The sequence below is a fragment of the Telmatherina bonti genome, assembly GCF_933228915.1.
Source record: "Telmatherina bonti genome assembly, chromosome: 2".
In the NCBI taxonomy this organism is placed as follows: Eukaryota; Metazoa; Chordata; class Actinopteri; order Atheriniformes; family Telmatherinidae; genus Telmatherina; species Telmatherina bonti.
This window is the reverse complement of record NC_136620.1, coordinates 32,197,202-32,269,290: the sequence shown is the minus strand read 5'-3', so window position 1 is coordinate 32,269,290 and position 72,089 is coordinate 32,197,202. Positions and strand designations below refer to the sequence as shown.

The 72,089-nt window shown below is 38.1% G+C and overlaps 1 protein-coding gene and 1 long non-coding RNA gene across 2 annotated transcripts; one reads left to right on the top strand and one right to left on the bottom strand.

Annotated features, from left to right (window-relative positions):
* Nucleotides 1-13,134: 13,134 nt before the first annotated feature.
* Nucleotides 13,135-37,744, bottom strand: sema3ab (sema domain, immunoglobulin domain (Ig), short basic domain, secreted, (semaphorin) 3Ab). The gene is made up of 17 exons (XM_079253215.1): nt 36,999-37,744; nt 26,370-26,530; nt 25,849-25,911; nt 22,897-23,016; nt 22,006-22,096; nt 21,177-21,296; nt 20,170-20,312; nt 18,877-18,991; nt 18,708-18,777; nt 18,458-18,602; nt 18,113-18,332; nt 17,908-17,999; nt 17,772-17,813; nt 17,041-17,198; nt 16,299-16,366; nt 15,096-15,241; nt 13,135-14,752 (listed from the first exon to the last, which is right to left on the bottom strand). Exons 1-17 carry the CDS (start codon nt 37,114-37,116, stop codon nt 14,228-14,230), a joined length of 2,397 nt encoding a protein of 798 aa, XP_079109341.1. The 5' UTR covers nt 37,117-37,744; the 3' UTR covers nt 13,135-14,227.
* On the top strand, nt 37,353-70,472 carry LOC306765741. The gene is made up of 3 exons (XR_013771577.1): nt 37,353-37,433; nt 37,582-37,646; nt 70,336-70,472. It is a non-coding gene; the product is annotated as an uncharacterized lncRNA (long non-coding RNA).
* The last annotated feature ends 1,617 nt before the right edge of the window (nt 70,473-72,089 follow it).

Sequence of the window (72,089 nt, the reverse complement as noted above, 5' to 3'; positions counted from 1 at the left end):
CAGCTTCAATGCAGTTGCTGCTTTCCCCTATAGCAGCCTGCAGAAAGCTGCATCCACCCACTACCTTGGTGAAAAGGATAGTGCTTTGGCTATTATCCTTGTTTGGTCTTAGTAACCAGGGAGAAGTCCAGTTGCTACATTCACGCCGCAATGCTCACTTCTCACTGTCCATATGTCAGTCCGTCTGTTTGTTTGTCTGTCTCTGTGCACAGCTTGGATCCCTTTTTTTTTTTTTTTTCCTAATATAACTGATAAAATGTTTAAAAAAAAGGAAGAAAGAAGGACAAAAATAGGAAAAAGATAGCTCTCTGAATCCCACAAATAAACCGGAGCAGCTAATTTCTAAAAGCTGTGTGTGTGTGTGTCCCAGCAGGTAGAGCTGGAGCTGCTGAATGTTGTCTTCAGTCTGTCTTCCTCCTCTTGGGTCCACTGGAGCCAGTCGTTCTCTGGACCAGAGCCCAGGAAAAGGCAGAGTGGAAGAGGGGAGGAGTAGGGAGCCTCGTGCCTGGCGTGCAGTCTCTCTGCGCTGGAGAAGAAAGTGAAGCTTTAGCTCCTAACTCTGCTTGTGCTCGAGAAATCAGGGAGGATCCAAACCTCAGCTTAAACCTGTCAGTCAGGTTAAAGCCACTGATCTGAGGCCACCTGCCACAGTGTGGTGTGAGCAGCTAAAAGACTGTGAGTGTTGCTGGTAATCTGGGGAGTCTTTATCAGTCAGAAGGGCTGAAAATTGCCTGCATCTTCCTCTAGTCTTGTCTGAAGATCTCCTTCTCCCTCCTTGGCAGCTGGAATTAAGTGTGCTATGTCTCCCAGTGAGATTCAGAAAGTCTTTCCCCTCCTCTAAGAAATACAGCCTCCCGTGTCACTCCACAGACCACCCCCTGCTTCTCTTCCACTGCTCCCCTCCGCCACTGCCTTCTTTTCCTCCAGCTCCTGCTGCACTAACATGGACTCCAGCCAAGGTTAACTGGCACTTTTTGTATTTTCAATTATTCCTCTTTGTGCTTGTTTCCATGCGGATAGTTATTATCACTGTTACCATGGATTTTCCTGCACAAGGTTTCATTCATTGAGGTTTTTTCCTCCATGCCTACTTAAACTCTGTCTTTCTATTTTTCTTTCGTTCCATCTCTTACACTTGTCAGGTTTCAAATACCCAGTTATTAGTTCATTCTGGTGTGTCGCACATGCTCTGCTTTGATTAATCTGTTTGCCTGTCACTCTTTGTCTGGTCATGTCATTGTAAGTGTACTGTAATATAGTGGCATATATTTATGTGTATATTATCATCATGGAACTCACTGACATATTTTATATTATTTACTTGTAATTTTGTCTCAAGGTGGAAAACAAAACTTAAAAATGCAAGTGATGTCATTTCCAATGTCTCAAATATAATTCCCCATAAAGAAAGCCCCAAAGACGAATATTTACAAGAGCAGAGAATTGTCTGTCTCTCATACAGCCCACTGGAATACATCTGTTTTTCTCAGACTTCTTTTCTTTAACATGCCTGTTTGTTGACGTCAACATTAAATCATGCCGATCCAGGCTAAACCATTCTATTGATATGAAAAAAAAAAAAAAGAAAAGAAATCTTCATTCATAATTGAGATCTTTGTGCTGATTGTCCCTGAAAATAAATAAATCAAATGTGGTTAAATTAGGAGAATGAATGGCGGCATGGGAGACATGTAAGATATTTACATAAGAATCAACCCTCATTGACAAACAACAAGCCTGTAAATGAAGACCCTTGCCGCTAAATGGAATTGTAAATGATTGCGTTGGGTGTAGCAGCTGCACTGCCACCCCCACGCCCAAGCACCACCCTGGGATCTGATGACTGACTGCAACTCCCACGTTGCACCTGTTCCCGACCAGAACAGCAGGACTTTGTGTCTGTGGAGGTCTTGTAACATATACTATCTGTGTTATTCCATTCCCTGGTGCAATTATAGTCTCTCATCTGTTGTTGGGGGTGAGACAACTGTTCAATGTCAGTTTCCCTGGAGCTGCTACTATCAGACTGATTGTGACACAGTTTCATCAGTCTGAGGCACTAATATAGGAGCATATTTCAGCTTAACGTCTTTGATAAAAGCTTGTCCTGCAGACTTTCATTTCCGACCTTTTAAGCCTCTGCCTCAGATAAATAGCCTTTTAAAGAGCCTAATGCACACTGACCAGCAGGCACCTCATTCTCTTCTATAATTCTGCCTCCACATTAAATACCATGGATTATTTAAAAATTATCCCTCAAGCAGAAACAGCAGCAGTGCAAATGTCAGTATATCTTATTATTTATACTATTCTTCAAGAAGCTCGCATCAAGGACCCTATGCAGCACTCCTACACATAATAACTACAGCGGCCTTACACCCACTTCCCTACCACCTCCATTGAAATTCTCCTCTTCTTAGATGTGTCCCTGGGAATCCACCAGTACCTAGAATCTTTATTCAGTGTGCACAAGGATGTCTGCATTGCAAGTATGTACATTCTGTGAATGCATCAAATTTTGAAGCCGTTAACTTTAACATCTCCATCTTGTTGAGCCTGCAAAAAGTCAACTTCCTCCGGTTGCTGCATTTAGGAACTCTTCAGTTCATGAATGTGAGTTTGATTGAGTGCTGATGCTTCGTGTTTGTTTGAACAAGCCATGTCCAAATGTCTATCAGCATTCCTTTCATGCTCGTTGGACACAGAAAATATTTTCATTCGTGGTAATGCTGTGTCAATATCCACCGGGGTTCAACAGAGGTCTTTCTCACCTCCTGTTTGACCTGCAGAGACAGACTAGAATTTTCTTCCTGCCTGCAACCCACACCCTTACAAAACCCCCAGATTACCTGAGAGTAGAAGAGGAAAGGAAATTTAAAGGTTAAAGCAAGCTACGGCAAATTGAGTGATTGTGCATAAATACGTTTTTTGCATAATATTGTGTGTATTCGTCCACTCAGTCTCCTCTGCTGACCTCCTGCTGGGTTCCCTACCGCTGAGGAGAGGCCATGTCTCTGGTCTCTCGCAGCAGACTGAAGATCCAGTGTTTCAGAAACCGTGATTTACTCCAGCCGTTTACACAGGTGGCAGTCATATGGCCGGCACACACGCAAACATCTCCAACATCAGTCAGGATTGAAAGCTGGTAGCAATACTTGCCTCCTTGGGATCACGGCTTTCACTGTAAGATGTAGATAAGAAAACCCCACAAAGACATGCAAATGTTTTTCCTATTTCTACAGTCTGCGGATTTTTGTGAGAGGGCTCATGTTTCCTTGTGTGCGATACCACGCAGAGAGAGGGAGTGACTGCAGATGAGCCACAGATGATTGAATGTATAGAGAGGCAGGCAGTGGCCTATTTAGACTGAAAAGCCAGGTGTGTTATGGTTGACTTTGCTGACTTTTGCTGAGTGCGAACATTACAGTATCAAGCCCACCATGCGCACCTTTACCCATAAGAATTCATACGTGTATCCATTTTTATGTCATGTCTGAGGATAAGTGGAAAAACATCTGCATATATTCTGTTACAGATCATGTCCTGATATCCTGCTGCGTGCTGCTAATCCTCAGCTGAGGTGTAAGTAGGTGCTCGCTTCGCTTGGGCGTCTCTGGCACCAGAGCGTTGGAAATACTTTAACTCCTGCCATATACAAAGCCAGAGACCGCAATGTGTGTGTGTGTCTCATCCAAGCTCGATTTAGCAGCCCTCAAAAATCCAACGCGGCCGCTATTCTGACCTGTCTCTCTGTGATTCAGCTTTGGGGACATATTTTTTAGTTATAAAGTTAGTAATGGGAAACCCAGTCCAGGCCACCGCTCTGCAGTCACAGATGGTGAAGAGGAGGAATGGGTCACACTTCCGGGACTGATATGGGAACGTGACCATCTGGTCTCATGTGTATTCACATCCATCATCATGGTAACCATCACACAGTCTACAGGTGAGCATGAATGTGTATTGTTGTGACAGCACGAGTATTGTGCCAATATTTCTGTGCGTGTATTTAAAGCTTTTTTTAGCCAGCTTTTGAACATTTTGACGAGATTTTAAAGCATGCACGTTTGGACGTACTTATTTGTCATCTTGTAAGTTGTTGCTGCTCATGCATGTCACTGTGAAATTACTGTTTTCAAATGAAACAAAAGTACAAGATTGAAGAAAAATTGGCTTCCTGATTTCTGTCTTGACCATTTTTTAGCACTTTAGCACTCTGTTATTACTGTTGGCAGACAAAATAAAGGTAGATATAATAATCATGGGGAGAAGTATAGACTAAACATCTGCTTTCACCATGTATTTAACTGCTTTTTCTTTTTTCTCTCTCTTTTAACGATTTATGTTCTTACTGAAATGTCACACACATTCACTCAGGACTAAAACTGAAACACAAGGGTGAAGATGTGGAAAAACAGCCGAGGCTAAATGACTTTTAGGAGATACAGGGCTGTATAAACAGACAACAAGAGGAGCTTCCCATAAGGAAAACCTATTCACAGATACCGTAATTCACTTACTGTTTAAGCACATGTGTGTGATATATGTGTAACATGTGTGTCCTTTATTTTTATTTGTATTAAATAATAATAGTAAAGGTTAAGCATTGCTTTCATTCTGCTATACAGCAAATATGTAAGATGAAGGTTTGTGCCCATCAATGGTACTCTTTTATTTAAGCCCTGACATTATTTCCTTAACAAGTTTGACAGGTAAATGTCCAAGCAGAAGAGAGAAAATGACAAGTAAATGATATTAATTTAATCCAAATGTTTGAAAAAGTCAGAACAGTCTCACAGCAAAGTAAACAGAGTCAATAAACTGAAAACTTTGTATTCATGCCAGTGAACAAAAATTCACTCGGTGTGTTTATTCTTTTTGTTTGTTCATTTTATGCGCTGCCTCTAAAAGTAATGAATTTCTGTAGGATGTCTTCTATTGGCAGTGATCTGGAAAAAGGATATTTTTATGCAAGGCATCATTCCAGTGCCAATTTTAATGTGTGCATCCAGTAGTATTAAAAAAAACACAGTTTTTCTTGAGGCAAAAGAAAATTCGAAATACCAATTTTTTTTTTCTTTTTGCTTCTTTTTCTTTTTCTTTTTTTAAATAAATCTCCATCTAGTGTGTTGTCTGCGTTTTCTGCCATCTACAAATGCCAGAGTCTTCAATTCAACACCTCCTTCTTGTCTAAATCCAGGCCTCACTTATCATGATAACCGGGGTGTGAGCTGACCCCTGACTACTAACAAGTTCCTTTGTGCTTCACTTTGCACCTTTTACACAAACACACAGACATGCAGGACGTGATCCCCATCGATAAACATAATAAGTAAGAATGTGGGAAGCAGAAAATCTGGTTCGAGGTTTTGGGTTAGTGCTCGTCCACGAGGCGTTCCTTCTGGAAGAGCAATCAGTTAAACTGTTAACCTATACTTTATCACCCTGATTGCTTCAGCAGACAATATCAGAGACTTGTGTCAAAATCTCCTGTTAATCAATCTGTACATGTCACTAAGTTTACGTTTCGTCCTAACGCTGATTAACAACCTCTAGTGGTCATTAAGATTACACACAGACGTATTCCAGACATTCCTGCAATGCAGACAAGCTGTAGCCGTATGCACGGACACCTACATGCACAAGTATGCAAACGAAATGCAGATGAAAGTAACAATAACTTAGCATTTTTTACTCTACTGGGAAAGAAAACACGTTATGTTTTTACCTTGTGGGAAATGATCAACTTGCTCATGGAATTTCATTAAACCATCTGCCTCCAATAAGTATTTATCTGAGCTCAGCTCACACAATAAAAAGCTTGAGGAAAAAAACTGCCACTGTTTCCAGCCTGTGATATTCATTGCATCAGGGTAGCTATAGAAACCCTGGCCTTGGTTGAAAGGTAAATAAATAAATATGAAAAAAAAGCAAAAACTGAAGCTCTTAAAACACAGCATGTCTCACTTGTCTTATCTGTGCAAAACCACAAGCATATAATATGGCTGTACAGGCTTTACATTCTTCAGGTAGACATATAAGCATGACGTATGTAGTTCTATGCATTCAGCACACGGCCCTGCCCAACAGTCAGACAAGGTTTCAGGAGCATATGGTTCGGCTGTTAAAAAACGCATTCTCTTATGCCTGCTGTGATGCCACCAGGTCTAAAATTTGAAATGGTTTCTTTTTCACGCCTCTGTAACTTCCACCAGCTTTGTTTGTCACTCCGTGCATCCATAATTACTGGATTTACAGCGCCGCAGAAACCAGTAAAACCCATTTTAACCCAATGAGGAAAACAAATGGTAAACACTGACACTCTCAGTCTCCATAAAATCAACACTATGTCAAGTGACAAACACTTTTCCTGGAACAACGCACAGTTGTTTTGAGTCACATATTTTGATTCATGAGTGTACAGTCCCCCCCCCCCCAACCACTAATTGGATAATGTGGCAACAGCACAAAACAGATGTGCTTTTTCATATGTTCAGTGCATGAAGAGGTTAGCTAGTGGTTAACTTTTGGCAAGAAAACAGCTCAAAGCTCACACCTGTGATTAACAGCACTTGCAGGGAAAATTCTCCTTGCATCCTGACAGCAATCAATAAATCAAAAATATCCAGTTTGTGAGACTTGTAAGGTCTTTTTTGAGGTTTATTTTTTATAGATGTCAGAGCAGATGTAATTTAACAGCCAAACAAAATTGACTGAGTTGACATATATCTTCTTTTTTACTGTATTTTATGCCCAACATTTAGTGGCAGTCCTGATATTACAACTGCAACTAGGAAATGTCCAGGGGGAGGTTTTTTGGTGTAAACTCCACCTGGACTGACACAAAACTAAGCTGCCTACAGGATGATGCGTTCCAGCAGTTCCAGTTAAACCTTTCTTAAGCAGATTTCAATCATCTACAGATTAGAAGTGTGGAAGGGAGCAGCCAGGCAGCAGTCAGACACATGGCAGGATACCCAAACATATTTCTCCAGATAAATTGACCTCTGCTCTTTGGTGCACCTTTGACCCTTCTTGGGATCAGCTAAGGTCAAGCCAGAGGCCTCATTTGCTCATTGTCTGATCCTATCTCATCAGCTCCTTTCAGCAGCTTTTATGCTTTTGTTTTCATTACCGTCTTTCATCCTTTCAGCCAGATTTTTTGCCAACAGCATTCCGCTTTGAAGGCTCGGTAGATAATCAGCCTTTATCTTTTCTTCATGGGCTCATTTTTTTGTTCTGTTTGCAGTTTATATTAATACATATAATCACACATATAATCACCTGAAAAATTTAGCAAGAAACATATGTAAACCTGTGCAACAACTTCTCCCTTTATACATTTTATATGCTTACCCAGACTCAGACACTGAATCGACAGGTATGTTGCCACTGGATAAGCAATTTAGGAAGCTTGCAAAGAGACTTTTTATAATTTATGATGACAGCTGTTCCAGTTTAATTGTAGAGTCATTATTGCTTTCAGTGAGTCATATGTGAATGTTAAAGAAGAAGAAAAAAGAGTTGTCTGGAGTGATTAAAATGTTAAAATAAATAAAACCATTACTACTTTAAATGTTTGAGAGTCACGCTTTGGATTGTAAAAGTTTTGCATCGTGATGTGCATGATGAAGTTTCTTGCTCACAGTGAACTGAAGTACTATTTTAACTTTTTCTTTTTTCATTCATACTACACAGGTCATGGCAGCTTGACTGCATCTCTTGATTGTGTAGTTGAGTATTTTTGCATATGTGCTGAGCTTGAAAATTCCTTATATTAAAAAAAAAAGAAGAATATAAAAGACATATATATGTATGTATATATATATATATATATATATATATATATATATATATATATATATATATATATATATATATATATTCTTCTTTTTTTAAAGAAAAGAAAAAAAAAAGAAAATCTTTTATATTGAGGACAGGTCTCCATTGAATTTGTGCTCATGACGTAAACTGAAGAATTAAAATCAGATGCACTTTAATTTCCTTGATTATTGAAAAAAAAACAGACTGGAAAGAAGAAGAAAAAGAAGACGATAAAAATGTGACATGCTTGTTTTAAATTTTACTTTATCATGTGTTAGAATCATTCTGTTGCAGAGGTGTTTGTCATTTAACGCACTTGCAGGTGTTTCAGTGTTTTACTGTTTACACAGCCGTGTGCTAAAACTTTGCTGTTTATTTGGCTGTCTGTTGCACCTTATATAATTGTCTGATACACAGAGGCGATAGTTTTTTATATTTATTTGATTTTGTCATATGGCTATTCATACATGGACAGATTACAGACACAATGAAAAAAATTACAAAAAATTATGCAATTGAAAGATTATTTTATTGTGGTTAAATTCTTTTAATACAGTCAGGTTTCTTTGGTTCTTTAAAAGAAGCATCAATGTCTGTGCAACAGCAGTTTAAACTGATTACTATGGTCTTATTAACTAGTATTAGAAACCCATGATATAAATCTGTCTGTTCAATTACAACACAATACACCATAAATGTGAGTCATAAAAAGTAACATTATTTCCTTGCAGGAAATGAGCTGAAGGTCCTATTGTACCTTCAATGTAAATTAGAAGCACCCACAGGAGCTGTCAGCCCTCCAGCTTACTGCTGACACAACCACTGCCAAAATACAGAATTCACAGCAGTTAATATTTATGTTTTCTATTTAACCCCATCAGATTTATGCCCCTGCTGCAACTAAGTTAAAATGTAAGTTTAATGAACAGTTTGTCACATAATGACACCTGCACTAACCTGTAACTTCTGGATCTGGTTGCATTTCTTTCTAAAACACTATGCACATCATTTTTCCAGTTTAGGTGAAGGTAACTTTGTGTTTTTCACACTCTCACTCAGCCTTGGTGATAAGATAAAGAGACTTATTGTATTTCAGAATTCCCCTGAGTGTCTCATATCCACAGAGCCCAAGGCTGTTCAGCTTGACCTCACATTTGTTGAGATGCTTCTGAATTTAAGGATTTCTCTCAGATGGAAGTAAACATAGCCCAAGGTTTTAGCAAAGGTTAAACCTACCTGCAATCATTTATTTTACTTTAACCCCAAACCATAAGGTTTATTTTTCTCAAAGCTTCCCTGAAAGCAGGCTAAAGCAATTAAAAGGATTCAGTTCAGGACTATCAGCACAGATTTGGGTAAGCTTGTCTTCAGGGCGTTTTGTGCAAATATTTTAAAGAAGATATGTGAGGTGGTATAAAGAGCTCCTGACGCTACGTAATGAAAGATATGGTTCATTTAATACTGGATTTCTTAGCTGTTTGGAATAAATGGTTTATAGATAGAGGTTTCTGCAAAATAATTTACTCTGTTTAAGAAAAGATCACAGATTGATGAATTGTTGAAAGAATCTGATAAAGAGAAGAAATCTGCCAACATACACACAAACCTGGTCTTGTTTCAGGTCTTGTCCAGCATGAACCATATATATATATATATATATATATATATATATATATATATATATATATATATATATATATATATATATCCTCATACTGGCACACTGGCATCTTTTCTGAGACTTATAAACCTTCATTAGATATCTGCTAGTAGTACCACATACTGTGTTTTTAATAAGTTGTCTGTTTGAACTGTCATTTCTCTTGGTGAAACCTGCCTCCGCAAAGTGCAGGATCATTTGGATGTGGAGATGTCAGATATACTCTGGATAAGTGGGCTGTATTTTGCTGCTGTGCCTTTCTCTGGGTAAAGCAGCTCCTTACCATTGTGCACATTTTTGTATTCACAGCAAATGCACAACAAATGGATACATTTGCAAAATACCACACATGTACCAAATTTTACAGAACCCTGGTTTTTAAATGTTGAGAAATATTCTGGATAAAAGCCTCTGTTGGTTCTCAAACAGCTGGAATGCACCTGTGATCTGTGTGTGTGTGTGTGTATGTGTGTATGTGTTTGTGTGTGCGTGTGTGTGTGTGTCTATCTGCAGCAGAACTCGACTGGGCAGGGTGAAGCATCAGTCCAGTATGTTTTTACTAGTGGGAGTTTCTGCTCCATTTCACTTTTACCAAGCCCCCAGATGTGAGAAAAGGCGCTCATGCCCCTTTCTAAGACCAGAGTAGAACAAAGTGGCAGACACAAAAAAAGAGCATTTTCCAGGAAAAGTCTGACACTGCATTGAATGTTCTGACAAACATTGCAGCTGATGACTTGTCATGTATTTTGAGGGAAAGATCAGTTGGAAAACAGTAAGTGGGGACACACGCACACACTTTTTAACTTTTTTTTTCTACATTAGGAATTCTCTTACTATATTTTTACCTGCTGAGTGAAACAGAATCAAATTGATTTGAACTGACACAAACAGAACTGAAGGGAAGGAAAAAACCTGTAATCCTGAGTTAAGTAAAAGCTGCAAAGCTGAAAAAATTACTGAACTTCTCCCTCATCTCTGTATTCTCTTTGCCACTCAGTTTTTCCACTGTGTGGGAGTGTCAGGGTGGTCCTTTTTCACTCAAAGATGGTTTCAATGTGGATTCAAAGGGCGATGTTATTTTCCATCAGGGCTAACGCAATGCCAGAGCTGAATCATATTAAATCATTCCATTCAGCGACAGGAGGGCAGCCATGCACTGTGTTCTGATCAGTGCAACGCTATACGCGCTCCTGTCCAGAATACCTATTTGCAGACATATCACTTGCTGAGAACTTGACAAGACCACATTTTGAACTGCATGCAAGGATATAATCAAATGTTCCCATGTTTCATACTTTATTTGTAATTCAGAGAGCACATGCTGCCAAAATAAAATCTAATTTTCCTTTAATTTAATAATCCAATACTGTATGACTTTTCTGTTGCATGTTAGGGTTTGATTTTATACATCCACACCGCAGGATTAGAATGTGAAATCATGATCATAAATGGGATCACATGGCCAGATCCTAATCTTAATCCACAAATAACTTGGGTTTGCTCATTTTTCATGCAAGACTTCTCGTGTTCTTTCTAAGTCACGCAGGCATAATATATTTCCACTCATATGGAACAGGATGTTATAATAACAACAGTGACTCATTGCAAGCAAAAACAAATAGCACTGATATCAATCCCCCAATGGGCATATAAGCAATGGACACACTCATGTATCTGTGTTCACTATTTCTTAAAGTACCCATTTCTTTTGGAGATGAAAGTTCTGTTCTCTTTAAGGAGCCTGTCTGATGGTGTTTGAACTTAAACTTATGAGGTCCCACAGCAACATATGAAAAACCCAAAGAGGTCATGGTCAAAGCCCTGGTGAGTCATAGACCGGCTGGCCTATGACCTTATGTCAAAGGTGTTAACAAAGGACCTATTGAGACAAAAACTGCAATTTGAGATCTCTCAAAATCATGCAAGCACCTTTATAAATGTATAATTTACAATAACTTTACCCTGTAAAGATAGATGTAAAATGTTTTGCTTCATTTATTTTTTCATAAATGTTTTTGCGTCATAACCACCAGGGGGCAGTGCAGCACAGCATTTTGTGCAACCTCTACAGAGCTCAGCATATGTTGTCAGCTAATGTAGTCTTAGCCTTTTTGTTTGGCAAATAAACAAAGACAACCAATACTTGGTAGTGTCTTTGAGCAGCAGCTCCTGTTAGTATGTAATCAAAACCCAGCTTGCAAACAGATGAATTACTCACATCACATCTTCCGTTACGGTTTTAATATCAACTTACATATATTGCATGAGACACACACACACACACAAAAAAAAACAACTTCTCTTTTTAGGACAGAAACCAAACTAATCTTTTATATATTATCCGTTACTTTAATTATGAGTGCTAATAAAACACTTTGAAGCCACATTTTTTACATTAGTTGGAGCAAATAGTTAGAAAAGACAAGTGGACAAATACCTATGACACAAAGATTGAATGAAACAGCACTCAATGAAAACACATTTATTAGATCAGTAGAATACATCACCAACATTATCATCATCATCATCATCATCATCGTGCCAAACAGAAGCAACAGCAGCACTTCATTTCCTCACTCCCACCCTTTGTCAGACAGGTCCCCGGCATTTCTCCCCATAATGATAGTCTTATCATATGCACATCCACAGCTCTGGTGTTTAGCTCATCTCATTAGTCTTAAATCTCTTGAGGCGGGCTCCAGCTGGTTCTCATCTTCCTCCGCCATGGCTTCCAAGAGCAGAAAAAGCTTGCAAACACTCTTTCCGCAGTCTTCATCCACACTGGTGCGACACAAAGCTCAACTGTGCATTGTTCATTGCTGACAAGGGTTATGTGAATATTTGACTCTATTGAGGGATCCAGTTGAGATCCCATTTACAACAAGTATACTGTTGTGTACTCACAGAAGTAGTATATACATCCTAGAAATCGCTGCTCTTGTAAACTGCATCAGCAAACAACTTAACAGTGACAACATGTGACTAGTATATTTTTCCATATCAGAACAAGAGCACTACACTAGTTTTCACATGCACTAGTACATAGTGTCATATTTGTCAAACATAGATCATATTTATATTTACACGATGTTCACAGCTACATTCCAAGTTTGTGTTTGCCTATGCATTGCTTTAATAATGATTGTAATATTCTAAAAAGTCAGAAGATTTGTAATTTTGTTCCTTTTTTTTCTTTTGTTTTTTTTTCTTAAAGATTTTCTAGGTTACATGCAGTAGAAGAAGGTGTTACACTGCACTGTCTGTGTAGAATACCAATATATATGTAGGAAATACAGTTTAGTAATGATACTGGCTTATTGCTCAATGCATCCGATATGTGATATATGCAATATTGGCTTAGATTGACTAATACCTTGAAGTCCTCTATTATGATTACAGACTTATTTCACAACATTGGTCCTAATAATAATAATAATAATAATAATAATAATAATAATAATAATAATTTTAGAAGTGTATATATATATATATATATATATACACACACATACATATATATATATATATATATATATATACACACACATACATATATATATATATATATATATATATATATATATATATATTCTTCCAATGGAAAGTATGGACACACTTTCTCATTCAATCCCATGGGAAATTGTGGCCAAACTTTTGACTTGTAGTGTGTGTATATATATATATATATATATATATATATCAACGCAATGTATAGAACCATTTGTCAATAAATGCACAACTTATTGAAACAGCAGAACAAAAACACAAATGCAGTGGAATTTCTGGGCGCTGAGACAAGTTATTTTACTAAATGCTGAAAGCAGAAAGATTTTTAAGAAAATAATAGCATCTATTTGTTTGTGAAGCTTATCTCGGGCATTGACACACAAACACACACACATATATGTTAGTACAAAATCTCTGTGGTATCAACTGCTTTGCAAAATTTAGTTGAAATAAATTTTGATCTGGGAAGAAAAAAAAAAATAAAAAAACTGAATCAACTAGACAACTCTAAGCCATTCCCTTTCTTGTGAGGAAACATCACAGAATATTTACATTTCTTAATTGCGTGAATAAATTGGTAACTTTCCTACCTAGTTTGTTGCAGCTTCTGGGCAATTTTTCCCTTTTCATTTTGACCTGCTTACCAATTTATAACACCAAAAAGAAGTATTCCACCCTGCCCTCTCCTTCTGATGAGCACCACCTGTTTTGTTTATAATTCCTGTGTATTTATTCCTCAGCCTCGTTTTACTACTATCTCAGTGATTCTCCGTTTGTGTTGTAGAAAAAGGAACCATCTGCTATTCAAGGTCCGTGCTTATCTGAACACAATCAAAGACACCTAACTTTCATTCCAGGACAAAATGCCAAAGGCAAAATCGTGAGTCATTTCTAAAGGACGGGTATATGCATACAGTTCTTGTGCTGACACTGGTGATCTGCAAAGTTCAGGTCACAGATACAAGCTGAGATAATATGTTCCAATGCTCCCACATGATACAGCATCCTGTTTCCTGCAGTCCTTTGTACAACAGTACTGTAAACTTGGCTGCACAAACACTCAGCAGCGTGATATTTCTTCTTAAATTTTTCTGATCTTTTGTAGAAAAAGTCTTTTTCACAGAATGAGGAAAACTAACAGAACGAGTTTTTTTTTCTTTTTTTGGGCGGGGGGGAACTACAGAGTGTGATCAGTTGTTGTCTCAAGACTCAGTGGGAAAAGTCAAGATTTATGGGTCAGACACTGCGGGGAGCTCTCTCCAGTTCATGGGTCCTGCGGTTGCGGCCTTTCTGCCTTTCTTGCAGGTGTTTCCACTTGGATGCCAGCCCCTGAGCATGCATGTGGTTGTGAGGGTGCACCGCAGCCTTCTGCTGATGGTGCATTTGCACTTGCTGCACAAGGTGAGCTTTCTGTCTCTTGTGCTTCCTCTCTCTTTTCCAAACCTGCTCACAAAAGTCATCCACACTATTCAGGGTTGGGTGATTGACCAAAGACAGAAAGTCTTTGTACCAAAGCCTTTGATTGGGTGCTTCTCTTAGTGAGGAAACATCGTGGGCTTGGATGTTCGCTGATGTTTCTTCATTACGATGTATAAGATCTTCCAACCGCTCCGTGTCAATGATTTCTAGGTTGACCTTTAAAACTGTCTGCATGAATCCATGTTCCACTGCCTGGCACATGTAGATGCCTGAATCCTTCTTGTGAAGAGTCCGGATCAGGAGGCCCTGGTCTGTGCGGATAAACCGCTCCTCTGATTTGATCTGCACAGTAACAGAATGAAAGACAAAGAGAAAAAGACAGGAAAGAAATTCAATGCAGCTCATCAAAATGAATCTATTATAATGTCACATTTGCCCAAGAATCTAATCAGCTGTGCTGCTCGCTGCCTTTTTTTTTAATGACATAAATTAATTTCACTTGAGTCAGTCATGGCATAAATATTGATCAAATATAATGCCATATAATTTAATGAAAGTCTCCTTATGACGAGGTATCATTTATCATTATTTTATCAGATTTAACTTCAAAGTTTTTCCAAGTCAGATTAGAAAAAAAAAAAAAAAAAAAAAAACAGGAAGTAGCTGAAGAAAGGTGGAGCCAAACCTCTTGTTTGTGGTCATCAGTGGACTGTTGATACTGCCAGTGTGTGAGTGCTCTTTGTGACTTGGGGCTGCATTCGAGGAAAGTGCTGCTGTTCTCCACACCATATACAGTCTTATCCAAGAAGGTGGTCTGTTCGCTTAGTTCGTCTATGGGTAAAAAAAACAAAAAGAAAAACTGTAATGTTTGTTTAAATAAAACTGTCCTTCTTTCCAGGCTGTTCTCCATATGTTCATAACCAAATGTAACAGAGTTGTGTGTTATTGTTGCGCTTGTCACCAGAGATGTGGAAGTGTGTTGTGCATATAACATGCTGGCTCTCAGCACTCTGTCACCATTGGTCGGTAATGTCACTGCCTGTGCTGGTGCCATGTTGAACATTTCTAGTCCCGATGTTTTGAAAATAACAGGAAGTTTTATTCTTTTGCCATTATGTGCTGTATATACTAACTCCAAAAGAAACAAAAAAATGTGAACCACAGGTTTTTCGATAATCAAATTTCTAAAGTTCACATCGCGTCAGATCCGGTTATTTAAATGATTCGATTACTAACAATTATCAAATTGTTAGCCATGTTCATTTGCTCATTATTTATCTTGTGAGCAAAGAATTAAAGACAACTCTCCTAAGATAGATTTTGCCATTTAATCTTTTCTGTTTCTCTGCTTTTCACAGTGACAAAAACCATCTTTAGCCTCCGAGCCCTTCCTGAAGGTCACTGCATTTTAAATCAATATATGTTGTTATTTCTACTCTGTTATTACACTTATTCTTTTGCAGACGAGTCATCCCATATAGGTAGTAAACTATATGCATCTGAATTTTTCCTCGAATTGGCAGGAATTTCAAGAAAAGTCCCCTTTGTTTCATTTTATTGAGGGAAAGAACCGTGTAATTAAGTGAGTGACTGCTTCAAACCACTGCTAGATTCCTAAATTCTGATCAAGGCTATTAACTGGCCAGTGGAGTGGAGGTCTTGGCGACAGAGAGAAAGCTGGAAGGAATCTTGGCCATGTTAATTAAAAGCCTTACAGAGACAGCCCTAAATTTCACACCACCAGAAAACACATAAAACTCGTACACAAAACTCTCTTTTCACTAACATCTCCCCGCTTTTGATCATGCCAAAGCCTAATCCTGCCTCGAGACCATTCAGTGACACATAAAATGATTTTTGCCTTATTAAAAGTGTAGAAAAAAAGTACCGTGGTGTTGCAGATCTGAGCACTGAGTCAGTGGGTCTCCATTCCTGATGTCTTGCCTTCTTGTTCTCCTGCAGAAAAAAACATAAAAAAAAAACAACTTCGTGAGTCAGCAAAGACACTAACTTTGCAGGTATGTGTGTGTGTGTGTGTGTGTGTGAAAGAGTGAAGACAGTTCGTGCAGGTGTGTTTGTGTGAGTGTGTAGGTGTGTATCTGAATGAGGTTTGGGTGTGCAGCAACAGTGAAGGCCAACATAAACGGATAAACGTTAAGCAGCATGTAGCTTAGCAGAAAGGCTTTAATTATAGGGTGTGTATGATAGAGGAATTAAAATCAATCAATCACATCAGCCTGTCTTTGTTTTTGCAGCAGATACTGAATAAACCGAGTCTGTTGTTTAGTGTCAAACATTACCATGAGGACGTCTATAAACAAAAACAGAAGCAACTATGGAGACACCAAAGCAAACTGGTTTCTGCCCGATTGCTTTCTGTGCCTCTCGCAACTGTTCAACAGCAGATATTATGGAAGGAGGGGGGGTTGCCAAATTCCAAATATTAGTAAGAAGTCTGGAAGCAATCTTATCAGTCTACAGGATGCTGGTTTGAACTGGTCAGGGATGGCAGGAAACATGAAACAGCAAACCTGCCATTAGCAAGCCTGATTAGCTTTAGTGTATAAAATGATAAGAAGTAAAAATACTTTATGAGGATGTAACAAGACAAGTGTTGACGTGGGCTTCACCTCTTAGCCATGGGGAAATATCTTGAGCATTCTGTGCCATCCCATGCACAGTAAGGGTCCCTTGCCAGGCAGCATTCTGCACAGGCCTTCCCATAAACCTCACACCGGTGCAGAGGCATCTGTGAAACACCAATGTCTGATCCAAGGTAAAGTTGTTGCTATGGAGAGAAAGTTATGGGATACTCGGTATTAGAAATATGATATATATTAGCAGGGAGAGTTTAGATTTTAGCATGGGTGTGTGGTGCTTTCTTTTGGCTGGGATCTCAAAAACAGACAGACAGAACCTTTCATACAGGTGCTCAGCGCCTCCCCTGTGTCAATTAGTTTGCTCTTTTTTTTCCCTCCCTGTCATTTAACATGACAAGCTGTGGCTGAAAAGTCAACAATTGAGATCTTTGTGTGATGACACAGCAGCTTATCTCAAAGTATTTAAATAGTGAACACAAACGTGTCTTTGTTCTGCCTCTTGCCTGAAGCAAGGTGTGTCACCTCTAAGGAAAAGCTTTTCTGGCAGGTGTTTTTAACACATATTTTCCATTGACATTGGATTAATTTGTTATTATCATATGCAAATTTCACACATCTATGTGTGCAATAAAAGCTGATGGGCATCGATTCAATTATTTGCGGAGGCACCCATAATGTTTTTATTGTTATCAATATTATTTTGACAGTTGTTTGCTGTGAACATTTAATTTTGGATGACGGGCAGGTGCTCCGGCTAATACCTGCTTAGTTGAAAGTTCCATTGCTGTAATGGCAACTGGTTCCTGAAAAATAAATCAAAACATTTTTAGGTCAAGCAAAACTTTCAGATTCTTTCATTCTCAAAGGAGCAACACAACTGAAAGACAAATAACTTACTCTAAAGACTGTCATCTCTTCTAAAAGGACTTCTTCTAAGTCATGCCAGGAGCCTCTTGGAATGGATACAACCTTTAGAATGGTTCCCATGTCTGGAACATAATGAAACAAAAGCTCACATTTTGTTCATTAATATCTATATCCCTCAGACAAACAGTCATTCTGGTAGCGTTCCCACTTATAAAGTTGTAGTAAATGAACATACCTGTTCCTATGAACATTACATCATATTGCCCATCTTCTGCTTCTACTTTATCAACCACCATCTGGGTGAACTGGTAGTCCACATCTGTCTTGACTATGATTGGTCGATTATTAATTGGGTAGATTGGGTTGAACATGGCTGGATGGCTTCTTGCAAAAGTTACAACTTCATCTGGAAGATCCTTAGTAGTGTCAAATCCACCGAACGTCTTGCTTGGGCACTGTGGAGGAATCATTTAATAATAGTTGTTGCATAATTCAACTGATTAAATGAAAAACATCCAAGATGACTTAACATTTTCAGTTGTATTTGAACACATTCCTATAAAGAGCTTTTAATACTCACTGTGCCAGGCCTTGGGTAAGGAACGCGTCCTTGAAAGGGAACCCACTGATAGTTGGGCCCATCCCTATGAGCATATGAACCAAGGAAGACTCTTCTGATGTCTGTCATGCTGTACATACATACCGCAGAACCTTTGAAGATGTTGCTAATTGGGGGAAAAAAATGGTCAAGATAAAGACAGGGCACAATCAAAATGCTAATAAAATATCAAAAGTCCCAACTCCCAATATCACAAGGTGGCCTGAAGTACCTGGAAGTGGTAAATACTCCATAGATAATTGGGTTCCTGGGATCTTTTGTGCTCATGAGAAAAACATCCTCTGAAAGCCAAACAGATGTATTACAGACATTCTTCACAAAAAAGAGAACCATTTCATATTTCAAAGATTGTGTGAGAGGAAACATGACCAGTAACTCACGTAATTCATCAAAATGAGTGTCTATTCCATTACTCCCAGGTACGGAGCAAATAAGCCGAGCTTTCAAAAAGGTAGTCCACTTATTGACCAGACTCCTATGGCCTCCCAGGTCGTTCTGTTGAAGAGATCCCAGTTTGACAGAATGGTTGTTTTAAAATAATGGCAACCTTTAAGGAAACAATACTTTTCAATGCAAGTATATGCAGATGACACAGTGATTTATCAGTGTCAGCGTTAAACAGCCAGCTCATCTTTATCAAAGATGCAGCTTGTGGTTTAGGGAGAAAATAGCTCAGTGCATGATACACCTCAGTTAGAGTATCATTTGACATATATACACACACACTTTTAATATGTACAGAATTTGCATAATGTAACAAATATACATATTTGGTTCATGATAGCATTTGTACATAAAATGAAGATTAGTTTGTAGTTATTAGTTATTAGATATGTAGTTATGTATTGTGCAATGGTTCATTAAACTAAACATTGAACAAGCCTATACTTGTGACACTGGTTATTTGCTCTTTTTAGATGTAACGCATATTCTTTTAGGGGACAAATGATATTTAGCCATCATATAGAAAGGAAATTTCCCTACTGCTTCATAGTGTGTTTTTTATATTGCAGCACACAGATGTACACATCACTGGCTCATAAAACAGTATTCCATTTGCACTGATTTATAATAGCAAAAATAAAAATATGAAAATATGCATCTGCCGCAAATTAATACCACATCTTGCATAATGAATAGCTTGTCTTTTGCCTTGTGCTGTGGATAGCACATTCCTGATTCGCTGGGTAATCAAGCTGTTAAGAAGAAGACGCAATTTGCAGCTAAAAAGGATGTTAAACAGGCCATCAGTTCTCCTTTTGGTTTACTGAACTCTCTGGATTAGGATTATGACATCTGATGCTAGGCCAGTGACTTAACATAAGCCTCTGGAGCTAAAGGGTGCACCCGATCCAGCAGAAGCCACTGCCTGGCATTGGGATAACAGTGCTGGCATTGACGCTGTCTTTGCCTCTCAGGTTTTGGTGACATTTAACGTTTCTCTCAGGTTCCTGTGTTTGGAGGTGATTGTGTGATACACAACAAAGCCTACCCTTCTTCAGGCTGAAAATAATCACAGATAAAAGCTCTTGAAAGCTGCCCTGATGAAAGTGACGTCGACACCAGTCAGTCATTTTGTGAAAGTGTGTGTGACTTTGTCTTTCTCTTTCACTGTATGCTTATTTTTTTTTTCTTCATGAGATGCCAGTCAGTGTGTCTGTGTGTACACGCACTTTGCAGAGTTGTCCAATGCGTGCGTATGTGGCTTTTCCTGCATGCTCTCCATCCATAGCGTTTTCTCTAAAGAACAGGTAGATTTTATCATCCTCTGGATTGTCACCCTCTGGAATCAGATGAACACCCACAAATCTTGGATCTGTAAGAAACAGATTTGACACACAAAAAACACATAAAACACATAAAAAATTAGTAGCAGATTCATCTATATATTTCTTTTATCTTTAATATTAAACAGATTTAAGTTGTAAGAAAGAGAGTAGAAAACAAATGTCTTCATTGTGAATCAGTGAAATCTGTCTCCAAGTCAGCCTCAAGGCTTAAACTAACTATATAATAGCAACTTTTCACACATACACAGAGCCTGGTGCAGAGCCTGTAATAATCACAGCTTATATTGAAACCTAAACTCCAGTGGAGACAGGCCAAAACATAAATAATGTGCTTCTTACAGTTTGTTTGGATTGTAATATCTAGAGCCATGTGTAGAAAGGCTAGAGTTTCTTGGGTGAAACAGGAGTGAAGTGAGATTCAATAATATACAGGAGCATGGAAAAAAATGAAGTGAACTCTTGGGAATTCTCTGGATTCATCTAAAAACCCCCAAAGAAGCATAGTCCGATCTTTATCCATGGTACAAATGAAGTGTGAGCAGAGTCTGTTTTAACTATACACGCGATATTATATTGTTCTTGCTAGTACTGACTACAACTATTTATTATAGTATCCAAGGGAACCTTTAGGATATGTGTTTTGTTAAGACAAATGTTTCTGAAAAATAACAGTAACAGTAACTATCGGTCAGAGCTGCAACAACCAACCTATAAATTAGATACCACTGAAACATTTTTGTTTAATAAATGGGATGCAAGCCCATTGTTTAGCTGGTCTCTGAAGAACTCCCTGAAGATCTGGTCAAGTCTTTAAAAAAGTTGAGTACAGCTTCAACACAAAAAAACCCTAAAAGTACAATCAGAATAGAGTGTTTTTCCTCCTCACTCACCGTTAAGCCACCTGGAGTCATGTTGCTCCGTCCTGATTGGGTGATGTTTGCCAAGGGTGCGAAAGATGGCAAAGTCTCGCCCCATGAAGTCAGCTGATGTTCCAGCATACAACTCCCCATCTGGCAGGGAGAGGAATAATTTGTACATGATGAGAAGACACGTTTCAAGCTTTTCTTTCTTTTTTTTTTAGGGGCTTAGCAGTACAGGTAGACTTGCAGTCCTGGGAGAACACAGAGTGACAGACATGAGGAACATCAGGAGTGTGAAATCAACATTAATGCAGAAAGCAGAACTGAGAGCTGTGTGGGGAGGCGATGGATGAATAGATGGTGGGTCGTATGCAGAGGGACAGAACAGAGGTGTGAGACAAGGGGAGTACATAATAATGCTGGTAAAAAAGGAGAGAGAAGGGAGAGGAGATGAGGGGTGATGGGCTGGAAAAATGGCCATCTGTCGGGTTAAACGGTGTGGTATAACACGATGTGAATGGTAATTTTCAAGGGTAGGAGAGAAACACAGCGCACTTATCTCTTTTTCATTTAAAAAAAAAAAAAAGGGACTGACACCAAAGGAAATGCAATAAATGCACTTAATTGAGGTTTCAAGTTGAAATAGAGTTTACGGTCCTGTCAATGAGGGGTTTTTAGTGTGTAAATACAAAGCAGGTCTACATGTAATGAATGACAGGAATGCCCAGTTCTGTTATTCACATTGACGCCACACTTTATATGGTGTAGCAATGAAAGAGCAAAGCACAGGTTGTTTCTGGCCTCATATGGATTTAATACACACAGGAGGACGGCACGCTGTTACCGGGTTTAAACTTACCAATTAGCTTGGATGCAGTTAGCAACTTGGGATCATAAGGACTCTTCCCTCTGCCATTTTCTACATGAGGCTCCAGTCTGAACACACTGTCCTGCAGAGGCAGAAAGCCACAAAAGCTTTTACATACCACCAAATATGAGGGTGCGCATTATTTTCAGGGGAGGAGAGTTTCGCAAGGAAAACAACAGTTTCCGTTGAAGTGGAGTTTTCTCTCACGGGCCCATTTCCCAGTCAGCATTTCATAGCATCCATGTTGTCATAATCCTTCACTACTTTATGAAAATGAGCATAGTTTTGGCCCAAATAATTATTTCAACGTTTTTGCTCAAAAATGAATGTGGCCAAATGTTTCACAACAATTCCCTGAAACAAGATTCAAAGAACATGACAACTTTTTGAGATGAACATATACAGAATACATGATGTTTAAACATTGTTTACATATATAGTATGGCAAATATGTGTGTATTCTTGATGAATATGTATTAAATGTAGATCTATCCACATAAAAGGAATCAGCAATGTGACCTCAGTACTATCATGAGTTACTCCTGAAATCATTATCTGAGGGACGTTTCTGCTTCTAATTATCTGTAAGCAAGCGTTTATCACATTAACACTTTAGGAGAAGTTCTCTGCTTTTTAGATTCAATTAACACCAAACACACACACAAGTCATAAACAAAAGTCCCTGTCTGATGGTTTAAAATCAGCCTAATTCTCATTTTGTTTCTTTCATTTTTTATCAAATAATTTTTCAGAAGGATAGTAAACTCACCCTCATCTATGAAGAAGTTTTACTATTAATATTTTACATTATAAAAAATGCGTAGCAGTTTTTATTTCCTTGGAGATGCATGCATGCAGTGGAAGTGTATGTTGTGATTTTACCTCCGGTTTCTTGCCCACCTCCAGGTAGGAGCACACAGGGTGGAAGGCTCCTGTCCCACACACATAGAAATGGGTTTGGTTGAATGGCAGCAGCACCTTTATGAAATTTGCACACTCTCTCTGGTGTAGCAAAGAAAGAGCAGAGACAGAAGACATGGTGAATTATTATATCTGTTACAGATGCAGCTTATTATTACAAAGTCATGCATGCAGAATGTGGTCGGGAATTATCATGTTGCATGAAAAAAGGAACGCACAAAAAGACAGAAAGACAATTGGCTAAACATTCTGTGTCAAAAGCATCTCCGCTGATGTGTGTGTGTGACCCAGGCTATGCACATGCATTTTATAGCATTGTCTGTTTTTTTTGTTGTTTTTTTTACTACAGAGCAAAATAAGAGAATGCAGAATCATATTTATTCAGTTCTGATTCTTTGGTTTAGTGTCTCACAGAGATTTCACAATAGACTTTGACTCATTTAATGATTTTATAAACAATATATGAAATTACAAAATTTGACTAAAATATACACTCAAACACTCTTCATTAAAAATACTTGAAATCTGATTTCACAGAGACTTTTAGTTTTTGGCAAACCACTGTATGTCTTTTCTTTCTTTCCTTTGTTTTCTCAGTATATCAGTCTATTTTGAAACACGGTTCTTTTACAATTCCACAGAGGATTGCCCACAATCCCCAGTTTTCGGAGTAATTTTTCTGAATATAATATTATGACCGCAGCAAGCACAGAATACATGATTTTCTGTTTTTCCCCCCTCAATGATGAATTTTCCTCCATCTCCACCTTGGCACAGATGGATGTTTTAGCTGTTTTCTTGTAACATTTTTCAATACTGGCTTCAGACATTTTACGCAAATGGGAGACACTATTTCTTATGCAGTTGTTGAGAAATCCATACAGAGGGAAATAAGACTGAAATAAGAAGAGATGTTGTCAGAAAAAATCAATCATAAATCTAGCACAAAATATGTATCCTTTGCCTTGCTCTGACACTACATGACAGATTTCTTTTGGTTTTTTTCAGCATGTGCCTAAACAGGCCTACCCTCTAACTGAAATGAATGTGTCATCTTATGTCCTCAACAGAAGAGAGAAAACAAACAAACAAACAAAAAACAGAATACTATCACAAATAATGTATGACCAAATTGATTTGGGTTACTGGGTCATCAGCAAATCTATGTTTGTGTAGTCTATTGTTGTCATTTAAACTGCTGTCCTTCACTGTTTTCAAATGTGGGTTAATTTATCTCAGGGTCAAACTTCGCTGTTGGGATCAATAATACACTATTGTGAATAAGTGTGTGAAATTTGCATTGATGCAGACAAGTCAACACAAATAACACTGCTAGTTTATTGTTTTTGTTTAGTGTTTTTAAGGTTTTTGTGGCCTTTATTGGACAGAAACTTGACAGGAAAGGGGGTCAGACAGAGTGGGAGATGACATGCAGCAAAGGGCCCCAGGGCAGGACTCAAACCTGGACTGGCTGCACTGTGGAGCTGTAGCCGCAACCAGCTGGGCTAAATGCTCCCCTGATGTAGCTGTTTTTAACTGTGTCATACTTAGCTGGGTTTTTACAAATTCCTAGCAAACTGTGTTGAAATACTTCCTAAATTACATCTCAGCTATGACACAAAAAGACCAGAGAAGAAGACATGAAAGGCAGCATCTTAGATGGACATAAGATGAACAAATTAATAATGTTAAAAATACGGTATGCAAATCTTAAAGCATATTGCTACAGTTTAGTGTCACTCTCCTGCTGATGTAGAGTCACACCATTCGTATCGATCTACCTCATTACTTCATCTAAGCTTGATTTCAAGGAGCATTAGTGGACACACACTCCATTTTTGTCTCCTCCTTGGTTTGAGTCTTACTCTCATCGAGCCATACAACAGACAGAACTCCCCTTAAGGTACCTCCTGCATCCATTTCATAATGTTTAAAGAAAAAAACTCAAAGGACTTTGCAGCACTTCTGACGTGCCACAGAAGAGCTGAAGGCCAGAGGCACTCTCCCTGTTCTGGTGAGTGAGCTGAGCCACAAACAGCACAGCGGATTTTAGATTTCAGTCCTTTGCCTTGGGCACTTTGGAAGATCAAATTCGTAGCACATCTTGTAGGGGGGCAGAGACAACCTCTCACTGTGTTTTCATGAGGTTTCACCACACCACTCTAACTGCTTTGAAACTGCACTTGGCCAGATGCAGCGATATGTGATGTGATGAAAGAGCTGAGGGAGGTAAAGATTCTCAAAAACTCTCAATCTTGTCAGCAATTTGTGATTGGTTTCATACCCAGCTTTAACTTCAGCTCAGTTAATGTTAATGGAATATTGTTGTCCTAAATAAATGAAACGCACAGGTTCCTGCATTTTGAATTTATATATGAAGATATGAGTAATGTGCAAATGTTGAAGATTATTATTTAGAGTGAGTTTGAAGTTTACAGTCCTGCAATGAAGACCAGTCACTAGCCCTGAGGTTAGTTTAGGACCATCTTAAAAAGAAAAAGACATTGCAGTCCAGTAACATGGGAACACTAATACCAATAATCTTCGTATATACAGAAGTGGCTATATTATGGCGATGATGTCATACTGCACTGTATGTTCAATTTTTCTATTTTCAGAGATTAAACAATACCTGGAGGCTTCCAGAGTTTTTATAGTCAAATGATGGTCTCACTAACTGTTGTGAGATCATGACGCTCATGACAATGTATTCTTCATAAAAACAGATTTTCATTAGAAGAAGATGCATATATGGAGTACAAGTAAATACACTGTGTATGGATTTGCTCTGAGAACTATAGATGTTGCACATTGCTCATAGTACAAGAGAAGAAAAGGCATTCAAAACATGTGTGGGAGTAAAGGGGTAAACAGCTGACACCCACTTGCAAGATGGATTGATTGAACTCTTACCGAGAGATCTTTTCCTGCCCACTTGCATTCATCTCTTCTGGTGGGAGAAGCCGGCCAAGAGATCTGCAATAAAAACAGAAGGTTTATTTTTTGTAGTAAATGTCCAGCTTTTTTTTTTAATAGAAAGTCAGAACAGAATCTTCCCCACCTATAATCAATATTACTGAGTCATTCAATAGGGCTGCAGCTTGTGTGCATGGATGTGTGTTTATGAGAGTTGACGGGGTCACAATGTGATTTGTTATCCACTTTGTTTCAGTTTACTACATTATTCATCCAGGTGTGCACAGAGCAGCTAACATGCTTGGAACAGCATGTGGTTGTGTGCGACAGCTCTGGCCTGAAATATAAATGAAGCACTTTTCTGTAGAAGCAGAAAAGAGGATCCCAAGATACCTGAGCTCGCGGCACTCTGGATGGAGATGAGCAGCTGGATAAGAAGTCGGTCAGAAATGCAAACAGACTAAAGGTTATGAATTTATAAAAACCATCAAACACACACAGTAAATCAAAAACTTTACCTGTGCATAGTCTTTGCTGATGTTCAGAAGGTTAAAAGAGAAGATGTGGTCCTTGGCTCCAACTACCAGTCTTCCTTTCTCTTCATCCAACAAGAAGGTATGGTAGGACGAACTGTTAGCAATGCCATCAAATGTCACTAGGTTGTTAGACTCCAACATCTCTGCATGGACAAATAGAAAGAAACATGGTAATCAGCACGCTTATCAAAAAGTCAGGATCTGTTACGTCTATGAAAAGCTAATGAAATCCATCAGGTCAATATTCATTAAAAGGCCAATATTAAAATTCAGACAGTTGTTTGTGTGACCACAAGCTCATTTTTTTTTCAGACATCATATTCCTCTGGCTCAATTTTAACAAAACAAATACTGTTCCCCTGTGGGTACATTTGACTACAAAAGTATTACAATTACTCCATTAAGTATTCATGTTTTTACCAAACAAATACATCCCATTTCTACTTTTAGTTTTTTTTTTTTTTTTTTACCCAGTGGGGGCTGGTTTTTCTGTAACAAATTGTTCTGATGACTAGAAACTGGAAGGCTTGGTTAAGCTAACAGTAGATGCAACGGAAAGTGGACTTGACAGCAGTGCAGGACTGAGAATCAATAGTCAGACTGTTGACATGTGGAGGTAAACTCAATTAAAGCAGCCAAGCAAAACTTAGTATTCTCACAGCAGAAGACTGTGGGGGATGTGGAATGTCATGCAGATTACTAATCTTTCATAGACTAAACTTCTACATTACGCTAAACCACATGAACCAGGACACTTGTTTTAGGCCACAGGTTATTTTTTAACTTTACACAATGGTTTGGCGAGGACTAGCAGAGTAATGGAACTGGTTTTCCTAGTCAACCGACTTCTCATATGTCTGAAAAGATGTACTGATCTCTAAAAGTGACATTCTGACATCAGTATAAGAACAGACTTTGTATAACATAAGCACACACACACACACATACACACGTCATTCTGGCATTTTGTTTACAACAACAAAAAAAAAAAGTTTTACCAAGATGTGACCTTCCAAGGAACATCAACACTCAAATGTCTAAAGTGATCTTTTCCTTTTTTCAGGAAAGAAAAAAGGGAACAAAAACGTAAAACAAATAATGCTCATGAATGTTTTAACGGGGAAGATGCTCCCTGCTCTGAAGTGTGTCACAGCCCAAGAGAGAGAGAGAGAACTGTAGGAAAAGATAGGAGGTAAGAATCCTGGCAAACAAGAGGGCATCACACTGACTGCTTTCACTCATTTATAAGCTTCTTCATTTTTTTAACACACAATCACGTCACAAAATAAGTCACAAATTTTGTGAAACAAACAAAATGGCAACATGTCAATGTCTTATCTTTATTCTGTCCATCTGTCCAGACGTTGCATTAACGGACAGAAAAGATGTATGAAAATATAATCTACGCTTGTTGTTCCTTTGTTCTGTTCTACCCTGATTTATGAATAATTTTAGGCAGAAACTCATCCCTGGATTGAGTGATCCACCCTTTTTTCTGATTGATGGCCTTAGCTTCAAACTTGGAGCTGCCAATTTTGAACAAAGCTTCATAATTCACCGTAATGCCTGTTGGAGGTCTCCACTTGATGACCAAAAGAAAAGATGTAATGCTAAGCCGTACAATGTATAAACTCTCTGCCCTGTTGTTCCTCTCAACAGGATCGGTAGCCATGGTAACATGGACACAAGTGTTGAGATGAAAAGCTGATTGCGATAAAAAATGCGTCATGCGCACATATCACTGAAAATATTCCAATCTGATCACACTCATTTGGATCAAAATTTCATTCGGATGGAGACGGGTTGGTTATACTGATTGCTGTTTCCACTGCATGAAAACATTTATTACAATGTCGGGTAGAAATTATTATTATTGTGCATGCCTGTTACATATGGTACTGTTCATTTTACTGAAAAGTTAAGTTTAATAGAAGACAAGATGAGATAAGAAAAAAAAGGAGTGATCGATGTGAAAAAAATACATTGCTTGAGATTTTACAAGTGTTTATAATTATTAATGGAAAGATTGCTTGAAATTGACAAGATTGCAACACATTAGCTAGAAGTAATCTGCTCTTTGCTTGCGCTTTCAAGCAAACCACAACCAAAAAAAGCAAAAAAAGTCAGATAATGATAAAATTGTACATTCGTCAACATGATTTATTCAGTTCAAACATGCTTTGCGTGTAAATGATCATTTTGTTTAGAATAATGGTACAGGTGTGACAGAGACTGTAAGCCAATTAAAGAGATTTTGTGCTCGCAAATGTGCCAAGAAGTATCCAGTACTGTTAGTGGGTTGTTTTTGTGTTTTTTTTAAATTTTTTTTTATTTAATGAACTTCAGTCTAATGGATTGGTAATTTCCTCTAAGATTAATAACAGATATCAGTCCAGTCGATAAGAATCTCAAAGTATTCCTTCCATCGCAACTCTAAATCCAAGTGCTTTAAGCAGCACTCTATTCCCACTAAAAACAATGTTGGCAAAGAATAGCTGGCCTCCTCTTGGGAATCTGACAGTTTGCCAGGATGCCTTGCAAGATGACTGAAAGTTATGTTTCATAGCATCCTCCTAAGCCAGAGTTTAACCTTCCATGAGTCCCTGACAAATGAATCCCTGTACCGGTCAGCTGCATCAAGGGGTTCACAAGCTAAGCAAGCTTTGAAGGGCTCATTCTTTAACTTCATGGTCACCTCAGGTGTCCACTGCTGAGTTCAGGGTTTGTTGTCATGAATAACTCATCTATCTTAAGTCCACAGCTCAGCGACTGAGGCCTGGAACATGTCTCATCCAGAGTCAGTGTTGATTAATCACCCATTCATACAACATCTGTACCTGCTTTCATGTATATTAGAGCACGGGGGGGGGGGTAAAGATAAGTGTTCCTTTGGGGGGGTTGGGGGGGCATATTTCTGAAAAACAAATTTTGTAGAAAAGCAAAAATACATATTTTTAAATTATCCAAATAATTCACACATTTCTAAGCACCTTTGTATGGTGAAAGATCACTATAAACATGTCAGGGAGGTACGCAACCTAAAATTCTGCTTCCTCAGGAATATTTATTGCTCGGATGCCATAATTCTTCTCCGCAATTTATCTCGTCAGCATTTAGTCACAAAACATGTGTGAGCTGCTTTTAATCTTAATAAAGAGAGTTTAGTTTATGTATAAACTCATGTGTGGTGGGATGATATCTGCCTTGCTACAAAGATGAGGAAACCGTGGCGGGGTAGGAGTGTGTGTATGGGGGAGTGTGGTGGAGCATAATTGTATGGAGGAGTGTGGTGGTGCATGTATGGTGGGGTATTGGGGAGTGTGTCAAATGTTAAGATGTGGATGTGTGTGTCTGTAGGTATGTGTGTGTTGGTGTATACCATGACGAAGGTAAGTATGTGTGAATGTACTGGTGAGTAAATAAGGTGTGTAAGTGGAATTTGCCAGTCCAGTGTCCACATGTGTATGTGTGATGTATATGTGTGTTTATGTATATGTATTTGCCCAGCAGATCACAGCATTCAGATTATCATTCTGCTTGCTTGAATGCTGGACAAGACAAAAAAAAAAAGATGATGAAACCCCACCCCCGACTACCCGTTGTTAATGTAGGGAAAGAGTGGGATGTTCCCACTGGACTATCACACTGTTGTAAGATAAATAACCCACTTAAAACACATTTCTAGATTTTGTATCTGTTCAGGCAAAAGCATTGTTTTAAATTAGAAATAAAACACAGGGAGGCAGATGTGATACTCCCTTTTAAAAAAAAAGAAGAAAAAAAAACAACACTAAACTGTTTTCAGGTTGAAACAGATCCATTTCACATCTTATTTACACACATGTACCCGCAACCACACAAAAACCACAATAGGTTGGTTTCCTTGTTTAAAATATTGTCTTGGGGATTTAGTTGGTTTTCTGCTTTGCTGATGAGGCAAGATTTAAACCTGGATTACTGCGTGACCAGCCCTCCAGCTGCCTGGCTCCCTGCTTCTTAGAACTTAACATTTAAATCAGAAGTAATAAGTCCTCCAGGATTTGAAGAATATTCTTGAACTCATAAACAAGATATGTCCAGTCTTTAGTTCCTCAGATATATAATGGGACTTGTTCCAGACCAGAAAGCTGGATAAGAAATGTAGTGGTGCTTTAATCTAAGCATACATTACACAATTCCAGCAATAAATAGTTCAGATTTTACAGTATTATCTAGCGTCATATGTCTCTATATTATATAAAAATTGTGCTAAACATGCTACCAATTACAAGCAGCTTTTCTATTTGCAATTTTGGAGAATATGAACTTGTTCACATGCCACACCCATTGTCTTCATAATTATAAGAAGCTAAAACTAATTAAAAAAAATTGTTGAAGGTATAATTGTGTTTCTGATCCATCAAAAGTGGACCAACTCTAAGCCCTATTACTATGCCTGCCTAATACATCTGACCCTTTTCCATCTGTTATGTGTGGAAGACAAAGATGAAGCCAGCCAAGCAATACTGCACCATTTATATAGTATCTCATTTCTGTCCATGTATTTGGATTTGTTGATTGTTCATGTATACATGTTCATGTACTAAATTTTTTAAAATTTATGTAATAGCAATAGATTTGAGTAGAATAAAACAAATATTTGATTACTGTTACTCTGTAGATATCTCAGAAACATGTCAATGGAAGAGCAGCAGTTATCTTTGGTCGAATATATTACTGATGCCACACTGAAACCAATCACCTTGTAATGCTTATAATTTCAGAATAAATACCTTACCAGCTGAAATTTCTTGAATAATTTGTTATCTCATCGCAGCAATGTCAAATCAAACTTAATTTTGCACATAAATAAGGACAATGGAGAGAAAATTCATGGCAAAGAAAAATAAACATTCAAATAACTCAAAGGAACTGAATGGTTTGGCAACAATGGAACAAAATCTTTTCTTTGTTGTGTGGAAACTCAAAAAATATCCCCATTTATCTTCAGCATTTTCTAGTTTGTTTGTGTAAAAGAAGATGCATGAAGCATTTTGTGAGGAAGCCATGAAAGTCAAGGCTTCCTCGACTGTAACAAGAGTGAAGATTACTCCTGACCCTAACAAGTTAAGGCTATCTTTTTAAGTGATTGCCTTTTTCTAAACTGCTTTTGTGTTGGCTTTTATAGTACCTTGACACAAATCATTTGGACCGGTGCATCAGGCTGAGTCTTTTGGCAAAACTAATATATATATATATATATATATATATATATATAATATTATTTTTATTTATATAATTTTTTAATGCAGTTGCCTTTTTTTTTTTTTTTTTTTTTTTAGTAAAATTGACACTTAAGAAGTATTTACCAATTTACAGTCCAAAATAATGGTCATATTTAGTGGTTGTATGATCTAAAAAAAATTGCCAATCACTTACAGCTACTATTGACAGGAACTTAATATTGTCTTAAATTTAAAAATTCTTTTAATTTTCGGTTTACCTTTCCTTTGTTTGTTGTTCAGTTAGGTCTGGAAATCTAAATCAAAAGTCAAGTGAAGCCCTCATATCCATAGTCTGGGTTAGGAAAACATTGAGGCCTGTCTCACTAAATACTCTGGCAACAGCAGAAATCTCCTTTGTCTAATTTGTTAGATTTATCATTTCTGGAACATCTGGAAAAGACACATATTATGTATTGTAAAATACATAATATAAATTGCATACAAAATAATCTATTAAAATAGTCTTAATGGTTCTCCAAAAAAAAAAGGTTGTCTAGGCACTTGTTTATAATTTAAATGGAACAAAACTGCAAACAGAAAAATACTGTGGTTTTATCATCAAAAGGTGTTTTGCAGCAGTGGGAATACTGTAAACACATGGTGAGGGATTCTAAGCATTGACAAGCCCCATTTCTGTGTGTGATAGAAATGAGAATAGCATCACCATATTTGCTCCTTAATATTTATATATACATCTGAGAAAAATTGTGTAGTCATGTCCATGGCAGCAGACCGTTCAAGAGACTTTTGCAAAGTTATTAAAAGATAAACATCTAGGGACCGATCCTCTTTGGGTATTGTCTGTGAACCCATCTGTGAGTGTTTATGAAGCCAGCTGTGTTGTATGTTATTGGAAAGAAACAGGATGTTTCCAAGTCACACAAGAAGGAGTAGCCTATACATGTCTGAACTGGTGTTCCCTCTGGAACGCAATAACAGGTGGGATATGGACACATAAAGCAACCTTTGTTTTGGTTCTGTTTAAACTGTAAAACACAACCAATATCCAGTGATTTTGCAAGAATTTTGGTTTAAAAATTAAATAAATGTTACACATGATGCGCACTACAACTTGAATGAGTTTGTTGTCTATTGCAGACAGTGTCATACCAGACAGGAAGAACAGACAGACACACAGGTGAGAGGGAAATGAGTGACTTGTAACAGGTGTCAGCTGCAGCCCCGCCTTATTTTCTAAATGTTGTGCTTCACCCTATAATCACAAAGCCCTCGCTAAATCCCTGTAAATATCTTTTTACACCAGCAGCCCCCAGTCTAAAGTTCTCTCACATAAAAATGCTTCATTTCTTTTTAAGTTGAGGGGGGGGGGGGGTGGTGATGACAAGAGACAAAGAAAGACAGAAAAAACAATAAGGGGGCAGATGGAATGGATGCAAAGAATCAACAGTCCCATGTGAGACTGGTAAGAATAAACTCTTTTACCCTACATTCTCTGTCTTCCTCTACTTCTCCTTCTCATCTGGAGGGCACTGGGAGTGTTGTCTAAGTGCTTCCAAAAAGAAGCAGCTATACTTCCTAAAAACAACCCACAATTGGCAGTGTTCCTTGTACTAGGAAACACTGGTGTATGGCCCAAGCGTTCATCGCTCACATGCCTTTGAAAATAATTAGACACTGACGAAACCAACATATTAAGGAGTCACTGATTCAACAAACCCTCAGGACAAAACACCACAGAAGATCGTTTTATTTCTTAAAAGTATAATATCTCCAAACACATCCTCTTCAAAAAAGAAGATAATTGGTCTCGTTTTTTTACTGTTAATAATAAAAGCAAGGTGGCTTCATTTAGATAATTTTAGTGGATTTTTTTTATGTGGTTATTTTTCCAAACATCTATCTATCCGTCCATCCATCCATCCATCCATTAATTTGACTGCCATTTATCTGGGGTTGCATCAGTGGCAGGTGCCAAAGCAGGAAAAGCCTATACTTTCCATTTCTTTCACCTCATCTGGAGATATCCTGAGGTGTTCCCAGGCCAGAGAGGAGATGTAATTCCTACAGTGCATCCTGGCTTTTACTTTGGTTTTCCTGCTCCCAAATGGAGAAACCCCCTACATGAGCTGCCACCATACTGCCATGGAGGGGTGTGTACATCCCAGTGATCTTAGGAACTATGTTGTCAGGGATTTTAAGCCTTTAGTAGAGTCCCTCATCACAAACAGATCTTTAGGGGAGGGACCAAACAAAGCACGGCTCAAAGAACTCCTACAATGCATCAAACATTGGACCCAAGTTGACTGGACAGGGCTCAGTGTGGCCTTCTGGAGCACTGAATGGAGGTGTGGCATGGAGGTGTGCAACTGGTGGCTGGGTCGTTGCCTATGGAACCTTGTTGGGCTCGGCCGAACGGAGGACATGGACCACCTGTAGGCTGACCACCTGTATGAGAGGCTGTAGGGGTCAGGTGCAATGTGAGCACTTTTCAAATATTTACCTTAATTTTTACTCACAAATAAACAGCCTTGTTAGGATTGCAATGGTTTTTCATTCATACCACAAATCTGTGTAACACATAGTGACAATCACACTGGAGAATATCTTCTCGCTTGCAGCCAGTATAGAAGATGTCTAGCCTTCCTGACATAATTATTCATTTGTAAAGCATAGAGAAAAATGTGGAATAAAGGCAAAACATTGCGAAACAAATCCTAAACATGCCTCAAGACAGCCAGAGCAGAATATTCAGGTCCTGAGAGAGTCACAGATCATCTAGCTCTATGAGTTTATGATATGCAGTTCTATCAGCATTCAGGACTTCTCAGAATGTACACTGAAGAAACCCTGACAAACCCACCTCCTCAGAAATTCTCAACATGCTTATAGATTAAAGGTCTTTTTGAAACATCTTCCTGAACCAGCTCTGTTTTAAAGGCATTTTACACTGCTGTGAAAACAAGAAAGAAATGACTGAATGTCTCATTGCTATAGAGGAATTATGTGGCCAGTGCGACTAAGTGGTTTTTAATGTAGTTTCATTTTTTCCTCCGAGAACTTGGTCTTTTTGGCTCCTGGATTTCGAAAATAAGCCTTTGGTTTAGCTGCAACTAATGTGTTTGACTGTATGTGTGTATTTGTGGATTGAATATGTGCTTTTTGTAGAAGTTGTTGGCTCTGCTAAAGAAACGGCTAGGCAAGTCAGAGAAAAAAGGTACTTTTGGCAGAAAACCCACAACCTATAGACTCAAGTACCTTCACTTTCTTCCCGTGCATGGCTAACAACATGTGGTCTGCTTCCCATGACCCATAAAACCCTATGAATCTCTACGCACTTCCCAAAGGACCCATTTATCCCATTTATCCAGAGGGTGTGAGTCAGTTTTGTAATCAATTTATGCCCAAGTATAACAAAGCTCGGAACATTTACAGTGTTTTATGGTGCTTCTGTGCACTGTAAGTCTGTGACCACCTACTCATGCATCGTCATTATCACTCAGTCACTCGGTTGTTGATACAGTTGAATTTTAGTCCATGTTTAGGTAGCCATGGGGTGTCTTTGTTATCTTTCCTCCAGCTTCATTGGCCCCATGCCCCTCGACCCTCACTTTCTAAGATCTGTTAGAGTTTTAAGGTTCAGCACTTCGAGTTCTGTGTGTTATGTGGTGGGGGTGGTTGAACAGGGACGTTGGTATGCATGTCTCAGTGAGTATGCGGTCGTGAAGGCTGTAAGGGTTCATACTGTGAAGGGAGAAAGCTGCTGCATAGGTTTAAGCTTTTGAAATAAACAATCCCCTGCTGTGTTCATGTGAGTCAAGTCTGTTGGAAAGTCAAAAACACGTATAAGTGTCTGCACACGTAGACGCCTTAATTTGAAGGAAAAAAAGATTTCCCCAGTATTCCATTTGACCTGTAGGGGTCAGAGTTCCTTCACCTCACAGTCCCATGTGTGACTGATCAGATGTTACCAACTCAGAGCTGGACATTTCAGACTGTCTAGGCATGCAGTGTCCTGTAATTCAGCTAAGTGAATCATCTGATTCCCTTTATGAGTACATGTCACATGGGTAATAAATAATTTATATGAAAATATAAATGATTCATAACTTAATATTCCCATGTTACATGCCTAATGGGATCTAGGTAGAAATTCTGTAGTATTATGCGAACGATGTTTCCACCACACTGCAGATATGAAAGTTATACCTGCTCAGGATATAACTGCTCAGTCAAGGATGCTGCCAAATATTGTTCCCAACAGCCAAAATCCAAATGAGGACTAATGGAAAAATCGAACGTAGAGATCGCAGCCAAATAACCAAGCTGGGCAGACTGCTACCTGAAGGCTTCCAATAGAGATATCAGTGTATGGGCGTGCTTCACCAAACTGACAGCATGTGGTTTCACATGACTGATACCCTCACAGGTATCATTTGCTATCTACAGATGGCCACATATTTAAGTGTACATGTGTGCCTCTGTGCGTACTTGTGTGTATAATTATGGATCCCCCTGTGCGTAGCGAGAAACATTTCACTTTGGTGCAGCCATCTGCTGAAACAGACCTGCACCATTCATCCTGGGCATAATTACCATGCAGGAGAGAATGGAGCAGAAAAATGACATTCAAGGAAATAAAAAGAGTGTAACAGAGAGAGAGGGGGGAATAAATGATGCTCAGCAAGCTGGAAGTCCATAAATGGAACTACTTTTCACTGCAAAACTGACAGCAGCAGTTTATCAATACAGAGACAGATAAAGAGCAAGAGGTAATTCATCCTGCTTTGTAATAAACCATTCAGCGGGCAAGAGATACTTTAGACTGGCATGTCTGGCATGTTCAGTTACTCAAGTCCATGAAACTGCTCTCTTCCTGAGATAATACGTGTAATTAACTATTCCAACTAATTCAGATTTATTAGTCCCAGAATAACTTTTAACACCTCCACAAGTTTTCCACAACTGAAGCACAACTTTTTTCCAGCCTCACTTGAATGTAATTGAGTATAAGTACCTATTACAACCTATATAAAGTTTCCCAGGGTCCAAAAAAACTCAAATGAAATGAAATGTCAACAATTCTTATAAAAAAAGGATTTAACAATAAGTCGGAGGCATAAACCTACAAGATGAGACTGATCCGTGAACAAGTATTCTATCAGTTGGAAATAAGTTTATATCATTCATATTTAGGAATATATAGGAACATATAAACAATGAATGGTGTAACTTTCTCCGTTATGATCACATCTATGACACATTATGTGTGGTTTAGGGTTTAAACATGTGTGAACTAAAAGTCCAGCTTAGATATCAACTTTAACTTTTACAAATTAAGAAGATGTCTCAGTGCAGAGAAAAGGAAAGTTCAAACTCACAAACACACCTTTATAAGAGAGTTTAAGCCGAGGGACGTTGGTTTTGGTCTGTTGAGCTCCGCTGATCTCCATGCTTATCAGAGTCACCCCACACAGCAGCATAATGCTGCCCCAGAGAAAACCCATGATTCTGGGGCAAAAAATGTCCAGAAAGGTCCTTTAAATAAACAACTCCTGTGCAAAAAAAATGTCTCAGACGTGGTTTAGCATAGGGAAAAAGCAGTAGTGTGAGAAATGGTCCTGTTGTCCAGTAACTATAATAAAAAATGCCGGTAGGTCAGTTCTGGCTGGCTCGCAGCAGGTATCACCAGTGCCAGATTAAAAACCCTTTCCTGTTCCAGAGGTCAAAAGCCAAAATTAGAGTCCAACTCAAGAGGAGACAGAACCTGCAAAGCAGAGTTGGGGGTTAGGAATCAACGTCTCTGCAAGCAAGTTTCCTACAGGTCAGATGTAAATATAATCAAACTACACACAAATGAGTTTGTCTCCATAGTAAATGCAAAGAGGAACTGGATATATCTGCCATATTTTTTGTTGTATTTTCTAACCAGCATGTAACTTTAGATAAACATCTATCCACATTATTTTCAGTCGCACCTTTAACTACGGAAAAGAAAACAGTCCAGATTGTTTCAGCTGTTCATCCCGTCTGCTTGGTAAGCACAATCCTTTCTGGCTGTGTTTCGATCTGTCTCTCTGGTTCTACTTAACACTTCTCTGAACTAGTTCAGCCCCACTTAGTGCAGCTCTACTCTGTCCCTACTGCACAAGGCACTCAGTGCAACTGAGAACAGCTGAGGCAGACAGCACAGGCAGAGCACGAGAGACGGTGGAAGAGGGAGAGCAAGAGAGAGAGAGAGACACGGCGAGAGAGAGGAATTGAGAAATATAGTTAGTGTGGTGTAGGCGGGAGAAAGAATGAGAGCAAGCAAAGAGAAAAGTGAGTGTTGTTGGAAAGAAAAGGTTAGGGCAAGTCAATAGGCAAGAAAGAGTGAAAAAGAAAAGAGCAGAATATCAAAGTGAAACATGTTGAAGAAACTGTTGGTTACTTTGCTTCGTTATTTTGCACGTTCTGTTAATATTAACAGTAAAGATGTATTGACTGTTTTTAAATTTTTTAAATATTGTCATAATCACTGACAACAATGAGACAGAAATACAAAATATAACAGAATATTTCTGTCTCTCTCTCTTATATATATATTCAGATGTAGCTGAATGTGTGTACAGTAAATTCAGCTCTGCCTGTGTATATACAATAAACAACGTAAAGTATGCTGCGGTCAAAGCGTTTGGTACTCGAGGTCACCGCTAGGACGCAGTAGCCTACACCGCGGGGACTCTCCACCTATAATATTGTATTTATGTGGCATTTCGGTAAAAAAAACAGTTTACTTATCTGTCACAAACTGTTTGGCACAAGTGTTTGTCTCTGTGCAGCGGGCAGAACAATTATAAAAATGCCGATATTGCGAACAAGGCCTGAGAGGTGCGTATCAAAATTATCTGCCGTAGTGTTTACCTCGATATCTTGTTCATGCTATTGTTCAATGAGCGCCTCTAGCATTTAAGTCAATATCACATCTCCCACCAACACGTTAAACCCGGGATGTACTTGCTTCTGACAACACGTTTGCGTGTACATCATGGCGCCCACTCATTCACTGCATACCTTTGGTAGATAGGCCACACACGTTGACGCAAGGTAACGGCTTCTCTCTGCTTCCATACTTGTGTGATGTAAAAGACCAGTAGTTAAGCTTAGCTGAGTCTGATGAAGAAGTTGTGAAAGTGACATTGCAAAGTTGCACATCTTATTTTGCAAGGAACTGTCTGGATTAATAAACCCATCTTGTCAGGCCCATCTGTCTGCTAGTTCCTAAAATGCTGTTATTTCCAAACGAAATCTAATTTTAAAGGCAAACCATCTGTGTTACAGATCAAAATGTTGCACATATCAAGCTGAATGTTTAAGTGATGAACATTATTTCCAAGGGTGATACGAAGTCAATTTGAATGTACATCAAATGTAAAAACACCATGACTTTGTACAAATGTCTGTTAAAGACAGATAATCTTTTTATGGCTCACAAAAGTTTAATCTGATATTCTGCAAATAAATTAACTCCAATATTTTCTGTTTAAGTACCAAAAAAACATAGTGAAGTCAGCCAAAAATGTTCCCTTTAACTCCAAGATGGATTGATAGAGCTTTTTCTGGTTACTCCATCATTGTCTGAAGGGGAGTTTCCTCTTTGAAACCATCCCAAATGAGATGTCAGTCTCATGCTAAACAGCAGAGCCTCCATGAGCTGATTTCTGCTCGTGGAGAATGATAATGACTCAAGTGGTAATGGTGTGGTTAAGACCTCTAACAGGCTGTGTCAATCTGGATAAAGAGCCATCAGACAGTGGGAGGAGAGCAGAACTAATCCTGTAGAAAAGGGATGGGCCTCACGGTTATGCTAATGTAAGCTAGCGCTTGAAGGTTTTAGTTTCTAATCAGAAAAGTCCATCGTAAACAAGGATGAGTACTGTGCTGTGTAGCATGGATGCACTGGGTCATTCATTTTTCCAAATTGCAGTAAATCTAAGCCCCATTATGATTTAATTGGGAATATTACTTTTAATTTTTACTTGGCAAACAAGCATATTTATAAGTGGTGCTTTCTGTGCGACTGGCGTTCAACATTGACTTCATTTTTTTGTCTTTGATGTCATTTAAGATCTTGTGCTCTTGACTTTTTCATTCCAAATGCTACAAATTTGAGTTTAATTTATCTGAACTCAAGTTTGTAGCATTTCTGGGTTGCCTGAAAATCTATCACGGTGCATAAATGGACTTTATGCATTTAATGGTTTCAAATAATTGTAGAAATGTGTCCTCCTTTGCCTTCCGCTCACCACCTAGCTGTGGTTTATCCCAGTACAAAGCATTAAATACAAAAGTGGGACACATCCTTGACTATGCATGCGTTTTTCTAGAGCCTGAAGAAGTTATGTGCTTCAAGGAGAATGCCCCTCTGTGAAGCACCAATTCAGCATTGTGTAAACTCTTCTATTCACTAAGACCCACAGCACTCAGACCATCTCAGAGTTCATCAGCTTATATGTGTGAGTACACCAAGGGAGGGGGGTCTTCTTTAACTTGTCAAGAGGCGTGGTATGTTCAAAAGTGGGGCTGATGAGGATCCATGAAGTGGGGACACCAGTACATCTATTGATATCCCTCTAAGCTGAAGCACCCCCCCCACCATCAAAGCTCACGTAGCTCTCTCTAAATAATGTGCCCCCACTTCACTATAGCTCCTACAAAGTACACCACCAACTCTCAGATCTTTCCATTCACAAGCTGCTTTCTTCTCTCTCAGTGTGAGCTCTTTCCAGTCCACATAAAAACATGCACTGGTGCCCATCTGCACTTCTTTTCACCCATACACGCAAACAAACAAATAAAAAAAATACATAAAAACTTTACTTTTTTCATTCTTCTGTCCAACCCCCCCACTAATTCCACTTCTCCTTTTCTCCGTTTCATCCTGTTTGACCACCACCTACGCTCCTCAAACCTGTGAATTCAGTCAACTAAATGAAAGGATTTGGCTCAGCAAAATGAACCATAAGTCCAAGGCAAGCAAATTAACCACATTTGCCACCCACCTACCCTTTATAATAGCAGCGTGCAAAGTTCACCCATGCAAAGCAGAAGTTAGAATTAGCTTCAACACAAGTAGCTGTAAAAAACTGGAACAGGCAGCTTACAATAAACACAAGCCAAATAAAATGATGAAATATAATTGTCCAAGTTAAGTTCTATAGTTTTAGAAAAAATATAAATATTCATTCATTCATTTCATTCATTCATTTTCCTAACCGCTTAATCCAATTCAGGGTTGCTGGGAAGCTGGAGCCTATCCCAGCAGTCTTTGGGCAAAGGCAGCGAAAAATATAAATAAATAAATAAATAAATAAATAAATAAAACAACAACCTTGAGATCACTTTTCTAAAATCCAATTAAATTACCTCTGCATGTTGTTTCTACAGAGGAAAAAGTGTGCCACGTCAGAATTATAATGCTTAGCATGAAACCAAGTTGTTTTGCCCAACATGAGATGATATACTGAGCTTTGCTTTGCCCCTTTGACACGGATATAGGATTGCTGCAGTTGACAGACCTGATGTATTGACATTGTGGTTATCATATTCATACACTCTCATATAAACATGCAGTGATGGAATCCAGCTGTTTGAGCCAGCAGGCCTTGCTCTGAGGTGAAACTATGATCCCAGTACATTGGAAGCTGTGGGGATCATTTCAAGCCCTCACCCACTTACCCCGGGGGCATCTTGGATATAATATACAGTACAAGAAAAACTCATTTAATCCAACCACGACTGAACAGTAATGTTACTGTTTTAAATGCAAGTTGTCTTAGAATGCAATTATTCCTGAGCATATCTGACATCACACAAAGTGAAGAAAAACCATTTTTCTCTCTGAGTCTGTGTAAGCAGACCCATGGGGGAATGGCACAAATAGACAGAGCATGCAATGCACTATTTATGACAAAGTAAACCACATGCTGATGGTGATTTACTTTTCTATGTAAAAAATTGATGAAATACAGTGCAAAAAAACAAAAAAAACAAAAAAACTCGGAGCTATGAATAAATTACTGGAAAAACAGTGGATCATTTTTAACACTGTAGCAGCCACACCCTCACTGTGGCATCCGGAGTGTCCACAACGACGATGCTTTACGTGACTTCTGTAAATCACAGAAAATTCAGAATTTACTGCAAACTAACAAGAAATCATTTGCAACATAACTTTTTTTTTCCAGTCTTTTCCAGCTGGGCATTAACACTGGGATAACGGGATACAGTGTCTTAGATGTTTGGATGCGCTCCACCAGTTCACCAGCAACATGAATTTATCATCATCCATCAATATTTCAGCCTTCTGGGCTACCTGCATCTCACATCCACTGGGAAAACAAAAACACACAGTCTCTGTAACTCACATGTACCCACCCACTACCAGTTACACACACAAAGACTGGACTGAGAAAGCAATGTTACCCACAAATGGACTCTGTTATATAAAAGTAATTAGGATGAGTTCTTCATTCCATTATACTAGCTCATAGTACACAATGCAGCTTGACAGAGTGGGTGATTTCTGAATAGTTGTGAGCTTTGGGATATGTTTTGATAGAAGTTTTGGGGATGTCATGGAGAACCTGAAAGCTGCTCAGCATAATGTCATAGAATACATCTTGTTTATGCACCTTCCAGAAGGTTAAAGGGTAGTGTCAGGAGTAGAAGTCAAGAACATGATTTCAAGGATTTGTTAAATGCTTCTGCTTTGTGGACCCGCTGTTGGCCTCTCAAAGCAAGTTGTACTCCAGCTTTTCTGAGACGTATTTATCATGTCTTAAGATAGACAAGCATGTTGAACAATTCAACATTTTTACTTGTGCTTCCAGCCTCCAAGTTCCTTGATGGAACTGTGTGTGCCTAGACCTGCCATCATGGTAAAGCAGTCTATGTTCTAGATTGTGTTTGTCCCACCCAAGCATTTAGTTCGGAGATACAAACCAGACATGCAGTGAAGTGTGTGAATAATGCATCATTTCTGTCTTAACTGTGTATCAGTGCATTAACTGTAGAATAATATTATTGCTATCGCTTCCTAAGGAAAGGCGCGCACACACAACTCACAATCTGACTATCTGATTAGTATTTCTTTCCCAAATCTCCTTTCCTAAACATAGCTTGGAAACTGTAAACCGTTCTTCTTACTGAGCAGCACACTGATGGTTATCAGCTCTGATCCTGATACAAAGATCCTGCTTCTGTAGGAAAAACTCACGCAGATACATAAGACTTTCTTTTGTGGCTTTGTGGTTCTGTTTAAATACATTAACTAATTCAAAGTTATCAAACTAAGCTAATTCCGGTCAACTCCAATATTTTTCAAAGAAATAACCATTTTTCTGAGCCAATGGCAAATAGCCACAAAGTAATACAACAACGGTGAATCACATGCAGTATAAACATGAAACACAGTCTGTTCTGAAGAGAAAGGTTGTTTTAAGACAACCATTTATATAGCATCTGCCACATATATTTTATATTTTGATAGGCTTGAGTAAATGCTGCAGTTTTGCACATGTACAGAAGACAAGTAATACATCATTTGAAAACAGAATACTTTAGTTGAATGCTTAAGCCGGTGTGTGAAAGCCAAGTGTTGCTTTTCTTTGGGAAGTTTGGGACAGCAAAAAAGAGAAAGAAGAAAGGTTATTGGTAATATATGTGAATGTTTGCGTATCTGTTTGTATGCTGCAGACAGATGGGCTGATATTCATCACCGATGCTGTTTATTGACTCTGCTCAGAGTGATAGTCTAGACATCACACAGTGCACTCCCTGCATGCTATAACAAACTGAACAAGATAGTCACGTACACTTACACTCTTGCTATTTGACACAGAAAAGTTAACATTAAAAGCTCGCAATGTGAAAAGGAAAAGGGTTTTAGAAAGATCGGGAGACAAAGAACCATGAGGCACTAAACCATAGACATGCATGTAACGGTATACCGTAGCAGATATAACAATAACTTCTCCAAGGCCAAAACTCCGTATGACTGACAAAACCCACTTTTTTCCCCCACGTTGTGGGTAGTGCCACTGGCAAAGTGGTTAGTGAACACACAGGAGCTACTGTTACTCCTGTTTCAGCCTGCTGATACAATATTCTCTGAACGGAAACATCTTTACTCACTTACTCTACTCTGCTGACTCACTCAGAGTCTAGAAACAATCAGTGTTTTCAAAGGGTTTTGATCCATAAAGTACAAAAAATAAGTGTTATGGGTGAACCAAAATATTTCAGTATTATATGTGCTTTTATATCAGTGAACTTGGTTGGATCTCGTGGGGGGAAGGGGATCATTGTCACAGTTTGCTTTAGCATATTGAGGGTTAGGCTTAATTAACAACTACTGCCAAACAAACAAGATTATGCTCCAACTAACTTTAATGAGAAAAGTGGGGAGGTGAACTAGTAGTGCGTGTCACTCAAGGTTAAGTCTAACAAAGTCAGTAGCTAAAGCCAATGTTTCCCCCCACTTTGGTTAAAGTAATATAAGCTTTTAATTAAATAGATTTTTCAAATATTGCTGCAGTTCTTTCTAAAAATACATATATCATGGCAATAAGTCTAGTTTATTGCTCCTTTGCTCAGTATTGGCATGAGAGTGGTCTGAGCACCATTTTACATGGAATGCCCTGATTTATTTATATAGATAAGAAAACAAATGTTTAATAAAACTTAATTTATGTTTAAAGGTAACACGCTGACAAACATTTAATGTTTTAATGGTTACCCTGCTTCTGCTGTTGGGTTCATTGGCATTGTCGTGGGTTTTGACATGGTGTCTTTGCTTACCGTAGTCAACCTGTGAGCCTGCACATCAGCAATTTCAGCAAAGCCATGAATATGTGTGCGGATGGTTGAAGATGGATTCATTGTTGTTGTCAAAAGCAGGGATGTTTGATGGAAAGAGGGACGTGACAGATCAATCTGGGGTGTCACTTCTAATGGCGTTACTGGAATTGAGTTGAGGTCAAACTGAATGGATCCGCAGGCCTCTGTCCTTCATCAGAGACGTCTGCCTTCTATCAGAACCACGACACTGACATAAACCCAATGATCCTCATTCAGCCTTGGAATGCCCTGGACTAAACTGGATGGAATCAAGCTTTGCTAAATCACTGCAGGGAGAAAACATGGATAAAAAAAGAGTCACAATGAGAAGACAAAAAAATGACACCAAGAAAACTGGGTCAACAAGATATTTAAAAACTTTTTCAAAATCAGATAATCCTCTGATTCTCCTCACAGGATTCACCTTTGCTCCCTTAGAAATGTAGCATTTGATTTTCCAGGTCATTTTGACCTGTTTTATAATATTCGGTGAATCTAAATACAAGGATTTTCATTTTTCTCCCACATACTACTCTACATAAAACCAACAAACATATACCGCAATAAATGTCCTGTCTTGCTCACTATTTGTACTTTTACTCCTTTCAGTTCATGTCTGTGTCACTCATCCAGATGCCTTCCAGCATTCAAAAGCTCAGACCGGAACACTTCACTGAGGCTTCAGGGGGTTGATAAAACATGGCCAGTTTCGCTCTAATTAGCCAAGAGGAAATTACACATCATTTTAGCTTATTGCAGGATGATGTTTATCCTACAGTCAGTTAAGTTGTTTATTCCAACTGTGACATGAAACTATCTCCTCCACATGCTGTTTTTTTATATTTATTTTCAATGCAAGGTTTGCACACCCACCCTTTTTTCATTGAAAATATTTACTCACTTTATAAGATATACTGTTAGACATGTACCTTTTAAATAAAACAAACACTTTTTTTTTCATTTTGACCCCATGATCATATATAACACATAACCTTTGCAGTGAGAGAAAATAGTTTACAAAATGCATGCCTTGTACACAAAAATATGTCACCATGAAAGGATTATGTGTTTAGTTTCACTTTTAGGTAGAAGACCTGCATGGGTGTAAGTTAATATAGGACACTCAATGATCACCATTTCTGCTGCACATTATGTAAAGAATGCCCCTACAATGCACAGAAAGGGAAGAGGGTATTATGATATGACCCCCTTTGCTTAAGTATCACAAACTACTGAGCTTGTCACAGTTGAGCGAGAAAGCCTGTTACCTGGGGGGTAACAGAGACAACATATCCATCTCTTGATCTCTGATTACAGCACTGATAGCCCGGCCTCTCCCTGCACTAAAGCAAAGTCACTACTATGAGAAAAATAATAAAAAGCATTCAGTATTGATAGAGGAGAGTGGAAGAAAAAAAGCAGCTTACGGCATCCTCTTTTGTGAAAATATGCAAGGAAAAGGGTCCAGCTGTCTAATTAAGCTTCAACCCAGATACAGATGCCAAGGAAGGAACCCTTGGCCCCGCTTTCAGTACCCAGTGTATCACGCCACATTAGTCGGGCACCAGTGTCTGCCAAGGCATCAAAGACAACACAGCCAAGTCTAAAATCTCATTTATCCATCCTTCCTTTCCCTAATCCCTATATCTCATCCCCATCCAAGCCTCGTGTTATTCTGCTTGTGTGCCGTTTCATGGCTCGCAGTTATAAATAGCCTTAAGTGAATCTTGGGTGAACAAAGAAGAACGCAGCCACAGTTACAGTGAGCGGACACATTCTGGTAAAGCTGTTCGCAAACAAACCACCAAGAAAATCATCTTAACATGCACAGTCACCCATGTGGCCTCTAGAACCAGTGGCTCTGCCCAACAGTGATTACACAGGTTTAGGACGTCCAACCTGCCATCTCCTATCATGCCACAACATTCTGCATATTTAACGTGTCTGCTCATTTTTGAAACATTGCTTTATCTTTAGTTACTATGGTGATGCTTGGTTTTAAGTTTTTTGCTGTTGATGTTTGTATAGTGAAGTAATTTGACAAAGCTGAAGTATCAGTTGGACACAAAGCGTTTTCTAACAAGCATGTGGCCTCTTGCAGATGTGCTACTGTGGGAAGCAGATGTTGTTTACAGTAATCTGTTAGTGCATTAAGAAGCATATAGAACTAATTGTTAAGGGAACTTTAAATCGATGCCAGGGACTTTTCAGAACTGCTTTTTAATGATGAAAACAAGTCTCCGAGAAAATGGATCCATAAAAACAGAAGATATTCCCAGCTATAAATGCATAAGAAAAGAGCAACCAGCCCTTAGTGGACATGCATTTCAGAACAGTCATGCCACAAACTTTCAGCCACAGCTTGTCGTTCTGGTTCTTTTTTTTTTCCATTAATCAATCAGACTAAGTTGGAAACCAGGCAACATTATGTATATGCAATATGTAATAATAAGAACAATATAAAAGCAGCTTACAACACAATGTTGGCTTTATTATTATAGTGAGTAATTAACCAAAAACAAACCAGCATATTATTCTTGTTTCACCATCTCTCTTACATCCAGTGTGTCATGAACTTCCATATTTTGTTGCATCAGTGTTTGAAGTAAACAACCATCTGAAATATACAGTTTATGAGACACGCTGTAATATCACACAGAGGAGAAAAACATTGTTATGAACCAATACACCTGGCCTTACATCTAACTTGTGATATAAAGTTATAAGTTTTAATATTTCTTCCCATAGTACTCACATGAGGTTTCTCTTCTCGTCGCTTTTGTAATCTGTTGCCCCGACTGTACACTGCTCTTTAATTTGACTGGAGACTGGATTAATACTGGAGCTCTGACACATATGTGACCTTTTCAATTGCATCATTCACACCTGCACCGAAAGGCTCACCTTCCACACCTTGTGCTCTATAGGGTTGAAGGTGAATGACGTAGAGGGGAAGAAACAGAATTAATGGCACATTTAAAGGTGGAGTATGTAAGATTTTCAATATTTTCAAAATAAATTAACTAATAAAATAACTACAATCATAATTAGAAAGTTTTTTGAACATGTAGGTTCCAGTCTGTCCTTATTTGATGCGTTATTAAATTACAAGTTTAATTAATGACAAATGACAAAAAAGCACATTTTTTTTTACTGGTAGGCAAACATTTAAGAAGGGTCTTTGTCATTAATTAAACTTGTAATTTAATAACACATCAAATATGGACAGACTGGAACCTACACGTTAAAAAAAAACAAAAAACTATCTAATTATGATTGTAGTTATTTTATTAAATATTGAAAATCTTACATACTCCACCTTTGAAGTATGCTCTCAAAGCTAAACACTTACCTCATGACAAAAGGGTCATTATAACACTTTGCTTCACAAAATAAAAGTAAATTAGCTGAATACATATGTGGGTCAAATATTTGCTTATTGGCCATCCATAAACTGCTATGAAATTTTATAAATATTAGGAATGTATCTAAATTGATCCCACTAATTGCTGTTTAGCTGCTGCTGACAAAATAAATCTATACCCCTGGCCCATATTATGATAAATCATAGTAAACATCAGTGGCCGCAGTAACATGATGTTTTTTTTTTTATCTTGATATGGACTTGAATATTCAGAATTAAATCATACATTAAAGTATTTACGATGCATTTACATGAAAATAGTAATTCCAAACTGAGTGAAGGAAATAGACCACATAAATAAAATTTGCTCTGTGTTTTATTAAGGTTTCTAAGCAACAGCTTGACATTAACATAATACTTCACATTCCTCAGCTGAGGAAGAGAAGGGCGATAACTTAAAGGCGAAGGTACCAGTGCAGAAAATGTGAGTCACGGGACAGGACAAGGGAACAAACGCACAGAACGACAGGAATTGATTCAAAGTGGAAATAATGTATAGTTTAAATGCCTTTGTTGATTGGTATTGTGCATGATTAGGTTCTGTTGTATGTTGAAACTCCATTACATTTTTGCTTCTTTGTTTAACTGATTTGTTTTCCCCTTGCACTGTGTCATGACTAGATAATGTTAGATACACTACATGCATGTCCTGCTCGAGGATTTCACATTTCAAATTAAAGGTTCTGCTTAAAGCAGTTGATTAAAACATTACATACTTGTGGGAGCCTAATGAAAACCAAGTGGGAGAAGTGAGTATAAAAATTTGGGGAAACAAAGAGTGATCTCATCCAGTTTGTCAGCGGATGGAAGCCGAACCTTCCAACTCTGAAGTTTCTGTAAACACTGTGAACATGGTGCCATGATGTATAACCATTCTCACTGCAGTAGCACCCCCTGTGCAACCATTCTTACAGAAAAACAAACACTGACAAGAGTGATTGTGAAAATGAACGGTGATTGTAACCAGTCCATCAGTGGCCCCGAGCTGGATCTTCCAACTACAAAATGCATCTGGAATGCAGTATTATGTTGGAGAAACCATTAGCGATGACATCTGATGTACAGCCGTTCAGACAATGGATGTGAACACTGACAGAGTGGTCACAAAGAACAACAGAAGCCGCAAACTGAATCATCAAACTCAAAAGTAGCTGCAAACATCTGAACTCAACAGCATATTTTAAAAACTATTTTGATTGGTGCAACATTGCGTACCTGTCATAGCATTTATCAACCAATCTGAAAGCGATAGCAATCGGCATGCAGCTGTTCTGACAGCGGCTGCGACCACTCCAAGTGGGTACAAGCATGGTCGGAGTGGTTGCAGCTATTCTTATCAGTGGTCACAAGCAGCTACCAAAAGATCTCAACATCACTCCCAGGTGATGTTTAATTCGATGTGCTACATCACTATAATCTAATTAAGAAGATTGTTAAGGTCTGTGATTGATGAGTAATGTTTATGAGTCCCATATTTGGGGCCTAAAGAGCTTAAAGGGGCAACATAGGAGATAAATCCTCTTGTTTACTTGAAGAACACCAACCTCTGGAGCGGCTATTTAGCTTTAAGTAGGGTCATTTTAAATAAAATAAATCATTCTGAGTTAGATATGACAAGAAAGTACATTTTATTTCCAACAAATCTACCTGTCTAAATATGTTTTCTGTTACTGGTGCTGAAGCACACAGGCACATGAACTAATGCTGATCCACAGAAATATTCTGCAGAATTGATGATAAAACTAAGTTTCATTTATACTTTTGCCTTAGTCTCAGAGATAAAACTCTTGCATGATACCTTAATGTCTAATTCCAAGAGAGCATTCTGCAGAAAAAGCTGATCATTTGGCGACAGCAGATTATGAGTTAATGTGTGTATCTGACATGTCAGTCCATCATCTCTTAATTAGTCTTACCTTCATTAACTTTATCTTAATAACACTACTCTAAAATTAATGATGTATTTAGATAATTAAGATATCTGTGTGACTGAAACAGACTGCATATCATCATTATGTGCCTTGGAGCAACTCGCTAACCAAGCACTTTGGTTAATCTTATGAGGATTTGTCCTTCAGTGTCACAGGCTGACTTTAATTCAGAATAGCTATTTAAAACTACTGAATTTCACTGTCCTGGTTTTCCTTGAATACGTGTTTGTGCAAAAGCATGTGCAGCCAACTGCATGTGTGAGCAAATATGAACACTGTGAGGCGAGGTGTGATAGGTAATTTGCAGATAAACATCCCCATATATCCCTGTTCCTCCATGCTGCTGGCACCCACAGAGAAGGGTAAAGCTGACACTTTACCACCCTTTGTAAAAAGAAGCATCCAGTGGTGCAGTGCAGTTCACTTAATGGATTTACAAGTATAAACTAGAAAATCACCCATCTGTGTCAGAAGCAGCAGGCTGATTTAAGGTTGGATGATGGTATCGATACTAAGATAAAAAAGAAAGAAGCGCATGACCAGAGGATAAAGGAAGAAATGAATTAATGTAAATGATGAGATCAGATGGAGTGAGTAATTCTATAGGACTGATATAAAGTTGTTAGATAGGAGATGTAAAGGAGACACAGATGGAGATAAAAGAATATACAGAGAAGGAACTAATACCAAACCAGTTTAGTAAGTACAGCGGTATATCTCTTGACTGTGTTTGGACAACAAAGAAAGCTGATGGAAAAGAAGAACTATTGTGTGGTCAGTTTGACACAGATCCATTAGACTAGGGCTGACTTAGAGGAAATCTGAGATGGTGGGAGTTTGGAGAATTGTTTTTAGGATAAACTTTGGAATGCTAACTGTGAAAAGGTCAAAGACACATTTAAGATACAATGTTACAAGGACATGAGAAATCCTGTGATCAGGGATTTGTATTTGCATTTCTGCCATATCCTGTTAAACCCTATGTTTTTTTGAAGGTGTGGTTCCCCTAAACACACCTACCCAAATAAAATAAACAATTACTCGACCATTATCAGGTCATTCATTCATTGATTCAATGATTCAATGATTTTCCGAACCAACTCAATCCTAGTAAGGATGCCGGGAGCTGGAGCCTATACTGGATCTGCGATAGACTGGCAGCCTTTGGGCAAGAGGCAGGGTACACCCTGTACAGGTCACCAGTATATCGCAGGGCCATTATCAGGTCAATATGCATAACTTTATTCTCAATGGAAAGCTAAGACCTCACAGAATATAGTGTCAAAACCATTGGTAATGTTCATATGCTTGAGCCAGTTGTGATTTTAAAAATGGCAGGAAGTTAGTACAAGACATTCTATTTGGTCACTTGAATACCCAAACTGTGCTAATTGGTTTTTTACTACTTGGAAGGGAATCTGGCTGCAAAATACTGTTTGCATACAATTCACCATTTGACCCTGGCATTTCGCCCCAATATCATGTCCTACAACTATGCAGAGTAAGTAAGAAATTAGAGTCATAGTTAACATTAGCATAACTAATATCGTCATGCCTGGATATAAGTGAGTCTGTCTTTCCTCAAGAGCTTCTAAGAAGGTGTGTGTAGTGTTGAGGTCACTTAGACATGCTGTTGTAAGTGAGTAGAATCTGTAAATCAGTCAAAGTTCTATATTCACTCTGGTGAACCAAAGATCTTTTGGAACATTCTCAGCTTCTGTCACTGATCACATAACTTGCAACTCAGTGACCTTTGTGCTTGGCAAAAACATAAACAGGACAAGTGTACTGCTACTGGCTCAACTGCTACAACTAGCTTTTTGTGTCAAAAATATATGTATATATAAACTATATATATTGGGACATTGATGTTGTGTTTTTGGATGTTCCAAACGACTTTCTGACGGATGGGATTTCATTTTCCAGACTGCTTGCTGACCCTGAACGAAGGGCTAAATGGGTTCTGCCAACATACAAAACAACTGGAAGCCATCAGGCTGTTTAGCGAGTGTTCTAATGGTGTTTAACTGCATATTAAGAAAAAAAAAAAAAACTTAAAATCTTAACATTTTGAAAATGTAAATGTGACTAAGGTGAAATAGGTTGGATATTTGACAAATTCATCCTTCACCACCATGTAAATGCAACATATGGTGACTTCAGTTTGACATGAAGAGGAAAGACTTTGTTGGAAGCCCTTTGCACAGCTGAAGTTCTGATACTCGTCACAAAATATTTAATAGCTTCTAATGACTTGCACACTTTATTTTTGTCCCTGGGAAGTGCATCTATCGACTGACTTGGTATTTGTAAATGTCATGGTGAGCTCAATCGAGTTGCGATATCTCATACAATTTGTAGTTTTTAAAGCTTGTAAACCAGGATTTAGGCAAATCACACAGGTCTCAAGCACCAACAGGCACACCTTATCTTTTTTCTCTTTTTTAAATATTGCTGTCTGACCCGACCACATACATGCTAAACTGGTTTGGAAAGTGTATCTGCTACAATGATGCAACGACAAGGAATAGTATGTATTCCATATGCTGTCTGCCATCATGCATGACATTAACTGAAGTTCTGCTTGTTTGTTAGTCTTTATTAATATTTTACACTAAGTATATCAGCAAAGTATAAAGTATCTAATCTGATGCTTTTGGTGAGAAGTTGTAGTGGAGCAAGAGTAGAGACGTTTTACAAACCAATTCTCAATTGTCTCTCTGAATGGTAACAATCTACTTAACTTAATGAGAAGTGTTCGGCTGCATCTTACCCTTAGATACAGGAAACATGTGGATGGTTCTGACTTTACAACAGATGACCATGTGAGAGGAAAAAAATTAGACCAAATGTCAGGAGACAAAGCCTTTTCAGTTCAAGCTGGCCCATTTATGATGAGACTCAGCACTTTGTGAATCCCAGAAAACAGTTTGCAGCTTTGCAGGATCTGGGACACTGATAATGTTGGTCTTGCTTTGTTATTCTTTTTGATTCACTTATATACATGTGGCTTTTAGTTGTTATTTTTACCCTCTTTCATTCTTCTTTCTTTCTTGATATTAGTTTATAACTGTTTGCTCATATTATGGTTTATTTAAGGTGAATAACCCCTGCCTCTCTTATCCCCCTCTTTTTCCTGAGACTATGGTTGTGCATTTTTACTGTATCTTTCCCTCAGTGCATGCATCTGTATGTGTGGGAGCATGTGTGTCAGTATGTTCATCTGTGTTACAGTATATGGACCAGCTTGAGCTCCTGTCAACACCTTTAACAAGGCCCCACAGAGCAGCAGTAGTAAATGCCTTTTAGCCACTCACTTAAGAGAACACTTCCCTGAACATAGCATTAAATTACAATATTAAAAAAACCAATGTAAGCACACTTAGTTAACAAGCTTCTTAGTATAAAAGAAGCTGCAGTATAAAATAAGTACTTCAATTTTCATAGTTTGTCTACTTTTCAAGAATACTTCTACGTAGTCATGTAATCATTAATAATGGCCAGCAAACATTCAGACTAATTATGCGATATCTTTACTGTTATTTAAAATGTAAGTAGTATATTGCGGTTCATAAGGAACATAATGAAAATGATAAAAAAGTTAAATTCAAAAGCGCTGTCATTTTGTCTCCACTCCCACCCACAGGAAAGCCCTTCTCCTGTTTCTTTCCGCTCCTGACGACCTTGCTTTGGCTACATTACAAAATTCCAATTATGAGACTCAACAGACTATAAAAGCCTTGACTTCATGACTGAAAGTTGAACACTTCATAATTTCATGAACTGGTTGGCCACTGTAAATCATTTGCAAGCACAGACACAGCAGCTCTCCTGGTTACCATGCTAATGTGATGTACACAGCCAGAAACACACCAGGTTGTGTTATGAGATCATGCGGCTTGTCATTCTGCCCCCGGCTTAAATTTTTTAGCTGAGTTTCCATATCCATTACTCAGTTCAACAACACAAACAAATAACGAATGAGGCCTGTTTTATTTTCCTTTTCAATGCAGCCACCGAACCCTTTACCCTGAAGGTATATCAGTGATAACAAGACAATAATCATTATATAGATAACTAACAAAAACTCCCCCTTTTTTTTTCTGGTGTCTCCCATGTTGGCATATCTAATGTCCTCTAATAACACCAAAACATTGTTGTTAAACAAACTAAATAGTGTGCATTTACACTTTCAGATCCATGTTTTGATAAAAGTCCTGCATACCTGTAAAGTTAGAGAAGAAGCACCTCAAGGTACGAGAGCAAGACCAAGTAGATTAGTGGATTATTCAATCCAGTTTATGGGAGCTGTAATATCAGAATGCACATCAATCTATTTAATAATTACTCACCATCTGCATTTTTCTCTGTCTGTGTTTCTGTCTTCTAAATATTATTGTAATAATGTGTATCATATATGGTTCCTTTCTTAGTCATGGATCAGATGAGTAAAATCATACTGATGCATGATGTGTTGATGGGCTCATATCAACACCTGGAAAACATGGTGATGTCACCTTTTCTCAGAGGAAAATGGGGCTGTTGCTGGGCATGCTTTCCCATTTGAAGCCTCTGTGGAGGACGGGCACACAATAGAGCAACACAGGTAAGCAGGTGTACAGTGGGAATCACAGACATGTCCCACAGGACAAACAATGAGCTTGGATACAAACGTCTTACCACAGATATACTCATCCATTAATCATGCATGGAGTGTGTATGACTGGTTGTGCGCTCCAGATGCCACAGACGAATTAAAAGGCGGAAGCATGCACACCCTGTGGTTCCTAAATAACAAAGATTTACAACACTCCAAAATGCTGCACACAGTGGAGAAGCTTGCATGGTATCCATTCAGGATATTCTGACAGCGCAGCAAATGTTTCCTTTTCAACAGTCCAACAAATGACTTCATAAGACCTGTATCCTGTGTGTCCTCATTCTGAAAACATGGACACATACAAGCATAACTGTGAGTTTTAATTTCAGAACACATTATTACTTGAAATTAATGGAGTTCACTGTCAGAGATCATTTATGTGATGTCCTCTGGGCTTAGACCACAATCCACTTAGCTTGACTTCATTAAAACACACAATGAGTCATATATATGTACACACACATACACACACACACATAGAATCTTATACAGTCACAGCGTCGCATGTGGTTTTCATCAACACACACTGCTACTACCACCATGTGGCAATAGAAAAGCCACATATCCAAAATCTACAGAGCAAGCACTTTTAGAATAGCACATATATCCCAGCAAGGCCACCTCCGAAGTTCCATTAATGCAAGTAATTTATCTGCACATGGTCGGATTCATAAATCAAAACACATGGATCACATAGGCACATTCTCTGTTGACCCATATGAAGTCATGTTTGTGTTTACAGGCTTGTACATGTTCTCAGAAAAATAAGCAAAATCTATAATCACTCTGGAAAATATTCCATGCTGGTTGAACCGTTAAGCTAATGCAAAACACACCGGTGAAGTGATGCTAGGACTCTACAGCTACAATCAGATCATACCACTGGAAAGGTGCAAATGTCTCTGCAAACATGCAGAGAGAGGGACTTTATTGCTGTTGAGGGATGGACACAGGCAAGCTGTCGATCCATCTCACGCTGAGATCTGTGTTGTTAAGCTGTTTTTCTACCAAGGTCAGACTAAGTGTGGCCAAATGGGAGTGAGACCTTCAGACAGCATGTCAATATTGTCAGCTATAGACAGGATTTAGCCAGTCAATAATAAAGACACCAAACCACCAGTACGTATCAAGCAAAGACACAAAGTGAGATCTGTTTTCATCACTCAGCAGCTAGTAATGGATAAGCGTCATCTGATACGAGGTGCTTTTTTAAACCATAAATCTTCACATGTTTCCATTTTAATCACATTTTAAAAAAAAGCTGACCTTGAACTAAGAATTAGGCTGATGCACAGCTCCCATCTAAGCCTTATGTAGTCAATGCTACTTAACTAATAGTCAGTACAAAGAAATAAAAAATCCACAAAATGGATTCAGCCATGTAAAGCGCTCATAGCTGGCTGGTATTAATATTGTCCAGTAAAGCAGCAACTGGTTTCCAAACAGGCAATTACAAAGACCGCAACAACCAAAAGCAGAGTTGTGTGAGTGCGAGTAAAACTTTATTTATTTTCAACAATCATTATTTTCCTACAGAATAGTTTTCACCACATGATCAATGGTCTGGTTGCCCCCACAAGCAGTGGATAAAATCATTTATCCAGTGGCTTTAACAGTATCTCAGATCTTATATGTTTGAATTTAAGTACAGTACATTTGTAAAGATACAAGCTGAAGTGGGCGTCTGTCCTGATCCTTGTCAAAGGCTGTGCTCACCAGGGTCATAAAGTTATCCTGTGTCACCACAGGACCATTGGATTGCTGTCAGCACACTAAATTAAAAACCACATCCACGCAGTGTTTAATTTCTGTGTTTTACCCCTAACAGAGAGGGACTGCCTGCTTTTCTGTTGATGGGGAGAGTGTGTATGTACATAGATATACACACGTGTGTGTCCTGGGCTGCCTGTACAATGGCCCTCTGTATTAAATACTAATACAGTCTCTCCTGTCTGTCTACCTATGAGGATGCAGCCAGACAGACTGGTCCACTCCACTTGTGTTTCATAAAACAACATCAATGAATCAGGTTTCTGTTATGAAACCTTTTTTTTCCTTCTTATTAAAACAGAATAAAAATACGATGAATGGAAGAACAGATACATGACTCATTCTATCAACAAGATCTAATTCAAAAATCAAATTATTCCCACTGAGAAGACAGTGTAGCCTGACCCGCAAGTTCAAAGTCTGACCAAATTCAAAGAACAGCAACACAGTAACTGTGTCTGCATAGATTAGCATGCTCCTGGTGAACTCGGTAAACAACAGTTATTAAAAACTGCAGTGATTAGTGGCTGAATGAGAGCAGAGCAGTAGACCAAGTTAAAATGTGTGCAAGCTTGAAATTAAAGTTAATGGTCTAAATTGGACACTGTCAAGCTATCAAATTTAAATTGTTTTTTTTTTTTTTTTCCTGAGAAAATCAGTGGGGTCTGAATTAAAGTATAACTTTTGTTGATTCACTACTTTTGAAGAAAGGCTTCTTTTTAATAAAAGGTTAGAAAGTAAGGGATTACATGTGCCTATCCACATTCATGTAAAATAACAGACCTTTCACTGGCAATCAAGCATAATAGCATTCAGTCATTTTGATGCATGGCATTTCTCTGACCTCTATTGTAGAAAGCGCAGCACAATAAAGATGCTTCAGATACCCTTTAACTATCAAAGTAATGTGAAAGTGAAGAGAGAACTGAATGTGCCCAGACAAGGATGAGGAGTAAATAAAATTGTGATGACAAAGGTTTCTCTCTGACCTTCTCCCAGATTTAAATAAAGTGGAAAACAATGTGGAGAATAGATTAAAGATAAGAACCGCCTAAAAGTAGCGCAGTATAAATGATATTTGCAGGAAGCCAAAGGATGTAAGAATCTAGGAAGTCAGAAAAGTCTACTTTCCCTTTATGTATTTAGCTTAATTTTTTTTATTTATGTTAATGTTTTTCAACATCAAACAGCCATGAAGACAAAAGCATTTCAAGAATGAAAATTAGTCTAAGTTCTGCATGATGACTTATTAATTTGAGTCAGGTATGTTGGAGCAGGGATACATGGAAAACCTGCAAGACTGTGGCCCTCAAGGACCACAGCTGGGCAGCTTTGGATATTGTAGAAGATAATTTGAAAAGACTGTATTGCTTTGGTCATTTGTCAGGGTCAGGCCAAGGTGACCACAGCCATAAGTTGGATTTTTGCATGCAATGTCGCCTTTAAACATTTGTTTTCCAGTAAAGACAAGCAAAAAAAGAGAATAAATTACAGAATATTGTATGTTTTCTCATGACAACAGTATAAGTTAAAAGTAATCTTGTTATATCCTCATAATCTTGAGCTAACAATTAAAAAAGAATGATAGATAAGCATGGCTGCTCACAGCTTCCATACGGAAGAACTGAAGAGAGACTCATATTTATCACTAGCATAAATCTCATAGGTTGGCACTGCACAGGTACAATAAAACTATAAACTGTTAATTCTATGAGATTGTGCTTAACAATGTTTGCATCTTTAAATATCAAATTTTTCATGATTTTTGTGAATAATTCAGACTGCTTAGGGAAGCACAACTGAACTTTGGACATATTGTCTCATGGAGGTGTGTCCTAACAATGTCTAAAGCTCGTTACTTAGTCTGCGAAAAGTAAAAACTTTGTTTTTGTTCTCGAGGCTGCAAAAGTCAAGAAAAAAGTACATTTTGGTAGGATTTACTCATAATCCATCTTCATCAGCGACGGGGCAGGGAGTACTTCAGAGTATGTGTCAATGATCAGTTGACCCAGCTATTTCATTCTTAACAAGAAACGTTGTTTGTGGCAGAAAGCTGTGCCTGCAGCGATGACCACGTCTTTACACGCCACATGTTTTGTACACTTTCTCACCACCTCAATCAGCTGTTTATTAAAACTATGTTTTCAGCCTCACAACAGTGGAAATATGCAAGTGATAACTTTGCTCTTCATTCTTGTCGACATTAACCACGCCCACCACAATGTGCAACCAATCACACAATAAGCCTGATGAGAGGAAAGTTCTGTTCAGCTGATATGTTGAGAAAAAGCTGTAAGAACCCCCGAGCTTGAGCCATGTAATTTTGTACTCACTTCTCATGGAGTATGTAGAAGCTTAATTTAGCATGCACCTTAATTGCTTCCTACCAGTCCTTTGAATTCTCTCCAGGCAGTAAAAGTTAATCCAATGTTGACTCTTGTTTTATATTTTGCTCTGTTTTCTCGCTTTTTTCCTCTTTCTCCCATAATATCCTCTTGCTTTGTTTTTGACAAATCAATCATGGTGTCCAGTTTCTGTGGTAAGAAAAGGTTTGTAAAGGGAAAATCAGTTGTAACGTGCAGTTTTTCCAGCATCGGGACCCTGTTGGGCAACAACATCTCCAGAAATGTACATAATAAATGTCAGTGTGCAATCTGTCAGAAATGCATGTCTTCAAGGTCAAAAAAGTTACATCGCACTAGGCTACTTTAAAATTAGAAACCACACCTGACCTCATTTGTTCAATCAAGGGTTACATAAACACAGTGTAATGTTATACATCGTAATCCTTCATTGCTGTCATGGCTGAGTGTATAAATATAAATGTGCAAAGAAATTAACAAGACGCCCTAAAGCTATGTGCCATGTATAAGAAAAATAGTAATGACTCATTACTCATTATCTCATTAATCTTTGTGCCACGTTAATGAGAGTTATGGTTTAGGGTTGCTCGATACTAGGAAAACATAAGATATGCGATAACACGGCTAAAAGTTGCAGTGACAATATGATCTGCAATATGATCAATAATTAATTGTATAGCTTGCACTATAATAATCCTCGCTGCATTGTTTTAGCTAATGCTAGATTTTAGTAACTTTTGTCTTCTTCATAAAAATCCTTTGGTCAACAACCAAAGCTAATCAGGTACAGTGATGGTTGCAGCCTAAAGATCAGAAATATCAGAAATACTGATAGAAAATGTACAGTCTTTGTGAAGATCTACAGCTATTTCACAGCAGCATTGAAACATGATGCCACTTCCTTAAGATGAGCAAACAGGGACTACTGTTTATTATATTTCAGCCAGTTGTTGCATATGTGTATCAGGCTAATAAATAACAATTAAGATTATATATAATATTATATTTTATTTATATTATAAAATCATATTTCCATTTCCAGTAACAACCGGTCTGGTCTATAGATTTTTTTTTTTCTTCTATTTTTGCCTACCTGTTCTGATCAACATTCCTTACAGGTTTGTGGCTGAAAAGTAACAATTACAGGGTTTGTTTGTTTGTTTGTTTTCCCAAAATGCTGTCAGGTTGAAGATTATGAAAGCAAATAATAATCTTGCACTGCAAATCCTTAACAAATGATTCTATAATAATGTTTCCACCAACAATATCTATGCGGAGATTATCAATGGTGTGATCAGTGTATCAGATTTCCAAAATGAGAATGCTGAATGAGCTGCATTACCACAGGTTATATTAAATGAAAACAAATTCCAAAATAGCTCAGCTGGAGACAGTATGTGGAGGAGATAAACCTGGTACACAAGCGTGAGAAGCAAAAATGACAATAGCATAATATAAAACATACCAGTAACATTCAAAGTACAATAATGGGCTGTTTAGGTAAATTCACCAACAAAAAAAAAAAAATCTTAACAGTTTCTGTGATGGTGAAGGATTATTGTTAATCCTTAATAGTAACTGCTTACAAACTCTAACAGACAGCCCTGAACACAGACAGAAAAAATTCACATCAGCAAAGAGCAAGGCAACACAAGTAAAGGGCAAAAAACTAACTTGTTTTCGAAAGGATTACTGGAAAATGCATGAGAAAAAGTAGTTTTGTATGTGTGTGTATATTCATATATTTATATAGATCTTACTCTTACTGACCATTCCCATGTTCTCTGGTCAGGGCAAGGGGGTTTTTATTTCAAGCTTTGGTCCTCTACCAGTCCCGGGAGCTCAAGGGTCCTACATATGTATATATATATATATATATATATATATATATATATATATGCATGGATATTAAAATGACAAAAACAAAACAGCCAGTAGAAGGAAATGACGTATATTACACCACAAGTTGTTGGACAACCCAGCTATGTTAGCCCCTGTACTGAATAATAACCTTATCATTAAATCCAAACACAAATTCTCTAAATCCACTATTTTAATTGTTTTTAATAAAGGAAGGGAAACTGAAGGGGGAAACATAATCTGCCCTCTGAATACCTGAATACATCCTAAGCTAATGACAATTAAAATTTGGACAACAATGTCTTGAAAGAGCATATATTTCTCTTCACATGGCCAATGACCCATCTGATAAAGTTATCAACTGTCACATCTGCTTTGAGAGAGGGTGTGCTCAAATGAATTTTTAATCAGGAAAGAAAAACACTATTCAATACACATACCAAGAAATTGCAATTGTACAATTTCAACATTTTTGAAACATTGCTTTTATTTAGTAAGAAACTGTAATGGAAGGCAGTTATTGTTGAACACTAAATTAAATAGCCAAACTCACACATTTTAACTCCCCAAAAAAGTAATAAAATACATTAAATCATGATAACAATAACATGAAAGGAGCACAAGTCGTTAGAAAATCACTCCTTTATACTATTTCATGCAGACTATCATCCCAGTAATTTCTCACAGATTATTGTATACAGTCTGTCCCCCCACCACTTCTGAGCAGATGTATCAGACGTCTGATCAGGCTTCAACATATCAAATTGCAAAGATGGAGAAAAACCATGTCCAGCAGTTTACTTGTGAGTAGAGCCATCTGTAGAGCATTAGAGTTTAGCATGCAGTTGTCTTCAACTGTGAAAATACACACCAGTCTCCAATATGATCCGGCTTCCCTTACTATTTATTATTTCAACCCAAGGCGGAACTGTTTCGTAACTCTATCTTTACTGGACAAGCAACTGTGTAAACTGTAGGTAACTGTAGAAGGTGAGGACCTTTTGATAGGTATGTCAAGAAATATTGTAAGTATAATCTTGAAAAATCTTGAAAAAATAGTTTTTTGTTTTTTTTTTTACAACGTATTAAGAGTTTGTTTAGAAGAAAAGAATAGATTTTGCCTGATGAATTTGTCAGAAAAATGGGTCCCAGAACAAATTTTGTTGCCAACCCTCACATGAGGGTCCACTAAAAGAGAAATATTGGTTATGATTACATGATGTTTTTTTAATTTGGAATTAATAATTCAGAAATAAATCATTCGGAATTAACATATTCTCCTACGAGTTTAGAAGAAAATAATAATTCTTAATGAAGGTTTACATGAAACACATCCTCACCTAATTCCTCTTTGGAGTGGCGGGTTGGGAAGGGTTCTGATTGGACAGAGGGTGCACGTGAAGTATGACGTATACCGGAAATACACAAAGATGGCTCCACGTTCTCGTCTTTTCCGTCGTAAAGCTACATAATAAAACTACATAATAAGTACCAGTTTCACTGCTATTTTTATTATAAGTTTGAAGTAGCAGTTCAACACGAGCATACTACTTCACTTTACAGACTACCGAACACGGGAGGCAAAACAGCGTGCGTTATCGGGATAAGACAAGGTAAGGAGCATGCGCAGAACCACCGGAATTAACTTAAAGAGGAATGAAGGTTTACATGACAGAGGAATTAAATAGTTGCGAATGCGAATAAACCAGCCACTTACATTGGAATTAAGTTTAATTCCAAATAGAAATTTGCATGAGGAATTAAGTGTTTACATGGTCATTTTTCATCAGTTTAAGGCGGAATCAAACAGGAACTAAAACTCCCATGTGGCTGATAGCCACATATTGTGGCTATCAGCTTTGCATACTGCTAACTGTATCTAAAATGACTCATTTGTGTAGAGACCGGAGAGATGTGCTAGTTTTGTTCCATTTTGTGAAATGATGGCAGTCATATTTTGTTTAATTCCACCCCCACCCCTCTCCATTTTTGGGTTTCTAAATGGCTCAAAGGATAATTATTTTAAAGCTGTGGTTTTCATGTGCATTTACATTTGAATACATTTATTTATTTATTTTTTATTATCCAACTAAACCAAGCTCTGCTGGTCCCCCGGGTGTTACACCACATTGTGTTTTTGGTTTGATTCTTTTTTTTTTTTCTTTTTTTTTTTCTGCCTTTTGTACAAGGCTTCACTAGTTAAACAACTCAGCTTTAAATATTGCTATAGTGTGTAATTGGGGATACTTTTTCCAAGAACCTGGCTCCTGCGTTATTTTCCCACACTCTAAGTAAGTAGCGTACTGACCTTTAGGGTGCTCTTTCACTTTCTAAACAACTTTTCACTTATTTTGTATGTGTGTGGGTGTGAAAGAAAGAGAACAGTGATGGGACAGCTGCTGTTTACAATCCATAGACAAGCACACTTGTGTCAGCGCTTCTCAGTGATATGATAAATTTAAAAAACAGAAATTTTCTCTTCACTCTCTTACTGATATTCGGACATGTACTCAGTGACACATGGTGAGTCTATCGTATAACAAAAGCAAGGGCAGAGACAAAAGCAAAACAAAACATAGTCATCTTTCATGTTTGCATTGTGTTTTATCGTTTCTCCTATCGGAGTGTTGTGTCACAGGTGGTTATGGTGTGAGTCTGACAAGGTGTTGATTTATACTCACAGCAGGCGACAGCAGGGGGACCACATGGTAACCAAGATCCTTAAAAGAAGAAAAAAAAAGGGATCTTCGTTCTTTACTGGTTGACTCTGTGGGATAAGAAAGGGGAAAAGAAAGGGCAGCCATGCAAAATGAAAGTTAAACAGCGTAAACATTTTCTCATGATCTGGATCTGAATTTACATGTGTGGGTCTTTCATGCATTGTGCTACAATAAAGGTATGTAAAAGATGTGCCAGAAGTGATAAATCTTGTAGTTTATTGCAGTGTAAATTTTTATTTCTAAAGCTCTATCTTTAGGAATGCAAACAGCACAAACCCAGCGTTGGAAGCTTTGATCTTAATCTTCATTTGAAACATGCATGTATCTTTTTTTTTTTTTTTTCTTTCATTTTTATTTGTGCTGTTTGACAACAGAACTATTCATAATCTGCAATTTAATGTTGGACATCATATGTGAGAAAATGTCTGCATGCATTTGTGTAAACATCCTCTAATTACTGGGTATGCAAACTCGCAGGAAGTCATCTGTCTGGCTAAAGTGTGGTCAGCCACTTCAGGACAATAACCATAGTGTATGCTGTGCTCTGACCTCTCACACAGTCCCTGCCAGCATGGTGAAAACATTCACAGCACCATGGGAGGGATCCCTGTGACACTATCCATGCATCCTGTTGTGGTTAGTGCTCTTTCTCTTTCATCTATGTCTGTTTCTCGCTTTTTTTTTTTTCTTGATCTTGCATTCATTAAGCCCATCATCATATTAGTGAACACAGGGAGAAATTCCTGCAGGTCTGAAGTAAAGAAGCAAAGATTCCTGTTGACGGTTGTTAAAACATCCTAACACCAGACATGGTTACTTGTAAATGCATTCAAAATTCACTGAAGTATCATTAAAAAAAACAACAAAACCGCAATTCAAGACTCTTCCAGCTTATGGGAGAAAAAAAAAAAACTTGCTGCAGCGCCAGATTTTCATTAAAAGTTTACTTCTAAGCTGGAAAATGTTCTGATCGCTTAAAAAAAAAAAAAAAAATCTGTTTATAACCTTTTGAATAATCCTGCTTTCAAATAAACTGCAACAATTACATAACTTTCTTCAGGAGGAGATGAACGTAAGAACTAAGGAAAAAAAAACATTGTGTGGAAAAAAATAAGTTCACTCAGAAATGAAAATAGTTTTTATGAAGTCTATTGTCCGTACTTTCCGGTTTGAACAAATACATCCAAATGACTCTCAGTGGACATTGTGAGGAGTTTCCCCTGATAGCAAAGTTATACAAGGTCTGGCTGATGTCTGGACCTGTGTGTGCAGAGTTCACACTGATGACATTTCCATCATATGACTTGCTTCAAATGGAAAGAAAATATTCGAGGAATTATTTCATAGGTTTATTTTTGTGAAACTGTCCAGAAAGATGACAAACTTTGTGACATTTTGATTCTGAAGACGAATTCAAGCCAAAGCAAGAGACTTGACTGTTTATGAGCACCACAATACATGTTCATGTGATCCAAGCAAAGTATTTCTAGCTGCAAGAACCCAGCGGACATGAACAATTTCCTGTTGTTTGCTGCATGTATGAGAGGAAAACATCTAATAACCTCCTTACCTGACTTTTTCCTGACACCATGCAAGAAAATGAATTAGGTGTAGAGTTATTGATTTGCACAAAACAACACTGGATATTTTGTATATAGATTGTAATTCAAGCAACAATCAGGATTTGGGAAGAGGTGATATATTACACTAACAGTCAGAATGGATGCTGTTTTGTTTTCCCTGAATCACACACTGCATGACTCTGCAACAAACAAAAAAGTAAAAGTGGACATAAGATGTCTGAGAATTACAAGAAAAAACACTGAATGACAGAGAAAGGCATGAAAGGCAGCAACTTAAATTGTATTTGTACGTATACATCGCATCTACCTCCAGAACAGGGTGTGGTAACAAAACTATATATAGCTGCAGTGAGGGAGCTTTGATGTGGCTGCTCTTCTCTCTGCCCTGTAACTGACTTCAGCTCTATAAAGTACAGGATTACTACCACAGCTTCCTGTTAACATTCATTAAAGCCCAAGTGAAAGAGATGCTTTACTGTATTTTCTTTTTACACTTATCCATATGAAAATTGTCCCAATATGCACTTTTTTCCCCTGTAAGCAACTTTAATAGCATATAAAAACCATATATGTGTAAATATATCCATTCAAATTTAGATAGATAGATGGATAGATGGATAGATAGATAGATAGATAGATAGATAGACAGATAGATAGTATTCTATGGCAATTCAGAATATGAAAAATAAAAGAACTTTAGAAAAACATCAACATTACCCTGCCTTTACACCATGATGCTGTGATTGATCCAGAATATGGCCCAAACGTTTTAAGAGGTAAGGATATATGTTGATTTTACAAAACATCAACTTTCCTGGAAAGAATACTGTTTGATGGAAGAAGAACTGAAGCTTTATTTCAGTGCTATGTTCATGATTAATGGGTGTGAATGTGACCTTGAACTTGATTGTTGACCTTCTTGCACTGGAGGCCACACAGAGCACACACCACACACAGTCCGTGTGAAATAAATAGCACTTGCATATGTGAAAGTATGTCTCGCCTGAGTTGCCTTTCTTCTTTTATTTGTGCTCATGACTGACTATGTTGCTGTATCGATTTCGGCCTGGTAGAAAATCCAACTTGCTGCAGGAGTCTGACTTACCTCACATCATGTCTTATACCAAAGTACCTGCCCCTCAATACCCATCTTTGTTTGTTTATTTGTTTTTTTTTTTTCAGGCTAATTCTTTAATCCCTATCTTATATTACATCTTTAAAACTTTATTCCAAACTTTCTGTACAAACCTTTCTCCTTTCACTACTATTTTTCTCTAGCCATTTTTTTCTTCCTTTTCCCTCAGGCATCATCAGGTTTCCCCCCTCCTCCTTTCCAATGGCAGGGCAGTAAAACAGGAGCAGGCTCGTAGGAGGCCATTAACCACTAGAAAGACTGCATTACCATTCCGCAGCAGAGCAAACGACTGCAGTCTTTCCCCCAACCACTGAATTATTAGATATTGTGACAAACACTGGGGAACAGTGAATATTGAGCACTAAAGCGATGCTCATTTTAGAATAAAGGATTTTATTAGTGTGTTCTGAGCACTGGTTATATGCTAATATATTATTATGCTTTTTAAGCAGAGGCTGCAAACATTCTATCAGTGGCATGATGTTGTACCACTGGTTTGCAACAGTTGCTCTAAAACGTCACCATCGTGATGGTCTTCTGGAGCGCAGAACTCAGACAAAGGGCTGTAGCTATATGATGATACTTGAAATTAGTACTACATAGTTTTGTGACCTAATATCAATTTATTTGTGCATTGTAAAGCAGTAAAAAGGTGTTGCTACACTAGTTTGACATTTTCTTCTTTACAATATGTATAATTCATCAGAACCCCATTGCCTGTAGTATGACTAAAAGTGTGCATGCATGAGAAATACAGATCTGAGAAGCTTTCTACATGTTAAAAGCAGCTCCAGTGAGGACTAAACCAGTTCTTTGTCCTCGCATCCTGCCTTCTGCCACACACAGAGAAGTTTCGACCCTCCCTGAGACTCTAGCTGAGCTCCAGTTTAGCAAGTAGTCTGTAAGCCAATGGCCTTGTTACAAAGTGCAACGTGCCAAGAAACTTTCTTCAGGATTTACATAAGATGGATGTTTCAGCTGGACACACTCTCACACACACACACACACACACACACACACACACACACACACACACACAACACAAAACTGTGACCAAAACTCAGATGATATTGTCTCATACAGAAGTTTATCATAGTGATGGTGCAATACATTTGTCATGTCTGTCTGTCAGGATTGATGGATGGATGGATGGATGGATTGATCGATCATTGGGGCACAAATCCTGCTAAATGTGGCAATATTTGATAATGAGACTGTAACAGCATCTAACTGGAACTAGATATAAATAGAGCATCAATACGAATTATTTTTATTTATTTACCTATTTATTCCCTCAGTTTCTGAAGCAATTTATTAACAGCTTATCAGCTCTTTGTTCTGTGTGTCTGCCATGAAAAAAAGGTGTTTGTACTTTGCCAAGATTATTGTGGTACATTATACAACCAACAACAAATTCTATATGAAATGGTTTTGTTGAAGGTTCAGAATAAGTAATACAACTGCAAGACATGGCTTAAAGATGTTATGCATAAAGCGTAAGAGAAGAAACACGTTAAAGGAGTAGTTTGTGTCATTTACTTAACCAAGCTGCTTCAGCTTTTTTTCCAGTTGTTTTCTTTTTTTCAGATTAACTGGAAATTTGATTTCCAAACTGAAAATTTCACTTGTAAAGGTTTTTGAACTGCATAAAGGCTGCTGATACTAGTTACATGTCAACTGCATTCAGCCTGAAACTTCATGTCAACAACTTGGCTAATTGAGATTTCACTTGTGAAACATTAACTTGTACTCAGAGCTGTTCATCAGCTTGGGCTAATAGGGTTACTGCACTTAATGAAGATCAAATAGAAATGTCTCAAGACACCTGTGTGTTTGTGTGTGTGTGTCATGTAACAGAACCCTTTGACCACTCCCCAGAGACATGGTTAACACTAAAGCCAAGAATAGTAATGGCTGTGTTACCACCAGTCAAGGGAGGAGGGGGGTAAATGGGTATGAGTGGGGGAGGAAGAAAGGGGTAAAGGCACTATTCCTCATGGGAGATGATGAGTAGACACAGGAGCTATCGTTTCATTGGACATCTATTTTACTTGACATAGATATGTCCACATGACCCGACCACTGACCCCTTCGACGTCTCAAAAACAAGTATCCACATGCATATACCTGTACCTTAAAAGTTTTAAAGTTACACTGTTGTGAAAGGACCCTCTCATTTTTGGAGGGAATTAATGGAGAGCCGCTTGAGATGTCCATCATCACTGGCAGACGGATGGCAAAGATAAATAGGAGGAGAAGGAGGAGATGGATGATCACCTGGAGACAAGACGGCAGGAGTGCTTTGACATTCTTACTTTAGATTCATGAAGACCCAGGGCTGTTATTATTGCTGATTAAAGGACAGAGGTGAGGACTGTAGCACTACATAGTTCCTGCTGTTACTTGCATAGTTTTTTTGTTTCTATGGCAAGCTGATAAAACTGTATACACAACATTTTAGAGGTCTGGACTTAAGGAAAGCTAGATGTATGAACAGACATGGAGGAGGTTAAAAAAAAACAAAAAACAAACATATTAGTGGATGTGAAGCTGGGATCTGTGCTTCTCACATGTCACACACACAGCCTTCTCATATAACAGGTGAGAGGTTGTGACCCTGGCCTGCACTAACAGCTCTATTTCCTCTGCCTCAAACTATGAGAGCTTCATCTAGGATTCCTGAAACACAGCACGGAATGACCTGTCGAAATAGGCATATTAGGCTGAGCACTAAACATACGCGCATGCATTCAGGCTGAAATATGGCTCCGTGTTGACATAACAAAGTATAGACATGCATGGCTCTACTCGGCCCAGTAAAACAGCTACTCTCAATGTGGTATCGCTGCAGTACTTATGATGATACCTGATAATCACCCGTCATTTGAGATAATTGGGTAATTGAAGTAATGGATTTAACTGTGGAGCTCTGCTAAGCTTTTCATTACAAACAGGTATGAGTCACGATATTTATGCCATCCGCACTCGCTGCCCAGTGGCATAAAAGGATGAGCCAGAGGTAATTAGCATTAGAAATGAGATAAGATTTGATAATAAGAATCATACACAATCTGAGAGAGAGGCAACAAAATAGCTTTTTTGTTAAAGAAGAAAAGAATATATATATTGACCTGAAGAACTGTACAGTACGGGCCTAACATTAGGGTCCCCTAACCATTACAGAATTAATGACATGCCGTTTGGTGTCCAACTACATTTAACCGAATCATCTGCATAATAGCACTGCCCTTGCAGCCACAGTGGAATATCACCTCTCTGTGATGAATCTCCCTCAATTTATCTCTCTCATACACTCCTGTGGTAACACACAAGATGGAATGACCATTACCATCCACTTTGCATAAACAAAGGCAGTTTAAAGGTCACCAGGGACATTTGTGTATGTAAAATATGATCAAGTCAAATAACCATTTCACTAAATGTGTCCCTTTGGCATCAAATCATTACTCTTTCATCTGGAGCATCACATTGTGCATTTATAATGCAACAATGATGCTAACAAAATGCTGCACTGTGCATTTTATCTACAACACAGTGGTTAGTGGTTTTTCCTTGTGAATTGGGCTTGTTTTGTTTTACACCGCAAGTGAATGTGTTTTTGGTTTACTTACTGTCACCAGCAGTTATCTTGTGATAGAATAACAATCCTGTCTCTTGCACCATGTCTTTTACTGTGATATAGGTGCAGTAGAAATCATATTACATTACATTGTATTAGTGTCACAAAAATGCTTGTAGTTGTTCTCCAAATAGATATCTAACATAACTTAGAGGCGGGGCTGTGAATTCAAGCAGTAAACCTAAACAACTGGTTGGCCTTAAAAAATCATGAATCTTATGAAATGACAGTTTCCACTGAGATTTTTTTTTACTATAAATCAAGATGATTGTGACTTTTATGTAATCTTTTCTCTCTTTCTCCATAACACTGATGTGTGTCTACGCATGAACTCGTATAATAAATATGCTGGAGGAATCTGAACAACCATAAAATTCACAGCAGTCTGAATGTGACCTCAATTTCTTATGCAAAATATATTCCCCACTGGCTCCTCCACATATTTCAACTTTAAGCATGGCTGAAGAAGCCATAAAATGGTAGTGAGCTGTGTCGTATGTCACTTGCAGAAGATCATCCTCTGCGTCGGTGATAGCTGTGCCCTTCATGCTTGCCAAAACTGCTGCCCTGGTACCTTTACTCTCCGTGAACTTAAGTTGGCCTCTGTCTCTCCCATTCACATAGAAGACAAAAAAATATATGTAGCTTGTTTAAAAAAAAAAAAAAAAAAAAAAAAAACATTACCTGAAACTAATTAAGAAAGCTATATTTACGTCAATGAAATGCCTGAAAGACTGAGAATGTGTCCATGTGTTTCTTAGTTGGGAAGCCCTCATGCTGAAACACAGGAATGTCCCTGCCATGAAACAACAGGACGACCAACATGCACATGGATTTCAGAAAGACATCAAAGACGGAGCCATATGGGTGGGTTTCTGAAACGACAGGAAGGGGAAAAAGGAAGGTAAAAGAAGTACAAAAGTACATTTTACCATCTTACATAAATGATATTCATAATAGGCTACAATGTGTCTGGTGGTGATTACAGAAAGTAATTAGCTTGCAGTGAATGTGGAATGAGCTCATTAAGACAAATGCAGGGAGGCAGGGCTTATCACACTCAGCAAAGCACTGGCAGCTTGTCCTTCATAAAAGCACTGAATCATCTGTCATCCAAATCTGTTTAACAAAAAAACAAGTAAGAAGGATAAAAAGGAAGGCAAAACCAGCAAGCATGAAGTCCCACTGTGACCGTCGCTGCACTGCTTTTATGAATGATGAAGTCACTTATGGCTGGAAGAGTCATGGATGTCATTTTTCAGTTACAGCTGTCCACAATAGACCGTGTAAAATGGATTTTTATTTTCTCTGGTGTTTTTTCATTCTCTGGCTGTCTGAGAAGGAACTTCAACAAAAGAAAAAAAGGGATGAAGAAAAGAAAGTGGCCCTCATTTATCTTTATGGCGTACAACTGAAATCCATTAATCCTAAGAGTGCCAAATCTCAGTTTCCCACTGCTGAGCTGCTGTGCCAGCAACAAATTCTAATTGTTGCTGTAAAGACACATTTAAATCATAACATAGATGTCTACATATATTTAAATAGTTGCTGTCTTGCTTTGATAGTCTAATATCTGTTTTTATTCAGCCTGCTGGTTTCCATTTTATCACTACTGCATGAGGTAAACTTCGCCCAGATTTGGTCTTGTACTGTGTTTTTGTGAATTTGGCTCGGCACCTGGGGAGTTAAACCAAATATCCCTTGGTTTCAATAAAACAGCTCTGTTTGGAACTTATCCATTGTAAAACAGAGGAACATTGTGAGTGTTATTGCACAAGAGCAACAGCATCTTTGCCGTGTGCCAATGTGGACCTCATAAAAGTGATGAACTGAGGTAAACATCCAAACGTGCCTTTATAAGTTCTTGAGCAAATGTTTTTTATTAAAGGAAGCAAACACTTTATATTCATATTCATTCAACAGAGACATATGGAGATGCCTGCAGTCTTGGCTGCGTTTAGCAGTCATGAGTGGAAATCCACAGCACTGCAGCTGTGACCATGGTGAGCATTTTATCTAAGCTTTTGATCTCCCGATGCTGGCAGCTCGTCACCATTCACACCTCTGAAAATACCAAGCATGCAAATGCATGGTTACGCACATATCTGGTTGGATAATGTGTTAAACAGAACATGGATGTCTACAGTGAAGTCCTTATTACCAGTTAATAACATTTGGATTTATTCAGAATTTAAAATGTTTTTTTAAAGAGCTATGATTTGTAGCAGAAAAAAGATTTTCCTGAAGAAATTGGCATCATTGTTTGTTTTTAGAGATACAAGTTAAGTTTAAATGGTTGTATAAATACAGTGAATTCTTATAAAAAGCTATTTCATTCAAGTATCAAGTGCATTTGTGAACCCTCTTATAGATTGTGTTCGTTATGGACTATTGTTCACGACCACAGAAGTCCAAAAAACAGTACCGATCCAGGAGGCGGTACCTCCCAGTCACACCTCTCTGGCTGCGGCATTGTTAATCACAGAGGCTTAGTTATAGAATAAAAATAGCCTTA

Excerpts from the sequence above, each read along its gene's own strand:
- sema3ab (XM_079253215.1), bottom strand. The coding sequence starts at position 37,116 with ATGGGTTTTCTCTGGGGCAGCATTATGCTGCTGTGTGGGGTGACTCTG. Across the intron at positions 18,333-18,457 it reads CTTACCCAAGGCCTGGCACA|TGCCCAAGCAAGACGTTCGG; the intron begins GTGAGTATTAAA and ends ATTCCTCCACAG. Across the intron at positions 15,242-16,298 it reads CTCAGATCTGCAACACCACG|ACGAACTAAGCGAACAGACC; the intron begins GTACTTTTTTTC and ends TTTTACCCATAG.